The 69,846-nt window shown below is 34.5% G+C and overlaps 1 protein-coding gene across 1 annotated transcript; it reads left to right on the forward strand.

The window, feature by feature from the left end:
• Positions 1-31,969: 31,969 nt before the first annotated feature.
• LOC142348438 (azurocidin-like) lies at positions 31,970-60,256 on the forward strand. Its single transcript, XM_075399796.1, has 4 exons — positions 31,970-32,220; positions 46,590-46,689; positions 47,001-47,055; positions 59,658-60,256. Exons 1-4 carry the CDS (start codon positions 32,037-32,039, stop codon positions 60,123-60,125), a joined length of 807 nt encoding a protein of 268 aa, XP_075255911.1. The 5' UTR covers positions 31,970-32,036; the 3' UTR covers positions 60,126-60,256.
• Positions 60,257-69,846: the final 9,590 nt, after the last annotated feature.

The following is a 69,846-nucleotide window of genomic DNA, read 5'->3' on the forward strand; positions in this document are numbered from 1 at the left end:
GGAGCAACAGCAAGTGGCCAAGAGACGGAGAATGTTTCGGAAACATCTTCAGCAAAGCAAAGGCGCGAGGAAAGGATGAAGAAATTCGATATCGAGTTCGAAACCAAGATGCGACTCGAACAAGCACGGTTCGAGCGAAGGAAGCTAGAGCTGGAAATGCAAATGAAGGAACTGGAAACCAAGCATCAACTGCTGGAGGAAGAGCGTGAGCTAGAGCGCAAAGTGAAGAGAACAGCATTAGAGAACGATGATGCTCGTTCCCAATCAACTGGTGCTCGAGACAAATCGCCTTTCAACTGGACCCCCAAGAAAAGAGATGTCTCTGACTGGGCCAGCAGAATCGACAACCTTCTAACACCAGATCGATCAACAACTCGCTTCGAAGTAACCCCTGAAGTGAACAGGCAAAGTCACTTCTCACGATATCGCAGTTCACGAGACCGATCCTCAAGTGTTGAAGACCGAGACGTTTCCCCCAGAGCTGGTCTATTGCGATACAACACTGGCTATTCAGGTAGCAGTAGCCTACCAAAGCTGAAGTTGAACAACTTCGACGGGAACCCTCTCGAATGGCCGGAGTGGTCTAGTATGTTCATTGCTACAGTGGATCAACGACCAATACCAGACTCAGAGAAGATGAGCCATCTGAAGACTCTACTGACAGGCAAGGCAAGGTCAGCAATCTCTGGAATGGGCTATTCTGGACAATTCTATGGTGCTGCATGGAATATTCTGGAGAGGAAATTTGGAAGGCCTCATGTGATCATTGATGCACAACTGGAGAGCCTTCGCAAAGCAAGTCAGGTGAAACCACACGACTCAACAGGTCTGATCAGTTTCTCAGTTATTGTTTCGAACTTTGTGAATGTGCTCAAAGAGTACAAGCAGATTGGTGATCTGCAATCAAGCTCGACATTGTACATGGCAGTAGATAAACTACCCCAAGTTCTCAAAGAGAAGTGGTGGTTCTATGTTGATGATAAAGATGAAGATTGGCCTGATCTGATTATGTTTGAAAAATGGCTATCAAGGATAGCATTCGTGCACGAAGGGTTTTCAGCTTTCAAGGGAGAGCGAAGAGAAGAAGACCGAAGAAGCACAAATAGAGACAAACGGTTCTCGAAAACGTCGAACTTCAGTGCAAGTTCCAACGTGAAAGAAACGAAGCAAATGCAAAGTGATCACTGTCCGCTAGCTGATGGCACTCATAAAATATGGAACTTTCCACTATTCAGGAACATGAGTGTGAATGATCGGTACGCAGCAGTGAGAAAGCAACGCTTATGTTACGGATGTCTAGGCAAAGGACATGCAATCAAAGATTGTAAAGTCAATGCGTGCGGCATCAATGGATGCATCAAGAAGCACAACCGGTTGCTACACTCAGAAAACCAAATGGACGAGGGCAATCATGCAGTCAACGTAAGCGCAGCAACAATCAACCAGAGTAACGAAGTTACTAGCTTTCTTCAGATAGTTCCTGTCTCAATACAGAGCGGTGGCAACAGTCTGAACACATATGCTTTCCTCGATAGTGAATCAACGGTTTCATTCATCGATCAAAGTGTGCAAGAGAAATTACGGGCCCAAGGCACCGGTGTGACGCTCAACATAGCTGGCATACACGGAACGAAGGATCTGAAGACAGAAAAGGTTCCTCTCAAAATAAAGGGACTACATTCAAAGGTGCATTCAATCGAAGCGTTTGCACACCCGTCAATCTCCCTGGGAAACACAAACTACAACTACAACAAGCTGAAGCAAAGCTTCAACCACTTGAGTGTTTTACCCAACAAAAGCTTCAACTTGATGGAAGTTGGCATCATCCTTGGTCAAGATGCTTATGAGCTACAACGCCCATTGGACTATAAGATAGGAACACGAAGTGAACCTTTCGCCGTTCTAACAGAGCTAGGATGGGTAGTCAGTGGACCCATGACGGGCAAAAGAAGACAAAATGTTTGTCATTTCGCCTTCACTGAAGATGTGAAAGTGGCAGAGAATATTCAAACCTGGTGGGACATAGAAACCTATGCTTCCAAAATCAACGTCGTCAGTCAGTCAAAGAAGGAACTGCAGGCACAAAAGACGCTAGAGAGTACGACAAAGTTCACAGGCGAGCGGTATGAAGTGGGAATGCTGTGGAGTGAACCAGAGCCAAACCTACCGAACAATTACAGCTCAGCCTTGGGTCAGCTTTACTCACTGGAGCGAAGATTCCAAAGGGACCCAAACCTGAAGAATTTGTATCAACAGTCAATAGATACAGATGTAGAAAAAGGATTCGTAAAGATATTGGACGAGTCCGAAGTGAAAGGGACCTTCGGGAAAGAATGGTATTTGCCACACCATCCAGTGCTAAACCCGAACAAGCCTGGCAAAGTAAGACGTGTTTGCAATGCTGCCTCAAAGTACAAAGAAGTATGCCTTAATGATAAGCTACTAGCAGGACCTGATCTGCTACATGGGTTGATCGGAACAATATTCAGATTCCGTGAAGGACCAATAGCCCTGACAGCTGACATCGAATCGATGTTTCTACAAGTGCAAGTTCCCGAAGAGGATAGAGGTTGCTTGAGATTCTTATGGCGTCCAAGAACTAACGAACCTGTTCAGATATACGAATATCAGCGTCACGTATTTGGAGCTAAAAGTTCTCCAACTTGTGCAAACTATGCTCTCAAGCGAGTGGGACTGGACAACGAAAAAGAGTATCCAATAGCAACCAAGGCAATACAAAACAACTTCTACATGGACGATTTCATCAAATCGGTAGAAACCCCTGAAGAAGCAATTCAAGTCTTCAATCAGCTACAACCTCTTCTCTCGCAACACGGATTCGAGCTGAAGAAGTGGATAAGCAACAATGATGCAGTTACCAAAGCAATCCCGGAAGACTTGAAGTCAATCAGCAACACAAAGCAAGTCGAAGTGGAACCCAGTACCGAGGGATCCTCAGTGCTAGGACTACAATGGACCGTTACTGATGACAGTCTTCAAGTATGCAGAGGTACAAACAAGGAAGTTGAAGCACCTATAACCCAGAGGAAGATTCTGTCACTGGTATCTTCAGTATTCGACCCGATCGGATTGTTTGCTCCGTTCAGTGTTCATATGAGACGACTTCTCAAAGGCATCTGGACTAAGAATGGACAACATTGGGACAACGAAGTGGAACCTAGTGAAGAAGAAGAATTCCTGAGGTGGAAAGAACAACTTCCAATAGTGGCTGAAACCAGCATCGATAGAAGATACTTCAACAGAGAGAGGGATAAAACCGAACTTCATGTGTTTGCTGACGCATCTGAAGACACGATGTGTGCAGTGGCCTATCTACGTTCACATCCAAAGGAATACTCAGCTGACTTAGCATTTGTCATTGGAAAATGCAGCGTGGCACCGATGAGGCATCTTTCAATACCACGATTGGAGTTGCAAGCGGCAGTCATGGCAGTGAGGTTGAAAGAACAGATAGTCAAGGAACTTGAAATGAAGATAAATAGTTGCAGTTTTTGGTCAGACTCAACTACGGTATTGCAGTGGATACACAGTTCCCATCGTAAACAACAAGTTTTTGTGGCCAATCGAGTAGCTGAGATACTAGATACAACTGATGTTTCACAGTGGAAACATGTGAGCGGTATCAACAACCCAGCTGACATTGGCACGAGAGCAATCAACATTGAAGAACTCAAGAGAAGTGAGTGGCTCACTGGGCCGGCCTGGTTGAAGCGACCAGAGAGCGAATGGCCACAGCAGGTGAACCTCATATTTGCCTTAGATGAAGAGAATATACCCTCGTCAGTATTCATGATACAGGCTGAAGAAAAGAAAGCTGTTATCCCGTGGGAACGATTCAGTAACTTCAACAGACTAGTAAATACAGTGGCATACGTACAGCGAGCATTGAACAAAGACAAACCTGCAACACTCGTAGTCAACATTGAAGAAAGAGAAAAAGCAAAAGCAACAATCTTCAAGTTACTACAACAAGAACAGTTTGGTGAAGAGATGAAATCTCTCAAAGCTGAAAAGGAAATTCCAAAAGTCAGCAAAATTCTACAATTCTCCCCCTTCCTGGATGAAGAAGGACTTATTCGAGCCAAAGGCAGAATAGGCAAAAGTCAGTTGGACTTCAATGCAAAGCATCCAATTCTGCTACATTGGAAACATCATGCGGTTGAATTATTCTTGCGAAACGAGCACAAGGACAATCAACACGAGGGCACTGAGCATGTAAGAAACATTGTTCAGCAGAAGATGTGGATCCTAGGCATACGGAACGCCTTAAGATCAATCAAGAACAAGTGCATTACCTGCAGAAAAGGCAGAGCACAAACGATAGCACCAGTCATGGCAGATCTACCCGAAGAGCGGTTAGATGCTTCAACAGCCTTTACAAATGTTGGAGTTGACTACTTTGGCCCTTTCATTGTGAAGATTGGGCGAAGAAATGAAAAGCGATGGTGTTGTCTCTTTACTTGTCTAACTATGAGAGCGGTGCATATAGAAGTGGTACCTAAGTTGGACACAGATAGTTGTCTCAATGCAATAATGAGATTTATTGCTCGAAGAGGCAAACCGAATACGATCATCAGCGACAATGGGACAAATTCTGTTGGAGCTGAAAGAGAGTTTGCAGAGTACGTCGCCGCATGGAACAAAGAAGGGATCGAAGAACATCTAATTCAACGAGGAATCAGATGGAAGTTCAACCCACCCGCAGCACCTCACTTTGGAGGAGTATGGGAGCGGTTGGTGAGAAGTTGCAAGAAAGCAATGTATGCAGTGTTGGGGAACAGATCAGTCACCGAGGACGTTCTTTCAACAACGATGTGCATTGTTGAGCAGACGTTGAACGCGAGACCTTTGACTCCAGTCAGTTCAGATGTTAATGACTTAGAAGCATTGACCCCCAATCACTTCTTGCTTGGCAACAAGAACGTTTGCTTACCGTACCTACCATGCGCGGAAGAATTTTTCGATCATCGAAAGCTCTTTCGACAAACTCAAGCATATGCAAATCTCATATGGGACAGATTTCGGAAAGAATATCTGCCAACTCTGACTAATCGACAAAAATGGCGATCTACGTCGAACGAAATCCTTAAAGAAGGCGACCTCGTTTGGTTGATCGAAGACAGCGATAAGCGTGGATATTACAATCTAGGTCGAGTTGCGGAGACCATCGACGGGTCTGACGGTGTGATTCGATTAGCTATAGTTCGAACGAACGACGGAGTGTACAAGAGACCAGTAGTGAAGCTCGCCCCAGTGCTACCTGGAAAAGATGTTTTCGCGATGGAAAACAGGGCCGGCGATATTGTGGCTGAGCTTAACAACTCAGAAATCAAATTGAATAGCGCTTCAAGGTCATTTCAAGCCTTAAAGCCAGAATAGTATGACAAGCGAAATTTAATGCTACATTCTATCGAAGCCAAACGGATTTGTTTATTTTGTTCAACATTTATATTTAGCAACTATTATTAGTACGCAATCGTCATTCATGAAGTCAAACTATAACTCAAACTCGAACTACCTCAACAACCAGCAAAACAATACTACGACTTAACAGTATTGCATCAGATTCTTTGCGATTGGATTGCGAATCAACCTGTTATTGATACAGAATATTCGACAAAACTTCTACATGGTTATCAAATTTCCCATGACATCAAATTTACACTGAAAAAGTGACGTTATGGAAAAGTGTTCACATTCTGTCGACATCGTTATCTACAACCAATCAACAGTTGAATTTGACATGTAAATCCACGTGACTAGCAGCATAAAAGGAGCTTGAAAAACTACCAAAAATCAGTTGAAACTTGCAATTTTGGTCGTATTAAACTGACATACAGTGCGTATTGAAGCACACTTTCTTGAGCGGTAAATTACTTGTTATCGTGTCTTGTTTCTGTAGATCATATTAGTGATTGTACAGTTTTAACTTTACTTTGACTTGTGAAAAGAGAATTAACTTTGATATTCTCAAAACTTTCTTTCTGAGGAACGAAGTTCCTAAGTAAGAGAAACTTTGTGCAAAGCATAAAGTCAGTTTCTCTTACTGGCTTTAACGAAGCCTACTCTAGTTCAACATTGGTGTTATTGAGGCCAATTGAGAAACAAAAGCTGATGATTAAATTAACTCAGTATATTCAAATCTGAGGTGAAACTTGTTGTGTTATTTCTCAAAGACAATTCTACCGATTCCGTTCATTCCTTTTTCGTTTGATTACTTGTGTGACAGTGTTGTGCACTGCCAAGTTTGCTCAATTTTGAATCATTACTTACCGAGTTATTCAACATTGAAATTTTTGCCCATGTATTAAGATTGGGTATAAAATATAAAAGGTAGCCCCACCAACGCAGTTTACCCAGCGTTGTTTATTTTTACATCAGATAGTAGGCCTACCTAACGTTCTTAACCCAGTGAAATTTTATCTCACTAGCTTTTGCGCTTAAGGAGATATCACTGAAAAACCTCTAATTTGAACTAATTTGCTTATTTGGAATTTTGGACTTTTGCTTAATTGAAGCAAAGTTATTTGTTATTCAGCAAAGCTAAACAATTAGTTATTTGAAATTATTGAGTATCAAGTAATGCAACGGCATTCTAAAGTATAGCGGATAATACAGTTCACAAAAGTTAACTGCAAAAATACAATATCCGGACAGATTTGAAACCGCTGAAACGAACTGGGCGGTGTAAAGTTTTCCTTGACTTTGATAGGAGAGCAGCCGTTACAATAATAGTAATAATAAAATAAAAATAATAATATTAATAATAATAATAATAAAAATAGTAATAATAATAATAATAATAATAATAATAATAATAATAATAATAATAATAGTAATAATAATAATAATAATAATAATAATAATAATAATAATAATAATAATAATAATAATAATAATAATAATAATAATAATAATAATAATAATAATAATAATAATATTAATAATAATAATAATAATAATAATAATAATAATAATAATAGTAATAATAATAATAATAATAATAATAATAATAATAATAATAATAATAATAATACATAACTTAGGTGTCCAACTCTTTTGTGTTTAATTGATTTGACTTGAGACCAAAACCAAAAAAACACAACTTTGAAAGCTTAAAACACATCATATGCTAAAATCTATGTTGAAATCAGCTTTTTTTTATGGCTTAATTGTACATAATCATATGCGTAACAAAAAGAGTTTGAGTGTCATTAGATGTGATCTTGTTTATTCCGATATCGAGATAAAATTCTTATATCTGGAATTGTTTTCTCTGCTTTCTTCGGACTATTTTGTCTGTACTGTTTTGTCTTGGAATGTGTCTCTGCAATCTTTCTCTGCAGTAGAGAAGATTATTTGTCTCTTCAAATTTTTCTCAGCAGTAGAGAAGATCATTTGTATCTTCAATCTTTCTCTGCATTAGAGAAGATCATTTGTCTCTTCAATCTTTCTCTGCAGTACAGAAGATCCTTTGTCTCTTCACTCTTTCTCTGCAGTAGAGAAGATCATTTGTCTCTTCAATCTTTCTCTGCAGTACAGAAGATCATTTGTCTCTTCAATCTTTCTCTGCAGTAGAGAAGGTCCTTTGTGATCAGTTACTTTCAAGATGCATGGTGCACAAAGTTAGTCTTTTTTCTCCTAAAGTTTGACGCATTCGGAAATTAATTCAAGGGATTGAACATTGAGAATAAAAACATTTTTTGTTATTCCTTGGTTACTCTTTTTTTTAAATATGACCTTAATATCTGGCAGAACTTTGAAAATGAAATTAAGTTTTACTGTGTTTAAATCCAGATCCATATGTTCCCATATCAGGAAAATTTTTTTTGAACTTTCCATTATCATCGCAAAATGCTGACCCTGAACCACTTTTCCCTAACTGGTAACCCAAATCTAAGTTTTTTAAAATCATTCATTCACCAGATTGTATAGTAAATTAACATTGGGAACAAATTACAGTGGGTTGGAATAATGGAGGTCATTTGATATGGGAGTTAATTGTTATGGTAAGAAGGAGACATCATATCAATAATTAAAAAAACACATTTTGCTCTCATTACTGTGTCTGTTGACTTTTTCATTTTTAATTATAACAAACAAAAGTTTTTCAGACTTCACGAAGCAGTGATTCACGACGTCAGCAGAAAGAGAATATTTGGGCTCTAATGGGACAAAATTTTTTTTATCGTGATTTTTTTAAATTCGAAGTAAAGTTGGAGTTAATACTTCAAACAGGAAAGAGGTATTAACAAAAGTATACCACAGTATGACTCAAGACACCATTGACTATAAAAGGAGACGTGTGTTTACTTATGACTGAGATTACAAAAAGACTCGGTGGAAACCACCCAATGAATCTAATCTTCGGAGATCTTTTGGCATCTCTTTACGACGCAGAGGTATACCCCAAAATTTCCGCCTTAGTAAAAATTGCGTAAATAATAGATACATAAAATTAACGAAATTAGGAGGCAAGCTTTGTATCTCATTTTTCTCAAAAGGGGTTGAGCCAATTTTGCGAAATAGAGATACTTTAAAATTGCAAAATAGGTGATAACACTTGTAGCACGTTTCCGCTCATTTTAGTTATCTATTTTTTGCATTCAAAGTATCTCTAATCTACAATTGAGCCTAATTTAACGCGCGCTTTTTGTGGATGCAAAAGTTATTTTATATTTTGTAATAAGGAATTTAATAAAGATTTTATTGAACCTTTTAAAGCTTTAAATTGATTTAAATTCAAACCCGCACCGAACTCCAAGTATCCCATGTAAAATATTTTGCTCACCTTCTCGCTTGATTATTGCTTCTTTCAAGCGCATATTAACAGCACAAAAAAGAAACTTTCAACAGTCAACGTGGCACAGGAAAAGAATGTCTATGGAGCGGGAGATCCGCGTACGGAACTCTTTTTTCGTAATTGGTCCAAGTCTGGCCATTGTAAAATCAGACTGAACTCAAGTCTGACAAGTCAAAAGAGTGACATTAATCAGTCTATAATTCACTAATGACGAGGAATTGCAAATAAACTGCCCCGTACTGAAACACACTTGGAGCTTTGTAAGGGAAAATTAAATACAAAGCGCTATAAAAAGTAAATTAAACTTAACTTGAATGGCAATAAATTTTAAGGTGTACATCCCAGGGCTAGAAAAACTGATTTTTTTTCTGAAAAATCCCTCGCCCATGGAAAGCTTTGGACGATGTCAATGTGGGACTGGCTGAATCTATTCTCATTGGCCGAATTTTATTTTGTGACATGTATGGTGTACATCCCAGCGCCACAAAAACTGATTTTTTTTTCTGAAAAATCCCTGGATCAAAAAGGTGTGTGTTTTCGTGTGTTTGTTCATATATATTCACTAAATATCAATTAATGAAACTTTCAAAACCACTTTTACATGCTCAAAAACGCGCATTGAATTAGACTTAATTGCGGATTATAGTGCGAAATTGAGTTACGTTGCCGAAATTGAGTTACAATTTTGCTAAACTATCTATTTTTCGCAATATTGTTGCATTTTTGAAAGTATTGAAATATAAAAAACGAACAAGAGATACACAGATTGGGCAAATTTGTAGGTATACCTCAAGGGCGTAATGCTAACAGTTTCAAGTTTATACTTGTTCTACCAAAAGTTTAGGCATGAAAATGAAATCAATTATTCCACGCGACAGAGTTAACGAAGTCAAAGTTGAAACAACGAGCAGTTGACAGTAATGGATATAATACTTAAAGCATCTATATCTACGACATAATCTAAATATGACAGTTCCAAAATTTTGCATAGGTTACATAATTCGACTAATCAGAAAAGGATATGCAGTAACAAATGTGAACCCACCCTTCCCATGCAGAAAATATACACAGTAAATAATGCATAGGTAAATTAACCCGAACAGAGTTCAGATAAAGATGTGTTCAGACAAAATTTACCTGCACAATTTTTCTAAAAATTGCTTGCAAACTGTTCAGGTAAATCACATACAATTTTATTTTGTTTTTAGTTTATAAACTTGAAGCAGAAAACGTTCAGAAAATTTGAAAATCGAAGAAATTTGTGTATTTCAACTTTAGACGCGAAAGTGTTTTCATAAAGCTTTGATAACTTTCTCCAAACGAGAACAAAATGAACCGTATTGCAAAAGTGGTGTTTCAAAATTTCTATATTCTAACCCTTTTTGGGAAACACTTTTTGTTATAAAACGCATCGCTTAAAAGTTTGAACCAATTTTACTATTGGGCCTCTGAAATCAGTACATTTGTTAGGGTACCAGTGCATATAATAGCATGCTGGAACGTCAAAACAAGACACGTGTTGATAACTTAACAAGGCGGCTCGTTAACGTGCGGTCCTACATGATGTTCCGACCCGACCGCATCTACATTTTTGACTTAAATGTCAACCAAATGAAGAAATAACAAAAATAGATGATTGAGTTTAAAATAATCGTTACACAACCCATCTACTAATTGAATTACATAATGCCATGCCTTATTACAACGACAATGAGATCTGACGACGAATAAACAGACTATGAGACAAGAAAACAACCAACCAAACAAAGCAAAAACGAAAATTTCACGGCAAAAACTGAATATCTAACTTTAAAGCACATAGCAACAACGTCAAAATGCAGTCAGATAAAACCTTAACTACTCAAATTTAATTTCTCTTATTTGTACACCGGATAGAAAGTTTTATTACTGAGACTAAGTTACAAGTCAACAAAGAGAACGATCAATGAGGCGAAATTCAAAAATTAATCAACATTTTTTAAACCAAGAAATTTCAAAAGTCTTGAAAATCATTAGCTTTTAACTAATAACCGATGATAAATTACTAGGAAGTTAATACAAAACCAAATGGCCTTGTCTTTGGGTAGTTTAAGACTTAGAAACGAACCAAAGAAAAATTAGATACGATTTGCGAAAACACAAACTTTTGCTACCATTAAAATCATTAGCTATTATCTGAATATTATGTATTTTTCATTCAATTCATCTTTCTACAAATTCAGCTGCAGGAATTATATTGAGAGAATAAATAAATTTTTCTGGGCCACATTTGTAAACCATCGGGATCTGTTACTACGCGATTGTTCTGAAAGAAGAGAAAAAGAGGCGCAAAAAATGACCACTCAAAAAAATGTTTATAAAAACGCATATTGTCAAACAAAAAAAGCATTGGTGACAAATAATATCAGTAGATATGTTATTTTTTGGAATACAAGAAATTGGATGTGACCTCTCATTGATGAAAATTGGTTACAATTTGACTAAAACAACAACAAAAATTGAAAATGTTTATCCTAAACTTTACGACTAAAGGCTATAAACTGACTAACTGATTCGGGTAACATCATTTATTCAGTCTTCAATTTTAAGCTTCAGAGAATTTCAGCAACTTATGACTACCTAAAGAATAAAAAAGGCAAAAACAGCAATTTCAGGAAAAAAATTGAGCGAGAAAAGGGTCGAAGGCATTAGAAAATGAATGTTTCACTAAAAAGTTTTATAAGTTCAAACAAATTTTTAACAGAAATGGGATTTCTTTTTTATATCAATACAGATTCAAAAAATCAAATATGAAGCAACACATTAGAACCATGAAATTTTTTTAGAAAAACTTGTAGTTTCAACGCCATTAATTTCACTAGCTTTCAACGGAATCCATTAAAAACGCTAATTTATGCCTCCATGGGACAACAAGTTTGTTTGCCAATCATATTTGGTCAATAAAATCTTACAACAAGTTATTGAAGATGAAAACAACATCATAGACAGACAACAACCAAAAATTCTTTAGAAATGTGCCAGAAAAAAGTGTCGAAGCAATTTAATTCATAAGTTCTTCTCTGAAAACTTTAAATATGATCCGTTGAACGTCTTCCCTAAACCAATAGGAACCATCAGTTTTGGTAGAATGTAATAAGATTTCAAAAAGATCCAAAAATTAGAAAAAGTAACCGAAAGTTTGAAAAAAAATATCGGTTAATGTTCAAAAAAAATTCGAAAACTTTTTTTTCCAAACTGAACAGCCATTTAACACAAAAGATTTTAACGGAGGCCAATAACTACGCTCAGAAATAAAACGATGGCAGGATAGACAATCAAGATGTTTGTTATGCATTGATAATGAAAAACAGATCACAATAAGTCTTATTACTATGTAAACAACAACAAAAACAAGCGAAAATCAAAATTCAGTAGAAAAGTGCGAGAAGAAAATTCAAAGCCATTTAAACCATTAGCTTTTCTCTGTGATCTTCTGAATGTCTTTTCCAAACCAATAGTATTAGAGTAATATTTGGACAATGTTTATATTATTTTGACAATGTTATAAGACTTCAAAAGTAACCAATAATACGAAAATATCCATTTTTTTTTTAAATTTTGAATTCTTGTGTTATTGAAGTCATATAATCAATATTTAGAAAGTGAAACCACCAACAAAATTTATTTTGGTTTTAGTTGAAAGGAAGTGGGTTCTGTCAATACCGAGATTGACTAGAAGTTCACAAAAAATTAAAGATTGGTTAATGTTCAAAATAAAATTTCGAGAAACTATTTTTAAATTCTTAACAGCCATTAAACTCAATAAATACAACGGAAGTAAAAAAATACGCTCAAATATATTCAATAGGAGTATGGGGATGTTTGCTATGTATAGGTGATCAATAAGACATCATAATAAGTTTTATGACTATGAAAACAACAGCAAAGTCATGCAAAAACCAAAAATTCACTAGAGAAGTGCGAGAAGAAAAGGTCGAAGCCATTTGAAACCATAGGCTTTTCTCTGAAAAAACTTATCTGTAATCCACTGAACGTCTTCTTAAGGCCAATAGGCGCTGTCGGTTTTAGTATAATATGATAAAATTTAAAAAGTAACCAATAATACGGAAATCTTCAAAAAAAATTTTAAAACTTTTTTAAAATCTTGTATCATTGAAGTCATATTACTAAAAGTTAGAAGATAAAACCGCCAACTAGTTCAAATTTCTTTACAGTAGGATGGAAGAGGGTGCTCTCACCACAGAGAATGACGTAAGTTCACCATAATAAATTTATGATTGGTTAAAGTTCGAAAAAATTTTCGAAACCTTATTTTTAAATTTTTAAAGTCATAACAGCCATTAGCTTTCCATTCAAAGCCATTATCTGAATATTATGTATTTTTAATTCAATTCCTCTTTCTACAAATTCAGCTGCAGGAATTATACTGAGAGATTAAATAAATTTTTTTGGGCCACATTTGTAAACCATCGGGATCTGTTTCTACGCGATTGTTCTGAAAGAAGAGAAAAAGAGGCGCAAAAAATGACCACTCAAAAAACGTTTATAGAAACGCATATTGTCAAACAAAAAAAGCATCGGTGACGAATAATATCAGTAGATATGTTATTTTTTGGAATACAAGAAATTGGATGTGACCTCACATTGATGAAAATAAGTTACAATTTGACTAAAACAACAACAAAAATTGAAAATGTTTATCCTAAACTTTACGACTAAAGGCTATAAACTGACTAACTGATTCGGGTAACATCATTTATTCAGTCCTCAATTTTAAGCTTAAGAGAATTTCAGCAACTTATGACTACCTAAAGAATAAAAAAGGCAAAAACAGCAATTTCAGGAAAAAAATTGAGCGAGAAAAGTGTCGAAGGCATTAGAAAATGAATGTTTCACTAAAAAGTTTTATAAGTTCAAACAAATTTTTAACAGCAATGGGATTTCTCTTTTTTATCAATACAGTTTCAAAAAATCAAATTTGAAGCAACACATTAGAACCATGAAAATTTTTAGAAAAACTTGTAGTTTCAACGCCATTAATTTCACTAGCTCTCAACGGAATCCGTTAAAAACGCTAATTTATGCCTCCATGGGACAACAAGTTTGTTTGCCAATCATATTTGGTCAATAAGATCTTACAACAATTTATTGAAGATGAAAACAACATCATAGACAGACAACAACCAAAAATTCTTTAGAAATGTGCCAGAAAAAAGTGTCGAAGCAATTTAAATCATAAGTTCTTCTCTGAAAACTTTAAATATGATCCGTTGAACGTCTTCCCTAAACCAATAGGAACCATCAATTTTGGGAGAATGTAATAAGATTTCAAAAAGATCCAAAAATTAGAAAAAGTAACCGAAAGTTTAAAAAAATATCGGTTATGGTTCAAAAAAAATTCGAAAACTTTTTTTTCCGAACTGAACAGCCATTTAACACAAAAGATTTTAACGGAGGCCAATAACTACGCTCAGAAATAAAACGATGGCAGGAGAGACAATCAAGATGTTTGTTATGCATTGATAATGAAAAAGAGATCACAATAAGTCTTAACACTATGTAAACAACAACAAAAACAAGCGAAAATCAAAATTCAGTAGAAAAGTGCGAGAAGAAAATTCAAAGCCATTTAAACCATTAGCTTTTCTCTGAAACCTTTATCTGTGATCCTCTGAATGTCTTTTCCAAACCAATGGTATTAGAGTAATATTTGGACAATGTTTATATTATTTTGATAATGTTATAAGACTTCAAAAGTAACCAATAATACGAAAATATCCAAATTTTTTTTTAAATTTTGAATTCTTGTGTTATTGAAGTCATATAATCAATATTTAGAAAGTAAAACCACCAACAAAATTTATTTTGGTTTTAGTTGAAAGGAAGTGGGTTCTGCCAATACTGAGATTGACTAGAAGTTCACAAAAAATTAAAGATTGGTTAATGTTCAAAATAAAATTTCGAGAAACTATTTTTAGATTCTTAACAGCCATTAAACTCAATAAATACAACGGAAGTAAAAAAAATACGCTCAAATATATTCAATAGGAGTATGGGGATGTTTGCTATGTATAGGTGATCAATAAGACATCACAATAAGTTTTATGACTATGAAAACAACAACAAAGTCAGGCAAAAACCAAAAGTTCACTAGAGAAGTGCGAGAAGAAAAGGTCGAAGCCATTTGAAACCATAGGCTTTTCTCCGAAAAAACTTATCTGTAATCCACTGAACGTCTTCCTTAAGCCAATAGGCGCTGTCGGTTTTAGTATAATGTGATAAAATTTAAAAAGTAACCAATAATACGGAAATCTTCAAAAAAAATTTTAAAACTTTTTTAAAATCTTGTATCATTGAAGTCATATTACTAAAAATTAGAAGACAAAACCGCCAACTAGATCAAATTTCTTTACTGTAGGATGGAAGAGGGTGCTCTCACCACAGAGAATGACGTAAGTTCACCATAATAAATTTATGATTGGTTAATGTTCGAAAAAATTTTCGAAGTCTTATTTTTAAATTTTTAAAGTCTTAACAGCCATTAGCTTTCCATTCAAAGCCATTAGCTGAATATTATGTATTTTTAATTCAATTCCTCTTTCTACAAATTCAGCTGCAGGAATTATACTGAGAGATTAAATAAATTTTTTTGGGCCACATTTGTAAACCATCGGGATCTGTTTCTACGCGATTGTTCTGAAAGTAGAGAAAATGACCACTCAAAAAACGTTTATAAAAACGCATATTGTCAAACAAAAAAGCATCGGTGACGAATAATATCAGTAGATATGTTATTTTTTGGAATACAAGAAATTGGATGTGACCTCTCATTGATGAAAGTAAGTTACAATTTGACGAAAAGAACAACAAAAATTGAAAATGTTTATCTTAAACTTTACGACTAAAGGCCATAAACTGACTAACTGATTCGGGCAACATCATTTATTCAATCCTCAATTTAAAGCTTAAGAGAATGTCAGCAACTTATGGCTACCTAAAGAATAAAAAAGGCAAAAACAGCAATTTCAGGAAAAAAATTGAGCGAGAAAAGTGTCAAAGGCATTAGAAAATGAATGTTTCACTAAAAAGTTTTATATGTTCAAATAAATTTTTAACAGCAATGGGATTTCTCTTTTTTATCAATACAGTTTCAAAAAATCAAATATGAAGCAACATATTAGAACCATGAAAATTTTTAGAAAAACTTGTAGTTTCAACGCCATTAATTTCACTAGCTCTCAACGGAATCCATTAAAAACGCTAATTTATGCCTCCATGGGACAACAAGTTTGTTTGCCAATCATATTTGGTCAATAAGATCTTACAACAAGTTACTGAAGATGAAAACAACAACATAGACAGGCAACAACCAAAAATTCATTAGAAATGTGCCAGAAAAAGTGTCGAAGGAATTTAAATCATAATTTCTTCTCTGAAAACTTTATATATGATCCGTTGAACGTCATCCCTAAACCAATAGGAACCATCAGTTTTGGGAGAATGTGATAAGATTTCAAAAGGATCCAAAAATTAGAAAAAGTAACCAAAAGTTTAAAAAAATATATCGGTTATTGTTCAAAAAAAATTCGAAAAATTTTTTTTCCAAACTGAACAGCCATTTAACACAAAAGCTTTTAACGGAGGCCGATAACTACGCGCAGAAAAAAAAACGATGGCAGGATATACAATCAAGATGTTTGTTATGCATAGATAATGAATAAGAGATCACAATAGGTCTTAACACTATGTAAACAACAACAAAAACAGGCGAAAACCAAAATTCAGTAGAAAAGTGCGAGAAGAAAATTCAAAGCCATTTAAACCATTAGCTTTTCTCTGAAACCTTTATCTGTGATCCTCTGAATATCTTTTCCAAGCCAATGGTATTAGAGAAATATTTGGACAATGTGTATATTATTTTGATAATGTTATAAGACTTCAAAAGTAACCAATAATACGAAAATATCCAATTTTTTTTTTGAATTTTGACTTCTTGTGTTATTGAAGTCATATAATCAATATTGAGAAAGTAAAGCCGCCAACAAAATTTATTTTGGTTTCAGTTGAAAGGAAGTGAGTTCTGTCAATACTGAGATTGACTAATAGTTCACAAAAATTTAAAGATTGGTTAATGTTCAAAATAAAATTTCGGAAAATTATTTTTAAATTCTTAACAGCCAATAAACTCAATAAATACAACGGAAGTAAAAAAAATTCGCTCAAATATTCTTCAATAGGAGTATGGGGATGTTTGCTATCTATAGGTGGTCAATAAGGCATCACAATAAGTTTTATGACTATGAAAACAACAACAAAGTCAGGCAAAAACCAAAAATTCACTGGAGAAGTGCGAGAAGAAAAGGTCGAAGCCATTTGAAACCTTAGGCTTTTCTCTGAAAAACTTATCTGTGATCCACTGAACGTTTTTTTTAAGCCAATAGGAGCTGTTAGTTTTAGTATAATGTGATAAAATTTAAAAAGTAACCAATAATACGGAAATATTCAAAAAAAATTTTAAAACATTTTTAAAACCTTGTATCATTGAAGTCATATTACTAAAAGTTAGAGGATAAAACCGCCAACTAGATCAAATTTCTTTACAGTAGGATGTAAGAGGGTGCTCTCACCACAGAGAATGACGTAAGTTCACCATAATAAATTTATGATTGGTTAATGTTCGAAAAAATTTTCGAAAACTTTCTTTAAATTCTTAAAGTCTTAACAGCCATTAGCTTTCCATTCAAAGCCATTATCTGAATATTATGTGTTTTTAATTCAATTCCTCTTTCTCCAAATTCAACTGCAGGAAATATACTGAGAGATTAAACAATTTTTTTGGGCCACATTTGTAAACCATCGGGATCTGTTTCTACGCGATTGTTCTGAAAGAAGGGAAAAAGAGGCGCAAAAAATGACCACTCAAAAAAAGTTTATAAAAACGCATATTGTCAAACAAAAAAAGCATCGATGACAAATAATATCAGTAGATATGTTATTTTTTGGAATACAAGAAATTGGATGTGACCTCTCATTGATGAAAATAAGTTACAATTTGACGAAAAAAACAACAAAAATTGAAAATGTTTATCTTAAACTTTACGACTAAAGGCTATAAACTGACTAACTGATTCGGGCAACATCATTTATTCAATCCTCAATTTAAAGCTTAAGAGAATGTCAGCAACTTATGGCTACCTAAAGAATAAAAAAGGCAAAAACAGCAATTTCAGGAAAAAAATTGAGCGAGAAAAGTGTCAAAGGCATTAGAAAATGAATGTTTCACTATAAAGTTTTATATGTTCAAACAAATTTTTAACAGCAATGGGATTTCTCTTTTTTATCAATACAGTTTCAAAAAATCAAATATGAAGCAACAGATTAGAACCATGAAAATTTTGAGAAAACTTGTAGTTTCAACGCCATTAATTTCACTAGCTTTCAACGTAATCCATTAAAAACGCTAATTTATGCCTCCATGGGACAACAAGTTTGTTTGCCAATCATATTTGGTCAATAGGATCTTACAACAAGTTATTGAAGATGCAAACAACAACATAGACAGGCAACAACCAAAAATTCATTAGAAATGTGCCAGAAAAAAGTGTCGAAGCAATTTAAATCATAAGTTCTGCCTTGAAAACTTTATATATGATCCGTTGAACGTCTTCCCTAAACCAATAGGAACCATCAGTTTTGGGAGAATGTGATAAGGTTTCAAAAGGATCCAAAAATTAGAAAAAGTAACCGAAATTTTAAAAAAATATATCGGTTATTGTTCAAAAAAAATTCGAAAAACTTTTTTTCCAAACTGAACAGCCATTTAACACAAAAGCTTTTAACGGAGGCCGATAACTACGCTCAGAAATAAAACGATGGCAGGATAGACAATCAAGATGTTTGTTATGCATAGATAATGATCAAGAGATCACAATAGGTCTTAACACTATGTAAACAACAACAAAAACAGGCGAAAACCAAAATTCAGTAGAAAAGTGCGAGAAGAAAATTCAAAGCCATTTAAACCATTAGCTTTTCTCTGAAACCTTTATCTGTGATCCTCTGAATATCTTTTCCAAGCCAATGGTATTAGAGAAATATTTGGACAATGTGTATATTATTTTGATAATGTTATAAGACTTCAAAAGTAACCAATAATACGAAAATATCCAATTTTTTTTTAAATTTTGACTTCTTGTGTTATTGAAGTCATATAATCAATATTTAGAAAGTAAAGCCGCCAACAAAATCTATTTTGGTTTCAGTTGAAAGGACGTGAGTTCTGTCAATACTGAGATTGACTAACAGTTCACAAAAATTTAAAGATTGGTTAATGTTCAAAATAAAATTTCCCAAAATTTTTTTAAAATTCTTAACAGCCATTAAACTCAATAAATACAACGGAAGTAAAAAAATACGCTCGAATATTCTTCAATAGGAGTATGGGGATGTTTGCTATCTATAGGTGGTCAATAAGGCATCACAATAAGTTTTATGACTATGAAAACAACAACAAAGTCAGGCAAAAACCAAAAATTCACTGGAGAAGTGCGAGAAGAAAAGGTCGAAGCCATTTGAAACCATAGGCTTTTCTCTGAAAAAACTTATCTGTAATCCACTGAACGTCTTCTTTAAGCCAATAGGCGCTGTCAGTTTTAGTATAATGTGATAAAATTTAAAAAGTAACCAATAATACGGAAATATTCAAAAAAAAATTTAAAACTTTTTTAAAATCTTGTATCATTGAAGTCATATTACTAAAAGTTAGAAGATAAAACCGCCAACTAGATCAAATTTCTTTACAGTAGGATGGAAGAGGGTGCTCTCACCACAGAGAATGACGTAAGTTCACCATAATAAATATATGATTGGTTAATGTTCGAAAAAATTTTCGAAAACTTATTTTTATATTCTTAAAATCTTAACAGCCATTAGCCTTCCATTCAAAGCCATTATCTGAATATTATGTACTTTTAATTCAATTCCTCTTTCTACAAATTCAGCTGCAGGAATTATACTGGGAGATTAAATAAATTTTTTTGGGCCACATTTGTAAACCATCGGGATCTGTTTCTACGCGATTGTTCTGAAAGAAGAGAAAAAGAGGCGCAAAAAATGACCACTCAAAAAAAGTTTATAAAAACGCATATTGTCAAACAAAAAAAGCATCGATGACAAATAATATCAGTAGATATGTTATTTTTTGGAATACAAGAAATTGGATGTGACCTCTCATTGATGAAAATAAGTTACAATTTGACGAAAAAAACAACAAAAATTGAAAATGTTTATCTTAAACTTTACGACTAAAGGCTATAAACTGACTAACTGATTCGGGCAACATCATTTATTCAATCCTCAATTTAAAGCTTAAGAGAATGTCAGCAACTTATGGCTACCTAAAGAATAAAAAAGGCAAAAACAGCAATTTCAGGAAAAAAATTGAGCGAGAAAAGTGTCGAAGGCATTAGAAAATGAATGTTTCACTATAAAGTTTTATATGTTCAAACAAATTTTTAACAGCAATGGGATTTCTCTTTTTTATCAATACAGTTTCAAAAAATCAAATATGAAGCAACAGATTAGAACCATGAAAATTTTGAGAAAACTTGTAGTTTCAACGCCATTAATTTCACTAGCTTTCAACGTAATCCATTAAAAACGCTAATTTATGCCTCCATGGGACAACAAGTTTGTTTGCCAATCATATTTTGTCAATAGGATCTTACAACAAGTTATTGAAGATGAAAACAACAACATAGACAGGCAACAACCAAAAATTCATTAGAAATGTGCCAGAAAAAAGTGTCGAAGCAATTTAAATCATAAGTTCTGCCTTGAAAACTTTATATATGATCCGTTGAACGTCTTCCCTAAACCAATAGGAACCATCAGTTTTGGGAGAATGTGATAAGGTTTCAAAAGGATCCAAAAATTAGAAAAAGTAACCGAAATTTTAAAAAAATATATCGGTTATTGTTCAAAAAAAATTCGAAAAACTTTTTTTCCAAACTGAACAGCCATTTAACACAAAAGCTTTTAACGGAGGCCGATAACTACGCTCAGAAATAAAACGAGGGCAGGATAGACAATCAAGATGTTTGTTATGCATAGATAATGAATAAGAGATCACAATAGGTCTTAACACTATGTAAACAACAACAAAAACAGGCGAAAACCAAAATTCAGTAGAAAAGTGCGAGAAGAAAATTCAAAGCCATTTAAACCATTAGCTTTTCTCTGAAACCTTTATCTGTGATCCTCTGAATGTCTTTTTGACTTTTATGACTTCTTGTGTTATTGAAGTCATATAATCAATATTTAGAAAGTAAAGCCACCAACAAAATTTATTTTGGTTTCAGTTGAAAGGAAGTGAGTTCTGTCAATACTGAGATTGACTAACAGTTCTCAAAAATTTAAAGATTGGTTAATGTTCAAAATAAAATTTCGAAAAATTATTTTTAAATTCTTAACAGCCATTAAACTCAATAAATACAACGGAAGTAAAAAAAATACGCACGAATTTTTTTAAATAGGAGTATGGGGATGTTTGCTATCTATAGGTGGTCAATAAGGCATCACAATAAGTTTTATGACTATGAAAAGAACAACAAAGTCAGACAAAAACCAAAAATTCACTGGAGAAGTGCGAGAAGAAAAGGTCGAAGCCATTTGAAACCATATGCTTTTCTCTGAAAAAACTTATCTGTAATCCACTGAACGTCTTCTTTAAGCCAATAGGCGGTGTCAGTTTTAGTATAACGTGATAAAATTTCAAAAGAACCAATAATACGGAAATATTCAAAAAAAAATCAAAATTTTTCAAAATCTTGAATCATTGAAGTCATATTACTAAATGTTAGAAGATAAAACCGCCAACTAGATCAAATTTCTTCACAGTAGGACGGAAAAGGGTGCTCTCATCACAGAGAATGACGTAAGTTCACCATAATAAATATATGATTGGTTAATGTTCGAAAAAATTTTCGAAAACTTATTTTTAAGTTCTTAAAATCTTAACAGCCATTAGCTTTCCATTCAAAGCCATTATCTGAATATTATGTATTTTTAATTCAATTCCTCTTTCTACAAATTCAGCTGCAGGAATTATACTGAGGGATTAAATAATTTTTTTTGGGCCACATTTGTAAACCAGCGGGATCTGTTTCTACGCGATTGTTCTGAAAGAAGAGAAAAAGAGGCGCAAAAAATGACCACTCAAAAAAAGTTTATAAAAACGCATATTGTCAAACAAAAAAAGCATCGATGACAAATAATATTAGTAGATATGTTATTTTTTGGAAAACAAGAAATTGGATGTGACCTCTCACTGATGAAAATAAGTTACAATTTGACGAAAAGAACAACAAAAATTGAAAATGTTTATCTTAAACTTTACGACTAAAGGCTAAAAACTGACTAACTGATTCGGGCAACATCATTTATTCAATCCACAATTTAAAGCTTAAGAGAATGTCAGCAACTTATGGCTACCTAAAGAAGAAAAAAGGCAAAAACAGCAATTTCAGGAAAAAAATTGAGCGAGAGAAGTGTCGAAGGCATTAGAAAATGAATGTTTCACTAAAAGTTTTATATGTTCAAATAAATTTTTAACAGCAATGGGAATTCTCTTTTTTATCAATACAGTTTCAAAAAATCAAATATGAAGCAACACATTAGAACCATGAAAATTTTGAGAAAAACTTGTAGTTTCAACGCCATTAATTTCACTAACTTTCAACGGAATCCATTAAAAACGATAATTTATGCCTCCATGGGACAACAAGTTTGTTTGCCAATCATATTTGGTCAATAAGATCTTACAACAAGTTATTGAAGATGAAAACAACAACATAGACAGGCAACAACCAAAAATTCATTAGAAATGTGCCAGAAAAAAGTGTCGAAGCAATTTAAATCATAAGTTCTTCTCTGAAAACTTTATATATGATCCGTTGAACGTATTCCCTAAACCAATAGGAACCATCAATTTGGGAGAATGTCATAAGATTTCAAAAGGATCCAAAAATTAGAAAAAGTAACCGAAAGTTTAAAAAAATATATCGGTTATTGTTCAAAAAAAATTCGAAAAACTTTTTTTCCAAACTGAACAGCCATTTAACACAAAAGCTTTTAACGGAGGCCGATAACTACGCTCAGAAATAAAACGATGGCAGGATAGACAATCAGGATGTTTGTTATGCATAGATAATGAATAAGAGATCACAATAGGTCTTAACACTATGTAAACAACAACAAAAACAGGCGAAAACCAAAATTCAGTAGAAAAGTGCGAGAAGAAAATTCAAAGCCATTTAAACCATTAGCTTTTCTCTGAAACCTTTATCTGTGATCCTCTGAATGTCTTTTCCAAGCCAATCGTACTAGAGTAATATTTGGACAAAGTGTATATTATTTTGATAATGTTATAAGACTTCAAAAGTAACCAATAAAACGAAAATATCCAACTTTTTTTAAATTTTGACTTCTTGTGTTATTGAAGTCATATAATCAATATTTAGAAAGTAAATCCACCAACAAAAATTATTTTGGTTTCAGTTGAAAGGAAGTGAGTTCTGTCAATACTGAGATTGACTAACAGTTCTCAAAAATTTAAAGATTGGTTAATGTTCAAAATAAAATTTCGAAAAATAATTTTTAAATTCTTAACAGCCATTAAACTCAATAAATACAACGGAATTAAAAAAATACGCTCGAATATTTTTCAATAGGAGTATGGGGATGTTTGCTATCAATAGGTGGTCAATAAGGCATCACAATAAGTTTTATGACTATGAAAACAACAACAAAGTCAGGCAAAAACCAAAAATTCACTGGAGAAGTGCGAGAAGAAAAGGTCGAAGCCATTTGAAACCATAGGCTTTTCTCTGAAAAAACTTATCTGTAATCCACTGAACGTCTTCTTAAGGCCAATAGGCGCTGTCGGTTTTAGTATAATATGATAAAATTTAAAAAGTAACCAATAATACGGAAATCTTCAAAAAAAATTTTAAAACTTTTTTAAAATCTTGAATCATTGAAGTCATATTACTAAATGTTAGAAGATAAAACCGCCAACTGGATCAAATTTCTTCACAGTAGGACGGAAGAGGGTGCTCTCATCACAGAGAATGACGTAAGTTCACCATAATAAATTTATGATTGGTTAATAATCAAAAAAATTTTCGAAAACTTATTTTTAAATACTTAAAGTCTTAACAGCCATTAGCTTTCCATTCTAAGCACAAGATAGGCTCACTTATATCTCAACACGGAACATATTGCACTGTTAGTCAATGAGTTCATGCCATAAGACTCCAAAAAATTAGTAAAACCTCAAAAAGAAGTTCAAAATTTCATTTAAAATTACAAAAACTGAGTGTCGAATTTAAAAAAAAACATGAACAGTTCCTTGAAAACGATTTTTTTGTTCATCGAGCTTCATTTGACTGTAGAGGAAGTTTGTCATTAACGGAACCTTGATATGAAAAGTGACTTGTCTCTAGGTGACTTAAAAAAACAAAAGAAAGTAGAAAAGCTTAATAAAAAAGAGCTCTCGGATAGATTTCAAATATTTTTGATATTGAAGCTCCCTATGAGACCAGAACTAGTCTTTTTTATCGTCTTTAGCCTATTAGGAACCCGAAATAGGTTCATTTTTTGGCAAGATATTTAAGTGCGAAATACTGTTTTTATAGAAAGTATCTTAATTTGAAGAAAAATCACACTAAAAGTGATCAAATGTCCCGTGTTCACACAAAACTTCAACCCTCGGTAACTCCTCGAAAAAAACGAAAATCAATAAAATCTTTTTAGTTTTGAATTCTGCGCTGGACCGGCTTTTTAATGATACCACTCACATTTCTCTGCGATGAATATATAGATCGGCCAAAACTGACTGAACAAAAAAAAACCCATTTGAGTATATAGTTCCTCCCCCCCACAAGTGGGTTCGGAACAAATATGTCTATTTATGTTCAAGTAAAAGTGAACAATTTGTTAGATATTTTTACAGCACATCTTTTAGAGTGCATTTTAAAACTCTAGAGTATTTATTGTATGTCTATTGAGAATAATTGTATAATTGCCTCAACAAACTTTGAACTTAGTATCTGCATGGCAAGACTCGTTATGTTCCATTTCTTATAATTTGTTTGCTTTTGTTTTAATTTAGACTTAAAAAACCGTGGGTATGTTTGTTTTCTTAGATTTGATGCGTTTGCTTTTAAGCGTCCCCTTGCGAACAGACCGAATAAAGATGTTCAATTTCGGAAATAATCGTCTCTAATGATTTTCAACGATTAAATTTAGAAAATGATTGATTGTGATTGTTTCTTAAGGAGACTTTTTGTACATTTAAAAACAAACATACCGATGATTTCGTACTTCTAAAACCGAACTTACGGAATTTAACAAACTGAATATTTAAAATCTAAGAAACCGAACATAGTGAAAAAATGTTCCGTTTCCTTAAGTTAAAAATCGCTTTCCCACGATTCCTTAAGTTAAAAAGTCGAAAAAACGAATGACTCCAAAGAAGAAAACGGAAGGTCTTTCGTTCTTTTTGTCCAACTAAAACAGTACATACTGGTGATTTTCTTTTGTTTTAAAAACGCGAATTTCTAGGCAAGGGTAGTTAAGTGTGAGTGCGTGGCTTCAATTGCGCTTAACGTAGACGCGGGACAATTTCATTTGTTACAATGCTCAGATAGTAATTCGACAAAAGTGTTTTTGGTGGCTGCAGGCTGTCTTGTGCTGAAAAATCACACATAATCTGTTTGAAAATTTTTTTGTTCACTTTCTTCATGATGGATAGATGATTGAATTAAATAATTTTTCTGGATGTGTCAACTTTATTGAATTGATCTTGCGGCTTCAAGGGTACGCTGTTTTTTTAACCTTTTAAAAGTTTTTCCAAGGGCTTTAGTGTTGTCGTTTTAACCAATGTACCAATGTTTCCTTAGCTATCCTCCCTTCAGGGAAATATCCGCCTGCTCCTTGTGGCTACACTTCAGTACGCATGTCTTACGAAACTTTTATATATAGTTGTACTAATGGTGCTGCAGTACTTGATTGGCATTTTTTCAGAGAGAGTTTTTTCAGAGAGGAGCTGATGATGTTATAAGAGTTTTTGTGATCTTTTTCTCCAAGTTCTTTGTCGCTGTCGAACAGACCGAATAAAGACGGTCACTTTAGAAATTAATCGTTTATAATGCTTCTCAACCAAAAATTTTAGAAAATGATTGATTGTAATAGTTTTTTTAAGGAAACCTTTTGCAAATTTGAAAACAAACACACCAATAATTTTGCACGTTTAAAACCAAACTTACGGAATCTAACAAACTGATGATTTCAAATCTAAGAAACCAACAGTACTGAAAAAAGTTACGTTTAAAATTGACATTACCCACGTTCCATTGGTTGAAAAGTTTAAAAAAAAACCAATGACTCTGAAAAAGAAAACGGAAGGTCTTTAGTTCTTTTTATCCAACTAAAACATAACATACTTGTGATTTTCGTTTGCTTTAAAAACGGCGATTTCAAAGCTAGTGTAGTTAATTTTGAGTGCCTGTTTTCAATAGCGTTTAACGTGGACACGGGACAGGTTCATTTGCTACAATGCTCAAAGACAAAAGTATTTTTGGTGGCTGCAGGCTGTCTTGTGCTGAAAAATTACACATAATCTGTTTGAAGATTTATTTGTTTTGTTCACTTTCTTCATGATTGATAGATGATTGACTTAAATAAATTTTCTGGATGTGTCAACTTTATTGATTTGTTCTTGCGGCTTCAAGGGAACCGTGTTCTTCTAAACTTTTAAAAGTTTTCTTAAGGGCTTTAGTGTTTTTGTTTCAACCAATGGACCAATACTTCCTTAGTTATCATCCTTTCAGGGAAATATCCGCCTGCTCCTTGTGGCTACACTTCAGTACGCATGTCTTACGAAACTTTTATGTATAGTTGTACTAATGGTGCTGCAGTACTTGATTGGCATTTTTTCAGAGAGGGTCTTTTCAGAGAGGAGCTGATGATGTTATAAGAGTTTTTGTGATCTTTTTCTCCAAGTTCTTTGTCGCTGTCGAACAGACTGAATAAAGACGGTCACTTTAGAAATTAATCGTATATAATGCTTTTCAACCAAAAATTTTAGAAAATGATTGATTGTAAGAGTTTTTTAAGGAAACCTTTTGCAAATTTCAAAACAAACATACCGATAATTTCGCACGTTTAAAACCAAACTTACGGAATATAACAAAGTGATAATTTCAAATCTAGGAAACCAAACGTACTGAGAAAAGTTACTTTTAAAATCGACCTTACCAGCGGTTCCTTAGGTTAAAAAGTAAAAAAAACAATGACGCAGAAGAAAAAAACGAAAGGTCTTTCGTTCTTTTTGTTCAACTAATACAGAACATAATGGTGATTTTCTTTTGCTTAAAAACGGCGATTTCTAAGCTAGTGTAGTTAATTTTGAGTGCGTGTCTTCAATAGCGCTTAACGTGGACACGGGACAGGTTCATTTGTTACAATGCTCGGATAGTAGTTCGACAAAAGTATGATTGGTGGCTGCAGGCTGTCTTGTGCTGAAAAATCATACCTAATCTGTTTGAAGATTTATTTGTTTTGTTCACTTTCTTCATGATTGATAGATGATTGACTTAAATAAATTTTCTGGATGTGTCAACTTTATTGATTTGTTCTTGCGGCTTCAAGGGATCCGTGTTTTTCTAAACTTTTAAAAGTTTTCCTAAGGGCTTCAGTGTTGTTGTTTCAACCAATGCAACAATACTTCCTTAGTTATCATCCTTTCAGGGAAATATCCGACTGCTCTTTGGGGCTACATTTCAGCACGGATATATTACGAAATTTTTATGTATAGTTGTACTAATGGTGCTGCAGTACTTGATTGGCATCTTTTCAGAGAGGGGCTTTTCAGAGAGGAGCTGATCATGTTATCAGGGTTTTTGTGATCTTTTTCTCCAACTTCTCTGTCGCTGTTGCATTATCCCAATTTTTCCTGTCGTTCTAACTATTTTCATTTAATTGTGAAATAGACTTATTAACGGTCCGTTTCGTAGCTAGTGCCATATAGTCAATGATCCGCACAGTACAACGTTCCAAATTAAATGCACACGGATTTGAGTCTCATGACAATTCTGTACTGAATCATAATGAGTTCATTTTGATTTTCACTCTGGCCAGCGTTTTGATCATGGCACTTTATATACATTTCATTGTAAAATTTTGAACTCAGTATGAACATAATGAACTTCACTTCTTTATTTTTAAAGGGCTTTCTGATTTTTTGTCTGTTTTTCAACTGCTCAGAATAAAAAATTATCACTAAAGGGTACAAGATAAAGACTAAAAAAATTGCAAAAACTAACCTGCCAAAAATATGGGTAATTAAAAGGAGCACACGAAAACATTAAGACTATCAACTACTGTAGTAACTACTATAATAAAGATAGTTGCAGTTCACATTCACGGTACACTTTCAACAATTCCTCAGCTTTAAAGTTACAGTTCAAATTCATAATTTCCCCGAATTTCAACACAATTCGTCGAGCCACATTCAACACTTCCACTCTTTCACTGACAATTATTGAATGCTGTGCTGAATTTCTAACTGACGTTTCCTTTTCCATAATAAACTCTCAAGTTGGGACACGTCTTCCTGGCACACTCTGAACATTTTCCATTGTCACCGTTACCCTATCTCTGACCAGATACTGTATCACCTGCAACCATCTTGCATGCGGTAGATTCCCATCGTCAACACAGAAGTTCCACGGAACCAACAGAGATTGAAAAAATAAAAAAAACAACTAAAAATTTCGCAAACATATTTTTTTTCAAAAAATTATATAATTAAAAATATGTATGATATATAACTGCACACATTTATAAACCATTTTGAGAGAGAAAGCGATAAATTGCTCAGAGGATACCTTAGAATGATCAGAGGACCCACCTAAATTGTTCAGATGACACCTTAGATTGGTCATAGAGCCACTCTAGGCTGCTAAGAGGGCCTGTTCAGACGATTCATTGGGTTGCTCACAGAACCACCCTAGATTTCTCAGCGTACCCCCAAAAACTGTATTGCTCTACAGCATGTTACTGTGAAAATTATAAGCACGTGCGCCTGAGTGCGCGTGAGTGAAAAATATATGACCGCTAAGCTGGAAGGAACAGAAAAGATCCAAATATTTTATCCAATATCTGTTACCAATCTACTATTCTGTTACTATCTGCAATCTAAACTAATCTGCGTTCACTTGTGATCCTTACTCACCGTGCCCATTCCCCTACCCACACCACCAAGACCTCTCCCCCCGAATTATGTGCCATTTTGAAAAACTTAATTAAACTAACGTATTTAATGTTAGACAAACGCGTTATTTTCAATTAAGGTATTCATTGAGTGGGGGCGTAAGAAAAGAAAAGACACAATAGGATATTACATATGCGGACCACCGACTTTCAACGTCGTTCAATCTACGATAAAATAAGCAGAGCTAAAATGAAATGATCTCACGCTTCTTTTAACAATTTTTTATTGTTCTGCTCAATATGGATTATAGGAAGCGTTTTTTGTATAATTATTTGACAAAAATTGGTAAAACATAGTGTACTGACCGCTTCTTCTGATTTTTGGAGTTCACGAGTTGACATTTCGAATTGACCAGCCCCTACAATCTGCTTTTTTTGAGAAGCCATTTTTGTAGCTAGATTTTTGCAAAATATTCAAATTGAAGTTTAATTTGTTCACAATCACAGAATACAAAACACGCAAACATACCATCAAACAAATCTTATAAAGCAAACTCTAAAAATGAAACAGAGAAATTTTTGCCACATAGCTGAGAGCCTGAACCGATTTAATGAAAAAATAGCATGTGTTTGGGGCAGAGGTCATTAAATGGGTTGACGTACCCCATGTTTTTAAAAATCTTGTGTATATATCAATGAATTTCTTGAATCAGAATGCTAAGACAAGTTGTTATTTGACCTCCTCATTGAGTACCTGCTATTCTAATATGGCACCACTGTTCATGTATGTTCACCAGATTCTTTTTAAGACAACCTATTAGGCTCAGAGGACTACAACAGATTGCTCAGAACAACCCTACCCCATTGAATGCTCAGAAGACCTCCTAGGATCACCATAGATTGCTCAAAGGACCCCTCCGATTGTTCAGGGGACATCCCTAGATTCCTCAGAGGAGTCCCTAGAAAAATCAGAGGGCCCCCGTAATTGCCCAGAGGAGCAGCTACATTGCTCATAGGACCACCCTATATTGTTCAGAGGACCCTCTAGTTTGCCCAGGGGTCCCCCGAAATTGCTCAAAGGACCCCCTACATTGCTCAGAGGAGCCCCTCGGATTGATCATAGGATGACCTTACATTGGGAAGAGGACCCCATAGATTGCAGAGAGGAACCCTTATATTGCTTTCAGAACTCCCCGGAATGTTCATAGGACTACCACAGATTAAGCAAAGGAGCCCTCTAGTTTGCTCAGAGGAACCACAAAATTGCGTAGAGGACCCTTCTAGTTTTTACAGAGGACCCCAGTAGATTGCCCGGAGGAACCCCTAGATCGCTATGAGGAGACCCTAGATTGCGCAGAGGACCCCTCGGGTTGCTCATAGAATCAACCTAAATTGGTCAGAGGACCCCCCAATTGCTCAGAGATTCAGCCTAGATTTTTCAGAGGACCCCTCAATTCGCTGAGAGGGACCCTAGATTCTCAGAGAATCCACTAGATTGCTCAGAGGACCCACTAAATTGCGTAGAGGACCCTCCTAGATTTTACAGTACAGAGGACCCTAAGATTGCCCGAAGGACCCCTTAAATTTCTCAGAAGAACCCCTAGGTCGCTATGAGGAGACCCTAGATTGCTGGGAGGAACACCAGATTGCTCAGAGGACCCCATACATTGATCAGAGGAACCCTTAGAATGCTATGAGGAGACACTAAATTGCTCAGAAGACCCCTCATATTGCTCATAGAATCAGCCTAGATTGCTCAGAGGACCCCTAAGATTCCGCTGAGGACCCCTCGGATTACTCACAGGCTCACCTATATTTCTCAGAGGACCACCACTCATCCCCCCGATTTATGTGCCCAGCCTTTTTTTCTTATTTATTTCCAATAACGTCTTTAAAGATGAACAAACGCGGCTTTTTCAATTCAATTGACCAGGGGAGTAAAAACAGAAAAAAATACAATCGGATTTTAAAAAATGACAACCAACTTTGTTCAACCTAGGACTAACTACCGAAAACTAAAACGAAAAGATCATGCGCTTCATTTAGCACTTTTTAGAATTGATCTGCTCATTTATTTCTGATCTTTTAGTGAAGATAATGAAAAACAAAAACCCAAAATTCATTGTAATTTCACACAAAAATGGAAACTGGATTTGAATTGGACATGATAACGCACAATCGAGATCCCTTGGGCCGCAATGAGTCAAAACTGAGTCCTCCGTCTACTATTGGGATATGATTCAGTACTGATTTAATCTGGCACTTGGGTCTCGGTCTTAACTAAAATAAAAAGAATTAACGAACAACTTATAATTGATGCAGTTTTGTCCACTCGTAATAAGCGTAGAATAAACTTTTCTAACTTGCAGAATGAGTCTCATTCGCTTTGTTACATACTAAACTGTGGGATATTTTAGTTCAATAAATGCTGATCAATAAGTTGTTTGCATTGAAGCCGAAGAGACCAACTGAATAGGAGTAACTCAAGTGCTCTATTCTTGTTCAGTTGTTCCAGCACCACCAGAGTCAATCTTCGAATGCTACGATGTAGCTATAAGCTCCAGTATGAGTATACACGGTAATGCTCCTAAATATTGTATATTGTGTACGTTGCCATGACTCCGGGCATATGAGAACGAAAAACAAAAAAAATTGTTTTGGACAACGGAACAAACCAGTGGATACAATTAGAGAAATAATTAAGTTTGACAGATGAGGTACCTTTAAACTTTAATGAGTCTACAATCGCTGTGTCACAATAGCAGTATGATTGTTTTGAGCAAATAAAAGAATAGACCTTGCACTCATCTTAATCTTCAAATCCTTTTCATTGATCATAATGATATATTTCAAAATATCATTCGTATTCAAACTGTTGTTTTTAGTTCAGCTATTCACTTTAAATACCCAAGTTCCGGTTGAGAATGCTGTTGAGTCTATGATCCACAATGGAAGTACCTTGCACAAAAGAGTGCTCAATGATATTATTAATGGGAAAAATGTGCGAATGCGATCATTTTTTGCCACAATATCTGACTTTAGAGGACTAAGCTACTGCGGTGCAGCTATCATCCAACGAAGATGGGCAGTTACTGCAGCATCTTGCGTCATAGGAAGAGCACGTTAGTTTTTATGTCATTCGTTTTTCATCGCACTTAGCTTCCCCATTACTCCCCCCTCCCCCACTCTCGCATCATATTCACCCCATTATCCCCCCAAAGTACAAAGACCAAATGTAGCTCATCCTAGGAAATCGTCAAAGGCTATGCATTGTTCTCAATATCATGTTAAGATCATATTTGATTCCTAGTAATCACAAAAGAAGATAAGAGCCTTGCCAAAATTAATCTAAAGGAGGCTAATAAAAAAGTAAGTATTTTTGGATAGTGTTCGCAACTCAAATCCGAGAGAAAAATCAAGTCATGATTCAAGCTTGTTCGAGACTGTTTCAGGATTTGATTTCTAGAAAATAGTAACCCTAGTTGAGAAATTTTCGGTTTTTAAACATAAGAAATCGTCGGTATCGTCGTTTTTTTCGAGCCAAAAACGACAAAATTTCCAATAACGTTTTCGTTTTAAACGTAGGACAGATTCAGTATCGCCGTTTTTAAACGTCAGAGAGATTCAGTATCGTAGTTTTTAAACTTAAGTGAGATTCGGTATCCTTTAGAGAAATATCAGTACTTTTTATGCTCCGGTTCTGAAAAGCAGATTAGTCCAGCGGAGCGAATAATGAAAACGATGGGCACAGGAATTTTTGAATCGCAGCCAACCGTCAAACTCTTTGCTTGCAAACTACAAGAAAGTATGTCGAAACTCAGTGAATGAGAATTAATCAATAGAATTCTCATCCAAATTCAATAAGTATGTTACAATTTTGATTTCAAAATTGACCAAGATATTTATACTTTTTCATTTATTTTTGCAAATGAGCTTAAAAAAATTTTCAACGAGTTTGCACATTTTTCAGAATTTTTTCTAAAATGAATGCTTGAAATTCCTGCAAAAAGCCCTATCATAACCTCTGACCTCATGATATGTAGAAAAAAAAACAAATTTTCCAATGAAAAAAACGACAATTTCTTACGTCTGAAGCCGACTATACCAAGGATCTCTTGCGTCTAAATACCGAACATACTGAATCTTCTGAAACCGAAAATAACGAATCTCTCTTGCGTCCATACCGAATCATTCTTACGTTTGAAATCGACGATACTGTACAAATTGAACATACCAAAGCTTTCTTATGTTTGAAACCAAAGATACCGAAGATTTCTTTAAAGAATTTTGTCGTTTCTGTTCGGCCTTCTCAAACCGGGAAATCTTGTTGAAATTTTTGATCTTGAAACCCAATTGAAATCAAAATGAAAAAATTCAACCCGCAGAACTGAATTCCATTGACATCTTAAAAAACAGTTTCTGAATATCAAGCAAGACAGCTGTTCAATCATTGTTACGTCATTTTTGGTTGGCACCTAGAATCCCATTGCCCGTTTGGCTCGCTCTTTTTGGAGTTTACCGAAATGTCATCAACAGTAATTAAAGAAGGTTTTTACTGGTGGGCTGCAGTCCATGAATGCGAGTTTTTATGTCTGAGACACTTGAGAACAAGTCTAGTGACTTCCCTATAGTCTTGCTGATGTGTTGCGCATAATAATATAATACGTCTTTTTTGCAGACTACAGAAAACAATTTTTTAGTATTATTTTTATTATTGATAATAATTTTTTTTATCATCAATATTATCATTTTCACTATTTTTAATTTTATTATTATTATTATTATTATTATTATTATTATTATTATTATTATTATTATTATTATTATTGTTATTATTATTACTATTATTATTTATATTATTATTATTATTATTATTTATATTATTATTATTATTATTGTTATTATTATTATTATTATTATTATTATTATTATTATTATTATTAGTATTATTATTATTTTTATCAATATTATTCGTTCCTTTGTTATTAATACTATCATTGTTGCGACCCCACTATAGTGGGGAGGGTGGAACTATATACTCAAATTTCCTTTCTTTCAGTTATTTTTTGCCGATCGATATATATTCATCGTAGAGATTTGTGAGTGGTATCCTTAACGACCAGGTAAATCCTAGAATGTGGAATTAAATTGTTTTTTTTTTAAATTTTCTTTGTACAGGGGCTATCGAGGTTTATAGTTTTGTGAATATTCGATAGTTTTTAGGTCACATTTTCCGTAATTTTTGCAACAATTTGGCTCAAATTTGCTAATATAAATTAGAAGAAATTAAAATTTTCAGCGTTAGAGTGTTATTGTTACCGTTAGAGATAGAAAAGTGTTGCTAAATTGTGTGAATGCTGATTTTTCTGGCCAAAATATTGATAACATTTTCAAAATTCAGACATTTTTGACAGAAATTTCACAAAATATGCTTTTTGGTCCAGATTGTTTAAGTGTGCCAAAAATGGAGACCTAGAAACCGCTGACACAATGTCCCTAAGCTCCCAAAAAGAGCGAGCTAGTTGAAATTTGGCATCCTATAAAAGTCTTCTGGAATTAAAAAATTACTTTTTTTGCAATCTTAACTCGATAATTATACAAAATACATCACTGTTTTTCCATTTTTCGAAAAAATTCAATCAGCAATTGATCTAATTCTTAAACATTTGAAAAATTTGCGTGATTAGTTGGACGGGCAAAAATCAGGGATAGGTTTGATGTCACCATGGATTCTTAAAATCAGAAATTTTTAATTTTTTTTTGCTGCTGGCTTTTCAAAGAAAATTTTGCTTTTTTAAATGTCGGTTACTGACAAAATTTTCAATTGACGGCTCCATTAATGACAACTCCTTATTACGTAAACATCCGGCCAAATGTAGATATGGTTAGAGAACCTTGTGTTTTTTTTGGCTTCGAAGTTGAGTTTTAGTAAACTTTAACTGATTTTTTGTGTTTTGCCCTCAATTGTTTTTATTTTAGTGGTCTGATTACAAATTTGAACTAGTCAAAGATCCAAATGGCTTATTCAAAAGGTTTAGGTGAACCTCTAAACTGCTTTAGGTTGTTATCTTATATCTCTTATGGCATTGCTTATAAATGTTTTATGAAAAATTCATTGATTTTTTGTACTTGTCAAAGTTTTATTACCTTATGTCTGTCAATTTTCAGCTTATTCCCAAAAAATATATGTCAAACATCCCTTCTTATAAGATATTTATTCTACAAACTGAATATTTTTTGTGGGGATTTATTTTGAAAAAAACGGCTTCTTGGTTTTGGTACTACCGCGTCTTCAAACAATTTTGTGATTTTTCTGCATAATTGCCCATATTGCTGTTCTTTTTGTTTCTTTGTAAATTGTCAGATTACTTAACAATCTAGATAGAAAAATTATTGGGATAGGTTTGATATTGTCATGGCAAAACCAGGGATAGGTTTGATATTACAATGGTTTCTTAAAATCAGAGAGTTTTAATTTTTAATTTGCTGTTGCCTTTTTTTCAAAATATTTTGCTTTTGTTTTTTCAAAGTTAATTACTGACAAAAGTTTTCATTCACGGCTCTATTAATGAAGCTCCCCTTTATATAAAAATCAGGCCGAATGTAGATTTAGCTTTTTTCCGAGAGCCTAAGGATTTTTATGGCATTGAGGAAAAGTTTTAGTAAACTTTAACTGAATTCTTGTGTTTTGCCTTCAATTCTCATTCTTTGTGCGGTCTTCTTACTAAGTCTAACCATTAAAAGACACAAATGACTTCCTCAAAAGGTGAAGGTGAACCAGTACCTTGCATTCTATTGTTACCTAATGTCTCTTATGCCATTGAAAGTATTTGTTTTAAGAAAATTTCAGTGAGTTTTTGAACTAGTGAATTTTATATAATATTTCAGTCATTATTTTGCTTATTCTTTGTAAAAAAGATCAAATTTTCTTTCCTATAGGAGAAAAACCAATTTCGTGGCGGTTTTTTCTAACAGAACGTTTTACTTTGGTACTACGAGTTTTCATACAATTTTTTTAAAGCATAATTGCACAATGTTGTTTTTGTTTCTTTGGTTGATTGTCACATTAATTAACAATCTAATTGAGTACAAATTTCCAAACAATTTTAACGGAACATAATTTTTGTTTGCGTAACATATGGTTTTAAGGGCTGCGACAACGTTCTCTTGCAGAATTTGGTAGAATTTTTAACTCTTGCCCTCTTTTTGTTGTTGATGATTGTTATCGCATGCCAATTATTGTGTAATTAGGGGTGTAAATGGCAAACTAGAGATATATAAAAGAACTTAACGACTCATATCAGTATATAGTTTTTGGTTTTTTTGATTTTCAGTATAATATTCTTTAAAAAGTATAAGTATTCTTGTATCCCTTTTTGTTCTGGTTTTCGTCTTTTCTAGTATTTTACAAATTGTATCTTGTTAGAAATTTAGTGTCATTATCGTGAGATCTTGTTAATTTTTCTGTTGAACCAATAAAAAAATTTTCTGATGGTTAATTATTCTGATTAAACCACTGATGTCTTAAGGAATTATTCAGTTTGTTTCAGAAGAAATTTGTGAGATTTAGATGCATTTCATTGTTTGTGGCTCTTTGTCGTTTTCGGATAGTCGTTTTAGAAAAAGACTAAATGACGTTGAAAAAAGACGCAAACGAAGATTTAATTTTCTCGCTGTTATTATTTTTAAAATTTAATGGCTTCAACACTGTGGTTTCGTAAATTCATTTGGTAATTATTTTATTTATGCCTGTATTTATTGTTATTTTATGTTTTATGTTCTTATGATTTAGTCTCACTAAAAACAGAGAGGTTCATTTAGTTTTCCAGAATTTGTTTAATAAGCTTTCTACTCTTTTAGTCAAAAGATTATGTTGGCCATGATTTTTGAAAGTATTTGTTTTTTTAAAAGAAAATGTCTTTCTGAGCTTTTCAAATCTTATTTCTGTTAACTTGCAGTTCAGTATCTCTACAGACGAGTCACATCCTTTGTCTTAAAACTGAAATTTGCTCTCTGTAACAGTTTGTTTTGCTGAAATGGTACAACGAGTTTTCTTAAAATATTAGTCATTTTTACTTATTGGCACTTTTTTATAGGTTTATGTTTTTTTTCACAGTATCGCAAAAATTGGCGGTCGTCTGACCATTTGAAATAAGCGCAATCAATAATTGTTTTTGTTCTTTGTAAACAGCTAATGTTTAATTGGCTGGGACACCGTTTTTTAGCAAATTTTGAATTTTTGCCGTTATTATTATTATTATTATTATTATTATTATTATTATTATTATTATTTTTATTATTATTATTTTTATTATTTTTATTATTGTTATGATTTTTGTTATTATTATTAATATCATTATTATTATTATTTTTATTACTATTATTACTTTTTTTATTATTATTATTATTATTATTATTATTATTATTATTTTTATTATTATTATTTTTATTATTTTTATTGTTGTTATGATTTTTGTTTTTATTATTATTATCATTATTATTATTATCTTTATTACTGTTATTACTTTTATTATTATTATTATTATTATTTTTATTATTATTTTTATTATATTTATTATAATTAGTATTATTATTACTATTTTTATTATTTTTATTATTGTTAGTATTATTATTAATAATATTACTATTATTTTTATTCTTATTATTATTAATATTATTATTATTGTTATTATTATTATTGTTATTATTATTATTATTATTATTTTTATTATTAATATTATTATTATTATTATTATTATTAATATTATTACTATTATTATTATTATTATTATTATTATTATTATTATTATTATTATTATTATTATTATTATTATTATTATTATTATTATTATTATTATTATTATTATTATTATTATTATTATTATTATTATTATTATTATTATTATTATTGTGGTGAGTGAGAAAACACAGTAACCGTGAATTCGTTAATTCCACTTGGAACGATGATTACTATTTCAAACATACGAAAAGGCAGAACTGCGCTTAAGCATTGTTGCGCATTTGCACTATGTATAGTGCTAGACAGACACCTGTCAGATCAACGTTAACACTTTCATAACATACTTCGATGCGTATTCAATAACATGCAGATAAACCGAAAGTAATATAGCTTCACTATATTCAAGTACTACACTTTAACAGGAGTATATATATAATATCATATAGTTTATCAGTGTTTACAAATACTACTTTTAGGAATCTTGGTTGCCAGTTTGTTATCTCCATTTGGAGATAGGTACCCTGGTACCACACTCCCCCAGCCACCGCGAGGAATTTCACTTGTGCAATTCTTCCTCATAAATATCCTCGGGCTTGATGTCAGAAATCGAGCTCTTCCTCGGGGACGTTGATGCTACGTAATGTTCTTCATTACGATCGTTTTCTGCTTCCTATATACTCTTTAGGCTTAGTTTTATCATTTTCGTTTTGTATCTTGACGTTAGATGTTGATGCCATCTCATTTGCTTTTTCCGTATCTTTCGATCCGCATTGTTCCTGATTCTCCTGCGTTGTGATTCCATCTAGAATTGCTATGTTCAGTATTGGTGAACTACTTAATGTCGGTGTTGATTTTTGTTTATGTATCTTTTGGACTGCTTTGTCGATCTTTGGTGTTGATATCGTTGACACAAATTTAGGGGGTATTTCGGGGCTGTTTGGCAACGTGACCATCAAGTCATATTTATTGTCTGACGTGATGGGGCTGTTTTGTGTTGAGATATTTATGGGGCTGTTTTGTGTTGAATCCGATAGCTTAATGACTTCGACAGTTGGTGAATTTAGGAATTCCTTTTCGTCTATCTTTATAAAAAGATCTGTTTTGTTGCTTCTCCATGTGGTTCTTTGATTGTTGGAGTGCTGCTGCACGGGATTTTGCAAGGAATGTGTCGTTTGGGATTTGCTTACCCTTTCGTTTTCCGGCGTTTTTCTGATGAGTGTCTTTTTGAGGCATAGTGTGTTTTCTGTTTCTACGTGGTGATAAGGGTTGATTCTCGTGTTGTTTTCATGGTTGTTGTTTCTTCACCGTTGCTTCCCGTCTTTGTTGTTTCTTCGTTTCCGCTGTTGTGCTCTTTGATTTTTCTTGGCAATGGATACCATTTGTTTATGACTGTACAGATTGTTTTGTCCGCCTGGAGTGTTGGTTGCTGAAGTACTTGGTTCTTGGGTCATATGTTGTTGCCTTTGTCTCATTTGTCTCTTTTCTTCCGGGGTGCGCGTGGGGCTAAGCAGCGGCGCATTCTCGGAGTCGTCGCTTTCGGAGGTGATGTTGATTCCAGGTCTTGATTCTTTCTGTGCTTCTTCTCTATATTGGATGTTCAATTCTGGTTCAGAATCCTGTTCCATGTCCCATATGGCCGCAGGTGACAAGACTGGTTGTTTGAGTAGTTTGCGATCTTGCTTAGTGCACTCTTCACAGGCTTGGTCTGTTATACTACGATGGATCTAGGGAAACCAAATTAAGTTCCCTAGACTGAGCATTCCTGCTTGTCCCGAGAGTGTTTGATGAACTGCATCAATTACGATTTGTTTTAGGTTCCTTGGTATAACCAATTTATTATCATAAAGCATACAGCCGGAGATTGTGACGGCGAGGTCTTTTCGTAGCGAATAAAAAAACTTGTTCGATTTTCTTAGTACTTCCCAGTCCTTGTATTTTGTCATTTAAATGATTGGTGTGAGTGTACGATCCGCCAGGAATTCTTCTCCGAATAGTCGGGAAAAAATGTTTTCGATAATCTGGCATTCTTTCGCTGATACTGCTCAAGGGGAATATTTGTGGATTAAATTCGGGTTGAATTGGTTCGCGCCCTCTTCCGATGTTATCACTGTCCTCCGTTTGGGTACTTATTGTTACTAGGGGTGGTCTTGTTGTTTGATTTTCCATGTTTTGCGGGATTGTCCTCTTCGTATTCGGCGCTCTGTATCTTCTAACGACTGGTCTCCTAGACGTATCTATTTATGGTCTATTTCTAGTTATAACGTTTATAAATTGATTTGTAGATTGATAATTTGTAGAGATTTGTGTAAAAATTTCTAGGGGATTGTATAACGAATTATTTGAATTAGGATGTAATTTAATTGAATTAATTTTGTCCGTTTGGAGAATTTGTGTGTTTAAACTATGTGTTAAATTTAGCGACAGTTTTCTATGGCGAGAGTGGCAAAAAGCGTGTTTTGTTGTTTTCTTGCGTTGAGAACGATTCGTGACGTCATTGTTGTTATGTTTATTATTAGTGTTGTTACGTAATGTGTTCTTAATTAGTGTGAATTTGAAGTCGTTTATTTGGTTTATTACGAAATGTGTATCTTCTTCGGACGGTTGAATTGCAATTCCATTTGGATTGCGGCTAAAAAAAATCTGCAAATCCCATCTGTTTGCCTGGGATGTGTTCTATGTTGAAATTGAATGGTAGTAATCTGTCAACCCAGCGTGTTAACCTACTTTAGTAGGTTTTGTTTCCTCTGTTTTCTTTTAATGCTGTTAGCAATGCTTGATGATCCGTTTGGAATGTGAGCTCCAAACCTTGAAGATAATGTTTAAAATGTTCCAATGTCCAAACAACTGCTAGTAATTCTAATTCTATTGTACTATATCTTTGCTCGACCATATTTAAAAATCGGCTTGCGAATGCGTTTGTGTGCCAAATGTTTTCCGATTTTTGTTCTAGTGTTGCGCCTGAACCTAATTTGCTCGCATCGCGTTTAACTTGTGTTTTTTTGTCTACATCGAAGTGTTCGTTTTCTACTATTTTTGCTATCTGTGATTTGAAAGTTTTCGAAAGCTTTGTATGTTCGTCTTCCCATTTTAGTTTGTTCGAGGCCATTACATTTTCCTTTTTTAATAGTGGACGCAGTGGTTCTGAAATTTCAGCTAGGTTTGGGATAAATTTAATTAGATGGTGATTGCTACCCATGAACGATCTGAGTTGTTTGAGTGTTTTCGGTGTGTCCAATTTTTGTAGTGCTTCGGTTTTTGTGATCAGTGGTGTTACTCCGTGTGGAGTTATTTTGAATCCGAGCCATTCAATTTGTTGTTTGGCGAATTCACATTTTTGTAGGCTCTTTGCTAAACCTTCTTTGTTTAACCATTCTAAGATTATATCTAAAGTTTCTTCGTGTTCTTTTAGTTTTCCTTTAGTTGCAATAAGGATGTCATCTAGGAATGCGAAGTAATTCTTGCATCCTTCTAAAGTTTTATCTATGGTTATTTGAAATGTTGCCGGCATATCGGTTAGGCCGTAGAATCCATTGATGAATCCGTAAGTTCCGGTTGCCACCAAGTATATTGAAGTTGGCGTGTTCGGCAATGTTATTGTCAAGTGGTATTTGGCTGTAGGCGTATTTGAGATCCATCTTACTGAACCACCATGGGCCCTCATTGTTTTTATTTGATGCTATTTGCATTGCGAGAGAATCTGTGAGATGATCAATGCTTTGCATTTGATATTTGTTTTTGTGTATTGCTTTATTTAGTTGATTTGAATCCAGTGCTATTTTTATCGACTTGTCCTTTTTGACTGTTGTTACTATTGGGCTTATGAATAGGTCGTCTGGGCATTTCTCCAGACGGATGATTTGTTTATCTTCTATTAATTTTTGTAATTTGTGTTCTACTTTTTCCACTAGATGTAATGGTACTCTTCGTCCTTTGTGTTGTGTTGGCATTTTTCTTTTTTCTTGATGAATTTCGCAATGTGATTTTTGCTTCTACCTAATCTTGTACAGAGATGTGGATACTTTTTAAAAATCCATTCTGTTATATTTTATTCGATTATGTTTTCGTTGATATTGAAAACTTTCTTACCTTCTGTTTGCTGTTGCGTTAGTGTTAGTCCAAGTTTTGATAGCACATCTCTGCGCATGAGGTTTTGTGATCTGTGTTTTACCACCAATATGTTGCAATTCTTGGCTGTCCAGGATCCTGAGTGTAGTTCCATTTGGATTTGTCCAATACTGGCGATGTCTTGGTTATTGAAGCATTTGAATTTCATCTGTCCATTGTATGGTTCTAGACTCATGTTTTTGTTGTTTTGGATTAATTCATTTGCTGTGTTGATGTCAATGAAACTCCGTGGGGATCCTGTATCTGCTAGCCAATTCAGCTCGTTATTCTTGTTTAGAGTTGTTTGAATTATGATTTCTCCATTTGCAGTCAAGTTGTTGAGTTCCAAATTTTTAGTTTCTTTGAATTCTCTTTCTATCAGATTGATCTTTTTCCAATCTTCCATGAGTTCTGTTATATACATTGTTTGTTCTGGGTCGATTGATTCTTCTTCTTCTTCCTCCTCTAGTGGTGGTGCTATTATTTCTTCCTCTTCTTCGTTGATATTCTTGACGTTCCTTGTTTGTTGAATTTGTGGTTGTTGGTATTGTCCTCTGTTCTTTGGAAGTGGTGGTAGTTGTGATCGACACATTTTTGCGAAGTGTCGTGGTTTTTTACATATGTTGCATTGTGATATTTTTGATGGACAGTTGTTTTTGTGATTTGGTGTGAATGAACCCACACATCTCCAGCATTGTGGGTATTGCTTTGTGTTTTGTGGTGTGGGTAGTAATGCCGGTTTTGTTTTGCGTGCTGATAAGTGTGCTACTGTTGTGTTCCAATTGGAATTGTTTCCTCTCAGTATTTCTTTTTGATTTTGTTGTCCACGTTCTCTTGCTAGTGCGTAGTTGAGTGCTTGTGCGGGTGTTCTCATCTCCGAAAGGAGTTCCATTTGTATGGCTGTGTTGTTCATCTTGCCGATGAGAAAATCTTTTACTAGGTCTTGCTCTACTGCTCCAAATGCTGCTTTTGCTCCTAATTCTCGGAGTCTACTGTAAAATGTTTGTAGGGATTCGTGTGGTTCTTGTCGTGCGTTTATGATTTGGAATCTGTCGTATGTTGTGTTTCTGGGTTTCTTGAATGTTACTGCTAATTCGTGTGCAAATTCGTATGTGCTGCATGTGTCTATTTTCGTGTGTGGATTGTTTTGGTGATATTGTCGTGTTCCTTCTTGTCTAATTGATAGGTATATTAAACTCTTGATTTTGGAGTGAGCTTCGTCCCATGGGTATCTGTCCACATATGGTCCTCTAAATTCTATGGTTTTACACACATTTTCCCAGTCAATTTATCTTCTTTAGTTTCTAATGTCTCTTTTTCTCGCTTCTTCGTCTGATTCGTTTGGTCTTGGGTCCTCTAGACTTGGCATTGCCGGGTAAAATAAGTCAGCTGGGGTTGGTTTAGACCTCAGAAAATTTTTCCACCTTTAAATTTTCCTTTGCCATTACGGCTAGTTTGAATTTCGAAAACCATTGTGCCCACTCTTGATTTGGGTTCGCTCCTGCTTCCCAAAATAGCGGGACTCCTATTGAAGATTTTTATGCTGACTGCGCCATGTGGTGAGTGAGAAAACACAGTAACGATGAGTTCGTTAATTCCACTTGGAACGATGATTACTATTTCAAACATACGAAAAGGCAGAACTGCGCTTAAGCATTGTTGCGCACTTGCACTATGTATCGTGCTAGACAAACACCACTCAGATCATCGTTAACACTTTCATAACATACTGCGATGCGTATTCAATAACATACAGATAAACCGAATGTAATTAGCTTCACTATATTCAAGTACTACACTTTAACAGGAGTATATATATAATATCATATAGTTTATCAGTGTTTATAAATACTACTTTTAGGATTCTTGGTTGCCAGTTTGTTATCTCCATTTGGAGATAGGTACCCTGGTACCACAATTATTATTAATTTTATTACAGTTATTATTGTTGTTGTTATTATTAGTATTATTATTATTATTATTATTATTTTTATTATTAATATTATTATTATTATTATTATTTTTATTATTATTATTTTGTTACTATTATTTTTATTATTAATACTTTTTTTGTTTTTATTATTATTATTACTATTTTTATTACTATTATTATTTTTATTATTTATTTTTTTATTATTTTTATTATTATTATTATTATTATTATTATTATTATTATTATTATTATTATTATTATTATTATTATTATTATTATTATTATTATTATTATTATTATTATTAGTATTATTACTATTTTTTTGTTGTGTCCGCCAAACACCGTGTGTGGCGAGAAGTGCGTGTTGTGCTAGGCGTCTTCGTTTGAGGTAGCTTCCCCTGTGACGTGTTCGTCTGTGTCCTGTGCGGGATTTGGTATCGAGTTTGAGCAGTCCATAGGAGTCGGCTGTGGAGTATCGAATGTCCGATTGAAAACAAAGTGTATGGAGGCTGTATGGAATGAGTGGCTGGAGTGTTGTGAGTCTGAGGATAGGATTACCATGTCCTGTCCGAACGATGAGCAGTTTGGGTTAACGGTTAGGGTCGGAGTTGGTTGGGGTTCGTCCGAGGTGTCCACTAGGTCAATGATTGTGGTTTCTTTTGTGGCAGTTGATTGGGGAATGTTGGCAATTGTTTGTTCTAGTATAAGTTTCTTTACTATAGCTTCTGCTTGCGATTTCCGTATGTTGCTCAGTGGGGGTGACTTGGCTATGGTGGAGACTGTGCTCCTAGAGGGCGTGGTCATCATGAAGTCTGCGGCTGAAGAGGATGCTGCTATGCTGCTATGATGAAAGGCTTTGTGTGCCCTGGGGAGTGCTCGTGGAAGATGCGGGTCGTCTTCTTCCGTTGTAGTTCGTTGAGGTTAATTGGGTTTTGGCTTATGTTGAAGATTCTGCTTTGTTTTAGGGCGGCGATTTTTGCTTTTGTGAATTTTGTATTGGCAGATATCCTGGCTGCTGACACTGTGGCCTTCTTACGGATCGAGATGCGTTTCTCCTCTGGGGCTGAACTTGGGGATTTTCTCTTGGTCAGTTTCTTGGGTAATGCTGATGCGCGTGTCCTCGTTGTGATTGGCGAGATGTTTATTGAAGAATTTGCTGCTAGGGATGCTGGCTCGTTATCTTCAATTGGTGCTGAATTGCCTTGCTGTTGGCTTGTTGTGGTTATTGGTGCTGATGAGTGTCCCGGAGCATCGTGGGGGATGGTTGTCTTCTGGTGCTCGCTTGTGGTCTGCTTCTCCATTCGGGCTGCTTTGGCTGCTTGGGTCTTTTCTGCTAAATAGAACTTTTGTATTTTGTGTTTGTTCCTATTATATTCTCCTACAGTTTTGCATGCGACGAAGTTTATGAGTCGGAGTCTTGGTTCAGGCGGTTTTGGACGTTTTTCGGAGGAGATACCAATGTCGCTGTTACGGATTACAGTGTTTTTTTTTTGGTTATGTGTATCGATAGTAATGGTGTGGGGGTATAGTCTACAATTGTTCCATCAGGGATTATTTACCAGTGGGGTTTTAGAGTTCCTCTGGGTTCGGGTTTTTTTCTTCTGATGGTTTTGCGTGCTAGGTTACGGCGTGTTTTGTCAATTATAGTTGTTTTATTGCCTATTTGAAACCTTAATTTAGACGTGATTATTGTACCATATTTGGCTGGTCTGAGGGGGATGTCGTCCGAGTTTGATGATTCTGGAGATTTCCAGTCATCGGATGGGTTGTCCCGTCGGGAAAGTTCTTCTAGCTTGTACTGGATATCCAGGTGGACTTCGGAATTTGTGTCGCTGTCCCAGATTGCTGCTGGCGTCAGGGTTGGGTTCTGGAGTAGTCGTTTGTCTAGGTAGAAAGATTTTATATTATTGCAATTTGTTTGAGTTAGGGGTTGTTAGAAGGTTAGATAGTTCCGTGTTTTTGGGTCTACCGAAGTCGGCTTGGAATGGTGTTATTTTCGTGACCCGATTGGGTATTAGTCTTATTGATTCGATTATTTCTGATATTTTTCGGCTATTGTGGAATTGTCCCAAATTGGGTCGATTTTCATGGATGCAAGTCTTCGTTTATGTGTTTGTATCAGGCGTACCACCACAATTATTATTATTAATATTATTATTATTATTATTATTATTATTATTATTATTATTATTATTATTATTATTACTATTTTTTTAGTATTATTGTTATTATTATTATTATTATAATGTTATTAATATTATTATTATTATAATTATTATTATGATTATTATAATTACTACTACTATTATTATTATTATTATTATTATTTTTATTATTATTATTATTATTATTATTATTATATTTTTTTATTATTATTATTATTATTATTATTATTATTATTATTATTATTATTATTATTATTATTATTATTATTGCTATTATTATTATTATTATTATTATTATTATTATTATTGTTATTATTATTATTATTATTATTATTATTATTATTATTATTATTATTATTATTATTATTATTATTATTATTATTATTATTATTATTATTATTACTTCTATTCCTATTATTTTTGTTATTATTAGCATCATTATTTATTATTATTAATAATATTATAACAATTATTACTATTAATATTATTATTGTTATTATTACCGTTATTATTAATTAAAAACCGTTGTTTTTGATTAATTTTTTTCAGCTCACGCAATTGTTCTGGGATTTAACAGATTCAGTGCTTATAGGGAACGGAGGAATAACCCGAAGACTCGCTTTGTCCAACAGGTGTTCCTTCACGACGGGTTCGTTTCTTCGTATTTGTGATCAACTAGCCGAAAGTTCAGATAGCTGGAAACAAAATTTAATGAAAACAATTGCTAGAACAACTCCTAATATTCGTTAGTCAAAAATGCGGAGAATCAACTTTAAATCCAAACTACTCCCCGAGGTATACGGAAATTCTGATCTTCAATTGACCAAAAATATTTTCGTGGTTATTCAATTGGCTAATATCGGAAATGTGAAGAACAACTCAATAAGTTAACAGTCACCTAGGACGTAGGTTTAACGTTAAGCAAACATACTAATTCATGCTAAATGCATATCTTTTCAGATTTGTGAACACGGCAGAATATAGAAACAACATCGCCCTGCTCAAATTCAGAAATGTTGCCGATGACCGCAAACATGTTTTGGGTGGAAAAAATACACTTTCTTGGGTGCATATCATTACGCCGCAGAGGTATACCCAAATAGTCACGGGCAAATTTGTTCGTTTTTCCTATGTTAATACATTGAAATTGCAACAATATTGCGAAAAGTAGATACTTTATCAAAAACAGGCAAAATTGAAGGGAATTGCACAACCTGTGTTTGCAGAAGTTTCAAAATTTTAACCGCTAATTTGAGATACAAGCTTTGTATCGTATTCTTCGCGCACTATGTATCACGAATCTGATCCATTTATGTATCTCTTTTTCGCAGGCAACGTAACTCAATTTCTTACTATAATCCGCAATTAAGCCTAATTTAATGCGCGTTTATGAGCATGTAAAGGGGGTTATTAAAACTTTATTATGATATTTAGTGAACAAGGGCGAACAAACACACGCAAGCAGACACACACACGCGAACATCTGCATAAGCAAACACATACACATAAAATACACAAAAACAAAGACCTTAATTTGAGCCAGGGATTTTTCAGAAAAAAAATCAGTTTTTGTGGCGCTGGGATGTACACCATAGAAGTCAAAAAATAGATTCGGCGAGTGAAAATGGATTCCGCCAGTCCCACATTAACATCGCACAAGGCCTTCTTTGAGCGATGTTTTTTTTTCAGAAAAAGTCAGTTTATGTGGCGTTGCGACGTACATCTTAATAATTGTTGCCATTCAACTTAAAATTAATTACTTTGTTTTTAAAGCCGTCTGTATTTAATACTCTTGTACCTAACTCCAATTGCGTTTCAGAACTGGGCCAGTATAATTGTCTAACTAGGGTGGGCTCACAGTTGTTACTGCATATCCTTTCTAATTAGCCGAGTTATGTACCTTACGCCAAATTTCGGAACTGTCATAGTTAGAATATAACACAGATATAGATGCTATAATTATTATATCCCTAATTGTCAACTGCTCGTTGTTGCAACTTTGACGTCGTTAACTCTGTCGCGTGGAATAATTGATTTCATTTTTTTGTCTAAGTTTGTGGTACCACAAAGATAAACTTGGAACTGTTAGCATTGCGCCGCTGAGGTATAACAAAATCGTCACAGGCAAGTCTCCCGACCTATTATCTATGTTCGTTTTTCCTATGTTAATACATTTAAAACGCAACAAAATTGCGAAAAATAGATACTTAAACAAAACAGAGAAAAGCGAAATGCTCAGCGCGTGTTTGAGAAAGTGTTCAAAATTTAGAGATACAAGCTATGTATCTTATTTTTGCGCGCTATGTATTACGAATCTGCACAAATTATTAATCTCGTTTTTGCACGCAGGGTAACTCTGTATCGCGGTAATTTTTTCTAATTTTCGCACTGAAATTCGCAATGCAGCCTGATTTAATGCGCGTTTTTTAATTGAGAGCAATTAAGTGATTAAATGTGGCTTACAGGTTATTAATATACCATATCGTTTTCAAAATTATCACAATGATTTCTTTGATGTTAGTTGTAGGTCGGGAAGGGAAATTGGCATTAATTAAAGCCATTTTTAGGGATTTTTCAGAAAATTTAACAATTTTTTTTCCGGGTAATGGAAAAAATAGAATCAGCTCATACTCTTGATTGTCGGTTCCTTGTTTCTTCATGGTTTTTCAGGCGTTTAATTCTACTCAGGAATCACTGTTTTGAGATAATTTTATTAAAAATTTGACAATTAAATTAAATTCCGAAAAATTCCGTAGTTTCAAAATTCTTTTCTCCAAGGTTGAATTTGCGATTCCATCAATAAAACTATCATTTGCGATTCCATCAATAAAACTATCATCAATAAAAACTATCATTGTTTCAACTAATACCGATGGTTTGTAATGTAGCAACTTATTAACTCCTCTTCTTTGTATATAACATGATAATATTGGACAGAGGAAATTCGGTAAAAAATCACAAGTGAATGGATTACTTTTTCTCTTGCTAAATTTGATTTAATGATTGATTTGCCTTTGAATTGAGCAAATGAATTGTTGAATTGAGGCTGTTCAAAATTTTTGCATCTATTTACAGGTTCACAGTTGTCTAGCATTTTTTCTGAAAAATCCCTTACTTCTGCGTTTGTTTTGGATCTCTATTTTATTTTTCTGAAAAATCCCTCCATTGCTCGGTCATCTTTTTGCGTTTTTACAGGTTTACAATGGTCTATTTTTTAATCAATAATTATTTGCTCTTAATTGATTAAAGTGTCTAATAAATTTTTCTGAAAAATTCCTCCATTCTGCTCTCTCTCTCTCTCTCTCTATCTCTCTCTCTCTCTCTCTCTCTCTCTCTCTCTCTCTCTCTCTCTCTCTCTCTCTCTCTCTCTCTCTCTCTCTCTCTCTCTCTCTCTTTCTTTCTCCCTCTCTGTAGGTAAATCTCATAAATATTACAATCAGAAGCAGATATTTACAAGCGCACTTTTTCAATGGGAGTTTATAAACAATAACAGTTCAAGACAAACATTAAAATGGCAGGTTTATTTCATAATGAGGTATTAAAATTTAAATAAAAAGTTTAGGTCCTTATTTGTTTGCCCGTCAGTTGTCCTTCCCTTTGGAATGTCTTAAAGTTTCTGTCCTTGTGGTGTTTCTGCTGCAAAACAACTGGAAAAGAAAAGGGTGTATATCTTATTTGAAATGACTTTCACTAAAAAACAACAAAAACCAAAATTCTAAGCAAATACATTTTGTTGCGTCATTTATTCTGTCTTTAAATCACTGTAAGAGCTTCAAACTTCTTTTGCTGGCTCAATCAATAAAGCTTCAAACTACTTTTTCATGCCCAAGAGCGCGCATTTAATTAGGCTCAATCGCAAACTAGAGATAAACTTATTGCAGATACCTAAAATGAGTGAAAACGTGCTACAGGACTTGTCATCTACTTTACAATTTTCGAATATCTCAATTGCGCAAAAATGGCGTAAACCCTCTAGGCGTAAAAGTAAGATACACAGTTTGTGTCCTAATTTCGTTCAATTTATGTATCTATTTTTAGCGTGATTTTTACTAATGCGGAAGTTTTGAGGCATACCTCTGCGTCGTAATTATAAAGGAGGTCTTTTTGCGCATTTTTCAGTTTAATTTCCAACTGTTTCCTGCCTCCCCTCCGGCGGTTTAAATTTCATTACCGCGCGTATATGAGTTATTGTGTGTGTTTCAGTATGTGTGTGTGTGCGTGTGTGCATGTGTGTGTGTGTTTGTGTGTGTGTGTGTGTGTGTGTGTGTGTGTGTATGTGTGTGTGTGCGCGTTTGCTTGTGTTTGTTTGTGTATCACCTTTCTGTATAAGCTAAAATCTGGCTATCGCGGATCTTTGTTTTTTTATACTCCGTGAATGTAAATTGTATTAGCTATTTCAAATTTTATTGGGGCACATAACAATTGATTTGCGTGATTGGAGAGCAGAGTTAGTTCAATCCTCCTCTGCTAAGCAATCATTTTTCTTGTAATATTTTCAATTTAAGGCCTCGCTCCAATCTGCTTTCAAATACAAACCCACTGGTTCAACAGTTTGGGAAGGAAACTTAAGTACATCAAAAAAGTTAGTCTGATGATAGTAAGAATTTCAAACTAGGCTTAAACCAAACTAATTCTAAAACAATTGTCGAATCCATTTGGTATATGATGGCCAGTCCTATAATTTTTCTTTCAATTAATTGCCAAAAAACCAATTCCCTATAAAAATGACTTCAAATTTTGCAGATTTGTAAAGAACTGCTCGAGTAATTCACACAAAAATATCAGTTGTTTCTTGTTTTAAGTTTAGGCCGGAACTGTTGTTTTCAATTTAATCAGATAGTTATTAAGTTTAGGAAACCAAAACCCTATTCTAAAATTATTTCTTAGTGGATTTATTTTGACTGCTTTTTACCTAAATATTTCGTGTTTTAGCAGTGTTTTTCATGAAAAATTACATAGACTGTTTAGAAAGTAGTTTCAAATTGGTTTTTCGAAAAAGCTCTTTAAATTTGGCTTCATTCTCTTTTCTAATTTAGAATCCTTGCCTTCGTTATCAGATGTGAAATATGTAGAGCTGGTAAATTTTCTGGAGACAGTTTTTTTTAATTAAAAAGTGTATCACAATTCTGTTGAAAATTTTCACTATATTGCACATAAGTTTTTTAGAGGCTCCGTGATCTGTCAAACGAACAAGAATGTCTGATGTATTTTATGATATTTGAAGACGTTTAAAATGAAAATTACGAAGTAGATGCAGCTTTAACAATCGAACTAATTTTGCTTGCAGGCTGAATTTCCAAAATTCCGGCTCAATTCCAGCATAAAGAAAATTTGTCCCAGCTCATTGTACTACTTCATTGAAGCATAGTTTTTTTTACTGCAGTAAGACGAAAGGAGAATTGTTCGCAATTTATTTTTGAAATATTTTAATTCATGAGAACATATCCACGTCGACCATGATTAACAGTACTGTTTCAGTTTGCTGTATGGTTTTTAAAAAAACCATTTGAGGGATCATCAGATTTTATTTATTTCATTAACAGATAGACAAACATATCAAAATGTTCGCATTCAGCAAGCATCATTTTGCTCTGAACTAGCATAATAAAAGTTACCTGTACTTTGATTGAGCTAAAAACAAAGAATCCAGGACAAAATAATTATACTTCAAAAAGTATTTGAACCCGTATAACTGAAATAGTTTGATCTAATTTTGCTACCTGTTTGCTACTTTTTCTGCCTGTGTTCTTGTTCAGAGTTTGAGAGTCTTTTTTTCCTTGCGCAATTACTATTTTTGTGGCACGAGGATGAGCAACTCAAAACCATATCCAATAAGAACATTAATAATACCCCTGACGACACCAAAAACTAATCTTGCAAGATTTGACAAAAAAATAGCAAGATCTTGCAAGATCTTGTAAGAGAAAGTTGGTGTTGCAAAAATAATGCAATATTAACATTTTCTGCCTGAAACAAGTGGGGTTCACGATTGAAAATTCGAAAGTGAGAATTAAACTAACTGCAATAGAACACACTTAAATAGAGTTAAGGTAAATTTCACTAAGGTAAAAGGCATTGATTTCCTGTTCAATATTTGCTGTCTCTGAATGTTTTTATCCCGCAAGATTAACTTTTGTTTCCGGCTCGGGATGGCTAAGTTTTGCAGAAGAAAATTTGACCATTATCAATTTTTTATCGACATTTTTTTAAGAAAACTTTTGCACTACTTCAGACAGATATTTTTTCAAAATTACTGTTTAAGGAGTGGACTTGTTTCAAGAAATTTATCTAATAAGTCATGTCTGTTGATAGAAATTGTGATTAAGAAAAAATATATTTTGGCGGGAAATGTTAAGTTTTTTTCAGTGGCTCGAGTTCGTTTTCATTGCCTAACTTCATCGCATTTCGTTTATATTCTTCAGAACCCTCACCCAGCCTCAAAACCAGGTCACTAAGTTGTTTGCATAATGCTTTCAAGTACATCTGTTGTGAAATTTTTTTTACATCGTCTAGGTGAAAAACTCACCTATTTTTAACAAGATTTTTTTTACATTTTCAACGCCACTCGGATCAAAATTTTGGGAAATCTTGCATCAGCAGTTTTATGTTATTTTGCATTTTAAATTATTGCTATGGAAATTATTTAATTTTTGAGGGATGAGGATTATATGGAACTTGAATTAGAAGCGTATAGTTAAAACAGATTGTTTTTTGTGAGTGTTACAATTAAAATGATACGTTTCGTAATTTTGATGTTTTAATACTTAGTCACAGATTTTCATATTGCGTAAATATTGTTCGTAATCAGAAAACGAAACGTTGGGGATAACAGTGACAAACACCCATTAGTTTAGTCGCTCTAAATTTTGGACAATTTAATTGTTCGCAAAACTTTTCATATGCCCTAATTTTTCATGACCCGAAATTAAAAAGTGATTAATTTGAAATTAAGAGTGTTAAACAGAGATATGTCAAAGATAAGGGGGTAACAAAAATTGTCCCCCTGTATCTCTTTAAGTTATATTCATCGGGCTCTAATGAAATTTTGTTGGGATGTTCCGCTAATGATTTTCAACATATGGTAGGGATGCACGGCCGATTACATTTTTTCAATCTAAACCGTGAGCACCTAAAGGCTGCTGATTTGACAGTTTTTGATATATTAGAGTGAAACATGATGGTTTAAGTAAGAAATAACTGTATTAGGCAGTCGCAATGGAGTTTGAGTGTAAATGGGGTGTACTGGGTGATCTTGGGAAGAGCTTAAGAACTAAATTATTGATTTGGCTCATAAAAATGCGTTTTTTTGCCGAAAATTGGAAATTAGTTAACAACTAAATTGAGATACCTTTTTTCGAAAAGTTCGGGTTTGATTGACCTGAAAACTGGCGGATAGACTAATATGGTTACAAGAATTTCGACTTTGAGGTCAGATTTCACCGCCCTAAGCCGCTAAGCCGCACGGAACTAGCGCATGACAGTTCTGCGAGACGTATGTTTTGTATTGCTCTTGGAGAATTGCAATAGCTTAATGATTTTTGGGGTTTTAGTGTAACTTTTCATGGGTTTTCTAATGGTAGAAATATTAATTTCTGGATGCGACCAGAAGTCGGTGCTTCGGAATAACTTGAGTGCCGAAAACTATATGATAACATGAGACAGTCAGTGACAAGAAGATTTCAAAACTCGAACCACTCGCAAAGGATAATGCTAGGACAAAAAGTTTCTTGGCACGCAACTAGTAGGCACCCTACAGTTTCTAAAAATTTTTAACCAGAGTGATTGTGATCCACGAATCAAGAAATATGACATTTCTTGAAGTTTGTTCCCCTACGAATCATGCACCTGAAGGGCTCCTGTCATATTTAGGATTAGGTTCTAAAAATTTCTGAGTAGGCGCAACTGTGGATGGTCTTTCTGTGACAATAATTTCTTTTATCAAGTGGACTTCTCATCTTGGACGGCAGACCACTAATTGAGCCCTAGACGTCAAATTTTGGGCTTCTGCGAAAATTGGTCTTTCGGGCATGTATAATTACAAGGAATTGCATGAAATGATTTAAAAAGAGGGAAAAACAATTGTTCTTTTTTAGAGTTGAGTGTAGTAATTTATCCAACACATGGTTTTCGACCGGGTTTGATTGCAGTTAGTCGATTTGATATCGGAAAAGAAGCAATCAGAGCTTTTAAAAGCAACGTTGCCTTCTGTACTGAGTAAACAGTCCTAATGCATATAAGCGGAGTGGGTTTGTTTTTATAAGTTAGTCCGAAGATCGTTTACTTAAGACAAGGTGAAATTTGAACAATGACTGGTATTAGTTGAACGACAGAGCATAGTCTTGCAATGATTTGTTTGCAAAGTAAATAGAGCCCACCTGCAGAATGTGAAAACTTTTCCAATGTAACATGCAATGTTCACTTGAGAGGTTTGATTACTCAAGGTAAGAGCGTGTTGGTCGGGTCTGTGACACATAGAGAAGTAAAATGTTGGACAAATGAGAGTTTTATGCCTAAGCGAGCAAGTGAGCGAGCAATAGACGAGCGACAGAGAGAGAGAGAGAGAGCAAGAGAGCGAGAGAGTGACAGAGAGAGAGAGAGAAGTTGGTTTTTTGGGGCTAAACTTGAGACGCTGGGTTTAGAAGAAGGGAGGAGAGCGAAAAACTTTGAGAGATTAGTGAGACCTAACGTGTGAAATTTGTAATTGCAAGACCAGTTCGGATATTGTAAAATAGCATAGTACCAAGCGCTTGCTTAACCAGTTGCAATGGAGTTTGATTGTGAATGGGGTGTATTGGGTAATCTCTGTAAAATCTTAGGAAGTAATTTATTTATTTGGCATATAAGAATGCGTTTTGCAGAAAAGTAGTTAACACCTAAATAGTGATCGCAACTTTTAGAAAAGTTTAAATCTGTTTGACCCGAAAATTGGGGGATAGACTATTTTGGGTACCAGAAATTTGAATTTGAGGTCAGATTTCACCCCATAATCCGCACGGAACTAGCGAATGACAGTTCTGCGGGACGTATTTTTTGCATTGCTCGTGGATAATTAGTAGTAGGTTTATGGTTTTTTGAGGGTTAGTGTAACTTATCTTGGTCTTTTTAATGGTAGAATTTTTAACTTTGCTTCGGGATAACGCGAGTGTGGAAAACGGAAAATTACCCTTTTTGAGCTGCCGAATGGCTTTGAAATGATAACAGAATGATAGCATGTGACAGCCAATGACAAGAAGTAACCAACCATGTCAGTTTCGACGAAATTGGATGTTCGGGTTTCGGCACTCATGGATCCTTAAAATAATTTAAAACCAGCATACCTCGCAAAGGATAATGCTAGGACAAAAGATTTTTGGCATGCAACTAGTAGGCAACCCACAGTTTCTAAATATTTTTTTCCGGAATGATTGTTATCCCTGAAACAAGAGATATGACATTTTTTGAAATGTGCACCTGACATTTTAGACATGTGCACCTGAACAAATCGTGTCATATTGAAAGTTAGGTTCTAAAATTTTTGTACTTCTGGGAAAAATTGGTCTTTCGGGCATGTTTACTTACAAGGAATTGCATGAAATGGTTTAAAAGTAGGGGAAAAAAATCAATTGTTCTTAGTTTTAGGGTTGAGTGTAGTTATTTTTCCAACAGAAGGTTTTCGACCAGGCTTGATTGAAGTTAGTGGATTTGATATCGGAAATGAAGCGATAATAGCTTATTAAAGCAAGTTTGCTTTCTTTATTGAGCAAACAGTCATAATGCATATAAGCGGAGTGGGTTTGCTTACATAAGAGTTCAAGGAATGTTTACTTAGGATAAGTTGAAGTTCGAACAATGGTTGGTATTACTTGAATGACAGAGCATAGTCCCACAAATATTTGTTTGCACAGTAAATAGAGCCCTCCTCCAGAATATGAAAACTTTCGAATGTAACTTGCATTGTTCACTTTTGAAATTAAGGCTTGATTACTCAAGATAGGAGCGTGTTGGTTGAGTATATATTGAAGTGGCACACAGATAGGTAGGTTTTCGGATAAATGAGAGTTTTTTTGCCTGAGGGAGCGAGCGAGCGAGCGACAGACGAGCGACGGAGAGAGAAATAGAGAGAGAAAGAGAGAGAGAGAGAGAGAGAGAGAGAGAGATAGAGAGCAGTTGGTTTATTGAGGCCGAACTTTACAAGCTGCGTTGAAAAGAAGCGAGGAGAGCGAGAAATTTTGAGAGACTAGTCAGATTTGACTTCTGAAGGCTTTTATTGCAAGAACAAGTCAGATGCTGTGTGCCATTTTTGGTTTGGTTCATTTGGGAAATGAACCATTGATATTGGTATTATTATTCTAATTACTATCTTAAACTGCCTTAAGTTCGTCCTTTTCATTGATGTACAAGTAATTTTTTTGTTTCTGATATCCATATAATCGGAAATGATGCTACGGGCCTCATTGTGATTTAATTTATTTCAAAGCAATCTAGTCTGCAACAACGTACACGAATGGAGTAGTTGAAATAGCATAGTAACATGCGGTTGCTTAACCAAAGCAAAATTTTGGGTTTTTTTCATTTGATGGATCTTCTGGGCAAAAAAATCCCCCAGCTGTCAGCCTAATTAAAAGTTCAGAAGACGACATTGGCGTTGCTGTGTGGGCTTCCTTTCTTTGTTACTTTTTGCGGTGTCTTATTTTTTGATTAGTTGGAGAGCATGCGATATTCTCCATCGTTAGCTGCTGAGAGTACGCTCAGATTTGATTTACTTTTTCAATTAGGGTTACCAATAATTTGATTGTTAGGATATCAGTTAAGGATGAGTTTTCCTTGAGCATAAAACAAAAACTGGAGGATTGGCGTGAACATTTTCTGAGTTCTGGCATGAAGATGGGATGGCGGAAGAAGAGATGACGAGATGATAAATTGTGTCGATGGGCCTGGAAAACAGTTATTGATTTACCAATAGGTGTTGGCGGTCGACTCTAGAGACGCGAGAATGGACACTGAAAGCGACGTTGTACTATTTTAATATATGGTTGTCTGACAGTCCAACTTTTCATGAGCGAAGCTTCAAATTGTTGAATAGGGGGAAACAGGAAGTAAGGCGGAATAAATTGAAACCAGTCAAACTCTGGATCGCAGAATGCGACAGCAATGTGCTCAGATTCAGGTGAAAGATACAATTAAAGCATTTCTTAATTGGATGAATTTCGGCAACCCAGCAAAACTTCTGATGGATTTGTCATTTCGTCCCGCTGCGGTGTATCGAGCAAGAACAATTTAGTAAAGATATATTTGGAGAATTGGACGATAAAAGATATGCTGAGAGCGGCAGAAGAATACGAATACCAAGCTACTGTGATGACAAGAACTGGATCTGAAGACCAGTCTACGAAGGACATTTGTAATTGAAACGTTAATTGAAATAACATGTGACCTTGAAATGATAATAGTATGATAGCATGAGGCAGGTAGTGACATGAAACATCCGCCCGGTCAATTTTGACGAACTCGAATTTTTCCATTTTCGGCACCGACGTCTCCCTAAAATAATTCAAACCTCGAACAACTCCCAAAGGATAATGATAGGACAAAAGTTTTTTGGCATGCAACTAATTGGGCACCCTACAGTTTTAAATTTTTTTTATCCGGAATGATTGTGATCCCTTTAACAAGAGGTATGACATTTTTTGAAATTTTTTTCCCTACAAGATATATGCACCTGAAGGACTCGTGTCCTATTAAAGGTTAGGTTTTAAAAAAATGTGAGAAGGGGCAACTGTGAATAGTCTTTCTGTGACAATAATTCCTTATACCAGGTGGACCTCTCATCTTGGACGGCTGACCACTAATCAAACACTAGAGGTCAAAAGATGGGTTTTTAGGAAAAGTGTTCTTTCGGTCATGTTAAATTACAAGGAATTGCATGAAATTGGTTGGCAATAGGAAAAAACAGTTGCCCTGAATTTTAAGGTTCAGTGTAGTTATTCATCCAACACATTGTTTTCAACAGGGCTTGATTGCAGTTAGTTAATCTTAGAAAACTTAAAAACGCAAACGACTCTCAACGTGTGTTGCTAGTGCAATGATTTTTGGCATGCAACTTGTTGGATCTCAGTTTTCATATATTTTAACCCGAAGTGACTTTGATCCCTAACCTAGGAGATAATACCTTTTTCAATTTTGATTCACTACGGAACACCCACGAGACATGTGCGCCTGCACTACTATTGTCCTATTAAGAGTTAGGTTGTAAAAAAATTGTGAGTATTCGCAACTGTGGATGGACTTTTTGAACCATCAATTCCTTTTTATCAGGTTGACCCCTCATCTTGGATGGCTGACCCCTAGTTGACGCCTAGGGGTCAAATATTAAAGTTTTAGTGCATTTGGTCCTTCGGTCAAGTATAATTACAATGAATTGAATGAAATTGTTTGAAAATAGAAAATAACAACTGCTCTTAGTTTCAGCATTGAGTTTTTTTCTTTGCTCAACATATGATTTTTGATCTCAAATAGTTGTTTTTGATAACGGAAAAGTTGATATAACAGCTTTTCAAAGCAGCGTTGCATTCTTTACTGAGCAAGCAGCCATTGAGATATCAAGTACATAATGCATATAAAGCGAAGCGGATTTGCCTACATCGGAGTCTAAATGTCGTTTCTTTAAGATGAGGTGAAAATTGATCAATGGTTGGTACTACATGAACGACTGATCCTTTTTGCAAAGAATTTTGCAAAGATTTTTGCAGAGTAAGTAGAGCCTTCCTACAAAATATGACAGATTACGATTGTAACATGAAGCTTTTACATAGGAGACTTTCGTTTGTTTGCTTAAGATAGTAGCGTGTTGGTTGTGTATAAATTGAAGTGACACGCGGAGAGAGGAAGAATTGTGGACCTAGGAGAGATTTTCGCACAAGAGAGCGAGAGAGAGAGAGAGAGAGAGAGAGAGAGAGAGAGAAAGAGCAGTTGATTTAGTGGGGCTAAACTTGAGAAGCTGGAGTTAAAAGAAGGGAGGAGATCACTAAACTTTGAGAGATTAGTGAGACTTAACTTTTGAAGGTTGTAATCGCAAGGACAGTTTGGATACTGTGAGCGTTTTTTAATTTAGTTCATTTGGGAAGTGAACTACAAATATTGTTATAATGATTTTAATTACTATTATAAATTGCCTTAAGTTTTCCTTTCCATTGATGTGCAAGTACAAGTATCTTTTTTTAAATCTTTGCTATCGTTATCCAAATAACCAGATTTGATATTGGGGCCTCATTGTGAAATAGCTTATTTTAAGGCAATCTAATATGCAACAGCGTACAAGAGTGCAAGAGGGGAAATAGTATAACAACAAAGTAGCGCTTGCTTCACCAATACAAAGCCTTTGATTTATATTATTTGGTCGATGTTCTCTGCGACTGATACTAGAAAAAAGTACCACTTGAAGCCTTATGGGAAATGAGAAATTGGAAAAATATTCCGCTCAAAATCGCCTGCTCAATCTGGTTGACGAAGGAAACTAGGCTTTTTAGTCAGCCGAAAATTTTAATATTTAAACTTTCCTTCTGGAGCGTATTTTTAGCTTGAAACCCAGAACTTCAAAAGACAAAATTGAAATTGGCAACATTTCTGGATGCGTCTTAGATAACTGACTTAGCTTTGAGCATCTCGCCCTCGCTCATTATCCCAATCTGCCGGGAAAAGTTGTGTTTGCTCCACGAGGGGCGTGAACCTTTAGGAGTCTGCGGAATGGGATCTGTGAGCAGACAAAGTTATGAGATCCGGAGTTATTTTACCCAAGAAGCTATTTTCTTCGAAACTTCTTTTGCGGACACTTCTCGGCAAGAAATTGAATTTTGTCGTGAAGAAAACGTTTGCGTAGAAAGTGCTACAGAGTTAGATGTGAGCATTTGTCATTATGATACTGGTTCTCCACTGTACACATTCGAAACCTGCAACAACACTTTGCGGCCGAAATGTCTGTATGGCATTGCGAGTTTCTACAGAAATGTCTCTGAGCCGAATGGAAATCATCATTGCAATGATGGAAGTTTCTTCACGAGTATTGTTTATTTTCATGACTGGATTGTGAGAACTATCGCTAACAATTAAAGCAATTGAAAAAACTAATACCTGGGTCGACTTAATAACTCAAAAATTTATTAAACTAAAACTTCCTGTATAGCTGTCTAAGAAAAGTTCGTCATAAAATCATAATAAAATAGGATTTAAGTTTTAAATAATTGTTTTAAGGCTTATGAGGAAACCCTAAAAGCGATAAAATATAGCGTCCAAAAGTTACTGAAAAGGGCTGAAAAAATCTGAACTTATTATTTTTCAGCGATCCGATAGTTATCGGAAATTTGGAGTCCTCGAGCTTCAAAAATTATTTTGCTTTGTTGAAAACACAGACAAAAATATCCAGTTTGTTCGTTTCAATATAAAAACTCGCTATCCTAGAATTTTCATTTTTGAAAAGTTGTAAAGCTACCAATTTCTAACAACTGTTTTCGTCAATGATTGTAAGGATGCATAAGAAGAATGTTTTAGGATAACAACTTTTGATCCACTCGAGCTCTGACTATTACTTCATCAGCGTTTCAGCTTTCTGCTGCGAAGTTGTCGGCAACAAACGCAAAACAATATGGCATTCTCATTATTAGACTGAACCCGATCAATTTTTACCGTGATTAGTTTATTTGACTATTCTGTTGACAATTTAGCAAATAATTTAGTTGATATGCTTAATATAAAAACTGACAATTCATATTGCTGTCTCTTAAACTGCCTTATCGAATCTGTTTAAGTTGTAACGAATGTGTCTTCTAGTACCCTTTTATGAGCAATAGAGACTCTAAGGTTTAAAATTGAACGCCGTCAATATTACTGTATCTTAAATTTTTGTTCAAATCTAGTTCGACAAAATCTTCAAAAAGTTTAAAGTATTAGAACATTAGGAAATTTTTCCTCTTTCATCAATTTTTGAACCATTTGATACATATTTTGAGCTACAAAATTGTAAGCGTCCACTGGTACCACCAACTGTTCGCTATAGTAACACCGGGGTGGTTTATACCTATTCAAGATTTGTTATCAACATCGATAACTCGTCATAGATTGGCGCTTATAATTTTTAGTGCCAAAATGACATAATCAGTGTAAAATTAAACATAAAAACATTGATTTACAACACAAGAAATCAAGGAACTGAGAAAACACGTGGAAATGACGAATAAAAGGTAATCGACAAGAGTATTTTCGATAAAAAATCAACGATGGGAAGACCACGAAGAATGGCAATCCCCCTTCCAAAACGAGCACCCCGATCAACCCAAGAGGCATCGACATTGCCATCTGAGTCCCGTACAGATAATGAAACGAGCCCTTTTGTTGAATCTTGGATCAGCAAAACTGATATGGGACATTTTCTTGACCATCGTTACAGAGGGCCAAAATCAAATCTAGTCTACGTGAGACCATTAATGCATGTCAGAAGCGAAAATAAAGATAAATATACTATCACACCAATCATTTTTGATTGCTGGATTTTTTTCTAACGTTCTAGCTTGTAGGTTCAAATAGAATCAAGACAACCTCCGAAGAGTAGGACAAAAGTTCAGCAACAACTTGAAGCAATCTGGAAAATGGTCCTGTGAGAGTACATCCCAAATTTGAACGCCAGGAGGAATTGGAGCAAAATTGAATTCAAGTCGGAAGTTGACGACATGGCTTGGGTATTGCAAGAGTCAACTCCACGAGGAAAACGGCCTCTGGGTCGAGTGAAAAGGACACTCACTGGCCCCGACAAAACTTCAAGGTCTTGTGGAGTAATAACGGCTATGGAATATTAATCTCGACCGACCAGCTTTTAGGCTAGCACACGTTTTTACAAAACCACCTCCATAAGTTAGGTAGGCCCAGAAAATTTTATCGTCATCGATAGTTCTTCATAAATTGGTGCTTATGATTTTTACCGCGAAAATGTCAAAATCAGTGTAGACATTAAAATGTTGATTCATAACACAGGAAATCAAGGAAACAAAAAGGCACGTTGAAACGAAAAATAAAAGGTAATCGACTAAGTTTTATTCGAAAAATTCAGCGAATGAAAGACCACGAAGAAAGGCGGGTTCTTTTCCGTGGGTGCGGATCTTCATCTAAAGACACGTCACGTGTGTCTGGGGTTGCACAATAATATTCACCCACTAAGCTAGGGGGCATAATCGAAAAGATCAAAAAATCAAGTCGACGCCCCCCTCACGAGCACACCCATTCCCCAAGAGGCGTCGACATTATCAAGCTTAATTCATAGAATTGGTTTGTACGTCGCCTCGATTTCACTGAACAGTCGATTGATGTCGTTTGAACGGCAGTTAATTTCTTTAATCACAAAATTTGTCATATGCACGCGTATGTTTCGTGTGTTCAAATGAAATCTTTTCAACCACTTTCTGTTATAATTCTCAGCAAGTTTTAAATAATTTTTCGCCAGCAAATTGTTGGCAATAAAGAACAATTGTTCACCCTCTTTTTTCTAATCCAACAAAAGCGGTATCGTTATTCGATTCATTGGTCAGTTATTGAACGAATAATTGTGTTTCAATTGTTTGCATTGTATAATGTGAACTAGATTCACAAACCGGTTGACGCCATGTTTTCCTTAGTACTGCGAGTGACACTATACGCCTTGTAATGTTAAAAACAATAGAACGATTTGAAAACAAAAAAGTTTTCAGAAATGACTGCCAGAGCAGGTTTTTTTAAGAGCTGTAAGTATCAGAAAAAAAACAATTCCCATTTTTAAATGACTGAAAGCATATTTTAGAGAATGAGCTAAAATTTGATCACAGATACCAGTTTTTTTTTCACTTCCATATCGCATGAACAGTCGTGTTATACTCTATGAAAATCTTATCGTCTAGATTTGTCGAATGAGTGTTTAATTTGATACTGCACTGTCTTGTTCCTCAAGTTGTAATAAGATCTGGGATCAAAAATATATTAAAATTGAGGTCTGTATCTTACCGGTCTGCTGACGAATTTCGTATAATTTGTTCAGTGCAACTTTTTGGTTTTTGGAGTAAAAGAATCTGTATAAATGTTTCAAATTAATTTTTTTTTACAAATTTGTCTTTGTTATCGTAATTATTCGCCATAAATATTTTTCAGGATCTGGTTTAGCATTCACTTATTGCGTGTATCCAACCGTTAGTTCGAAATTACTTACTTTAAAGCTGTTGTTGAGTAACTTTAAACAATCAATATTCAATCCCTGTTACTTTTTATAAAAATCATAATCATTGGCCGCACTGACAGCGAGTAGAGGGAAAAAGATGTCAAACTTTTTGCATGTAATTTTAGCAACTCTTTGGCATCTAAGTACGACTGTCGGGAAAACGAAACACCTTGAAATCATCGATGTGTTTTGAAGTGCCTCTTTTGATGCTTCGATTGTTATTCGCCTAATTTGCACAAATCAATTTTTACCCAATCACAGTTTGTTGTCTTTCTATATATATATATATATATATATATATATATATATATATATATATATATATATATATTTCTTGCTTACCACTTGGTTCCACTCCAATAAGATAGCTTTTTAACCTCATATTTAATTGTTAGCAAAAATTGTACTTCTTATCTTATTCGATTCTTTACCAAAAATAGGAGCATACATCTCAGTGCCTCTCGGGTTATGCATCTGTATAACGATGTAGCCCAAGACAAGCGACCATTTGGCAAGACTTCCCAGGTTGAGGTCCCAGACGGAAAGTCGGTATGTCCAGAACGTCCCAGACGGAAAGTGGCTATGTCCAGACTTTCGTGCGTTCACCAGGCTATGCGTGCGTTCATGATCAGACTTTCGTGCGTTCATCAGACTTTCGTGCGTTCACCAGGCTATTCGTGCGTTCATCATCAGACTTTCGTGCGTTCATCAGACCTCTCGGGCGTTTATGTCCGGACTTTTGTGCGTTCACCAGGATTTTGGGCGTTAACCAGACTTTCGTGCGTTCATCAGACCCTTCGTGCGTTTATGTCTAGACTTTCGTTCGTTCATCAGTCCCTTCTTGCGTTCTTTTCCAGACTTTCGTACTTTCACCAGACCTTTTGTGCGTTCATGTCCAGACTTTCGTGCGTTCATGTCCAGACTTTCGTGCGTTCATCAGATCTTTCGTGCGTTCATGTCCAGACTTTCGTGCGTTCATCAGACCCTTCGTGCATTATTTTCCAGACTTTCGTGCTTTCACCAGAACTTTAGTGCCTTCATGTCCAGACTTTCGTGCTTTCACCAGACCTTTTGTGCGTTCATGTCCAGACTTTCGTGCGTTCATCAGACCTTTCGTTTGTTCATGTCCAGACATTCGTGCGTTCATCAGACCTTTCGTGCGTTCATGTCCAGACTTTCGTGCGTTCATCAGACCCTTCGTGCGTTCTTCTCCAGACTTTCGTGCTTTCACCAGACCTTTTGTGCGTTTATGTCCAGACTTTCGTGCGTTCATCAGACCTTTCGTGTGTTCATGTCCAGACTTTCGTGCGTTCATCAGACCTTTCTTGCGTTCATGTCCAGACTTTCGTGCGTTCATCAGACCTTTCGTGCGTTCATGTCCAGACTTTCGTGCGTTCATCAGACCCTTCGTGCGTTCTTTTCCAGACTTTCGTCCTTTCACCAGACCTTTTGTGCGTTCATGTCCAGACTTTCGTGCGTTCATCAGACCTTTCGTGCGTTCATGTCCAGACTTTCGTGCGTTCATCAGACCTTTCGTGCGTTCATGTCCAGACTTTCCTGCGTTCATCAGACCCTTCGTGCGTTCTTTTCCAGACTTTCGTCCTTTCATCAGACCGTTTGTTCGTTCATGTCCAGACTTTCGTGCGTTTTTCCTTAATTCCAGACCATGTAAATCTGAACACACGACACCCCCGTCGTGCGTTCATCGGGGTCTGGACATATCGACTTTCCGTCTGGAACCTCAACCTGGGTTTGAATTCATTTGGAAGGCAACGCTGATTTTTTTTCTGCAGGGAGAATTGAACGACAGAAATTATATCCACAAGCGGATGTTAACAAGTCATATTTGATCAAATCTTTATTGTGGACTTTATAGTAAAACACGAAGGCTCGAAAATGTACATTTGCACAGAAAGTTGCGACACCCCTTTATCCGTATTCTGGTCTAAATTGTCTACCGACTGAGGAAATGTTTAGAATTTGAAGGTTGAGTTTCAAAAAAATTGTAGTTAACACAAATTAATAGAACAGGAATATAATGCTATTCCGCATTAGAGCACCGGTGAATCAAATGAAACAAGAAAAATCCAAACAACAAATTAAACAAACAAAAGCAATATTTAGAGCAAGAACTCAAAATTTTCTCTTAGAAGCAATAAGCAACATTGTCAGACAAAGACGGATAAAACTTAAACTACATTCACTTATCCGAAAACAATGGAACCTGTTTTTAATGGGAATGTGAAACATTTCGACAGAAAGAGAGGAGGAAATGAGCGAATTTCAAAGAGAAGGAACTTTTTAAACCAACTAACTTCAGAAGTCATAAAAACAATTATTAAAAAAAAGGAACACTGTATTGCTCCTAATATCTGTAAATGTTTCAGTCGTAGTAAAATTTACAGAGATAGGCAGTGTAAAATATTGATAATTACAAAAGAGAAACTAATAATTTATAATAACTAAAATATCGATCCAATAGAGAAGTCACTTGTATTGGAGGGGAGGGACGACAGTAACATAAATTTAATGTAAAACAGAAAGAAATTTAATTGAATTTAAAATGTTTCCAAGTAATTGATCCAAGTTGGGTTTTATTTGGGTCCTTCTTGTATTCATTAAGAAAAAACAGCTTATATTTCTTCTTTGCAAGACTGTATGACATTGACAAATAATTTCTTGGGAAAGAATTGTGCTGTAGAATACCTCTTTTAATAATACTTTTTTCATGCAAATTGCATTTTGAAACTGTCTGGGTAAAAAGTTTTTGAGTTCGCTCTTGTATATAAAAACTTGCGGTTGGTAATTTTGAAGCTGAGCTTGATAAGGCAGGCTTCTTTTTATTCATGATGCTATGACAGTAGGTGGCAGCCCTGTAATCAAAAAGCAAAGAAATAGGTAGTATACCAAGGTTCATTTTAAGATCTGAGGATGAGTCAAATTTCTGTCTGTGAAAACAAGCTTTGATGGCCCAATTTAACTGCGTTTCTAATGTCGTTGTAAGATTTTGATTGATGGTTGCAAGTAAAACAGAAGAATATTGAACATGACTGAGAACAAAAGCGTTCAAAATAATTTTTTTGTAACCAGTGGGTATTATGTTCCTGAGTGCATATATGCATTTAATGCCCTGGGCCATTTTTGACAAAAGAATTTTACTTGTTTTTGATATTTGAGGTCTTTGTCAATATTAACACCGAGAGATTTGATTTCCGCTTTCGAACTTATTAATTTGTCTCCCACTTTTAATGTCGTTTCGTCATGAGGATTAGAGCTACCAAAAATAATAAACTCTGTTTTATCCGGATTGATCTTGAGGTGATGTAGTTTAAAAAATGGTATGCATTTTTCTATGGCCTTCTCAAGCTCGTCTTTGCATTTGAGAACTTCATCATGAGAGCTTAATAGTACTGCGTCATCTGCGTATTGTATTGTTTCACATGACAAAAAATTGCTAAGATCGTTAACATATAGATTGAACAAGAGTGGACCTAAGACTGTTCCCTGCGGAACCACTTGAGCTACTTCAATCCAACCTGATTTAACATTATTGATTATAACTCTTTGTGTTCTGTTTGGAAGATAGCTCGTAATTAGATTTTGAGCTGGTATCGAAAATAAAAGAATGGAAAGCTTTTGAATCAAGAGCTTGTGATTAATGGAGCCAAAAGCTTTTGATAGATCTAAAAATGCCGCTGCAGTAATTTTTTTCTCTTTTTTTTTGCATCGTTTTTTTTTTTCAGTTAAATAAACGAGAGAATCTGTTGTAGAAACCAAACTGTGTTTTAGAAACTTTTTCTGAAACCAAACTGTGTTTTAGAAAGCAGGGCATTCTTATGAACATATTCATCGATTTGTTGTTTAATAAGAGATTCAAAAACTTTTGCTAATGCTGGTGTTAACGAAATTGATCGATAGTTTAGAGGATCATCAAGGTCTCCTTTTTTAAAAATTGGAGTGATGTCGGCTCTTTTGAGTTCAGCAGGGAATGTTTCTGTTTTTATAAATTCATTCAAAAGAAAACAAATAGGCTCAGCTAGTTCACTAGCTGCCTCTCGCAATGCCCATGAGAGAATGGTAGAAGGACCCAATGGTTTGAATTTTCCAAGAGCAAGAAGCGTTTTAAGACATTCAAACTTAGTAACAAATCTAAAAAAAAAGGTTTTTTTTGCCTAACCATAGGCAGATCTACAGTATAGTTCCTACTTTCAAAAAAATTCTCCTAATTTGCTGAATTTTAAATTAAGTAAGCTGGCTATTTTAGTTTTTCTGTAATAATTTCATTGAAAGAGTTTTTTAAAGAGTATACCGTAGTTGCCGTTTTCACGGAGTTTCTTACTTCGTTGATCAAATTCCATTTCTTGCGCTCTGAAGTTGAGCTTTCAATTAATTGATTATGAAATTTTTCAAAATCTTTTTCATAGCCAGCGCACACTTCGGCTTTCAATTTGAAAAACTCGTGGAAAGATTCTGAATTGAGGTATTGCTCTTTAAGCAGATTTTTGTTACGTGTGTTTTTTGAAATGAACCGTTTGGCAAGGGAAAACTGTGATTTGTTGTTTCTTATAAAAATTGTTTTGATTGGCGCATGAAGGAGTATTTGCTGTTCAAGATTTTGCTCAAATGTACGTAGCATTTCACTTGGAACTGTAGAGCAGTAAAAATTTTCCCAATTTAATTGCTTGATAGAATGTTTAAAATCTTTTGGGCTGTAATTCGTTTTATCATAAATTTGTTTTTAAATTACTTTGTTCTTGCTAAGTTTTGTGGCAAGAATGATCAATTGAGCAAAGTTATCTGTTTGTATTGGTGAGTCAAAAATTTCATTAAGAAGAAGGGGTTCATTTCCATCAATAATAATGTAATCTATAAGTGAGTTCGATTCGTCCTTAAATCTAGTTGCTTGATGCTTATTAGTCACATTTAGATCATTCGGTTGAATGATTGTTTCTAAATTCTGCTTTTCTTTGTTTTCCAAATAATTTATATTATAGTCTCCTTTCATAATTATTGTTTTGTTCTCAGTAATTGCTCTATCAATTGATCTAGCAGACTGCTCGAGAAATTCTTCGTAAAGAAGTTTTTTTGTGTTATAAGAAATCTTTATTAAGTAAACTTTGTGATCTTTGGGCAAGTTATTTCAACCCACAGAGTAACAAACAGAGTACTTTTGAAAGCTAGATCAACGCGTAATTTTGGGTTAAGTTTCCTGGGAACAATTAACAATACACCTCCCCCTTTTGAACTCACCCGATCGTTTCGAAAAACAAGACAGTTTTTTTTTGTCCGGGTTTACCAAATCAGTGTCAATCTTTGTATCTAGCCATGTTTCAGACAGACCATAGATGCAGTTAGCGCCAACATCATTCATTAGTCTTTTTAACTGAAGTTGTTTTCTTGTTAAGCTCCGTACATTTAAATGAAGAAATTTCAAGTTGTCTGAATAAGTTTCGCAATCAAGGAATATGTCTTTTATCGATTTAATTGGCGCAGGGTTGGTTTCAATATCTCCAGACCTCAAAAGTAGCAGCCAGATACTATTAATGTAAAGCCAAAAACATAAGTTAAATAAGACAAAAGAAAATTTTAGTGATATAAAAGCTTGCTTTTTGCTCCTGGATTTGGTCTCCGACCAAATTCGAGTAGGAACTGCTATTGAGTTAAGTGACGTGCGAAAAGAGGAAGTCACTTGAGAACTCAACAACATTAATCCTAAGATTATTAAACATATCTTGTTAGAAAACATTATTCTTAACAAACAGTTGAGACCCAATTCATTCAGTACAACAGAAAATTACAAATTATTCGGCATTTTATGAATTTATTATTACTAATATGGTTGATAACGGTAATGAATATTCAAGTTAAAATTAGGGTTTGCACTTGTATTCGGCCAGTACTGCTCTTGAAATTTTTGAAATCTATTATTCATTTTATAGCTCCGGTAGGTGAATTTATCAGTATCACATATGCCAGTAGATGTTTGAAGTAAAAACATTAGAAGATGATTTTTAAGGAAAGGAATGCCATGATTGTAATTCAAATGAACATTGTCATGATACAGGAAATTATAATGGTTGATTTAGGAAAATATAATGGTTGATTTAGGAAATTATAATGGTTGATTTAGGAAATTATAATGGTTGATTTAGGAAATTATAATGGTTGATTTAAGAAATCATAATGGTTGATTTAGGAAATTATAATGGTTGATTTAGGAAATTATAATGGTTGATTTAGGAAATTATAATGGATGATTTTCAAGAGAACGAATCTAGCATATTAATTCTTACATATTTCTCTATAATGAACCGATTGGACCTGTCATTGGCAAGATCAAGTCACAGGACATGACTACAAAAACAGACGCAGATAAACTCTATAAAAATAGATACAGAAAAACTCTCTCTCTCTCTCTCTCTCTTATATATATATATATATATATATATACATATATATATATATATATATATATATATATATATATATATGTATGTATATATATATATATATATATATATATATATATATATATAGTCTGTCCCATAAAGTTGAAATAGGCGAACGTTCAAAAAACGCCAAAAACGCGCAATTGAG

The sequence above is a fragment of the Convolutriloba macropyga genome, chromosome 10 (assembly GCF_964194025.1).
Source record: "Convolutriloba macropyga chromosome 10, txConMacr16.3, whole genome shotgun sequence".
In the NCBI taxonomy this organism is placed as follows: Eukaryota; Metazoa; Xenacoelomorpha; order Acoela; family Convolutidae; genus Convolutriloba; species Convolutriloba macropyga.

Excerpts from the sequence above, each read along its gene's own strand:
- LOC142348438 (XM_075399796.1), top strand. The coding sequence starts at position 32,037 with ATGATCCACAATGGAAGTACCTTGCACAAAAGAGTGCTCAATGATATT. Across the intron at positions 46,690-47,000 it reads CAGGTGTTCCTTCACGACGG|ATTTGTGAACACGGCAGAAT; the intron begins GTTCGTTTCTTC and ends ATATCTTTTCAG. Across the intron at positions 47,056-59,657 it reads CCCTGCTCAAATTCAGAAAT|ATAACTGACTTAGCTTTGAG; the intron begins GTTGCCGATGAC and ends GATGCGTCTTAG.